The sequence below is a fragment of the Silene latifolia genome, chromosome 1 (assembly GCF_048544455.1).
Source record: "Silene latifolia isolate original U9 population chromosome 1, ASM4854445v1, whole genome shotgun sequence".
NCBI classification, from domain to species: Eukaryota; Viridiplantae; Streptophyta; class Magnoliopsida; order Caryophyllales; family Caryophyllaceae; genus Silene; species Silene latifolia.
This window is the reverse complement of record NC_133526.1, coordinates 37,419,367-37,491,455: the sequence shown is the minus strand read 5'-3', so window position 1 is coordinate 37,491,455 and position 72,089 is coordinate 37,419,367. Positions and strand designations below refer to the sequence as shown.

Sequence of the window (72,089 nt, the reverse complement as noted above, 5' to 3'; positions counted from 1 at the left end):
CTCCAATCTCCATCTTTAGTTTTCTTTGAAAATTACAATAAATAAATTTACATAATAAACCTATTTATTACACTCTAATTTCAAAACCCAAAACTAAAGAAAAATAAAGGAGATTCGAGATCTCATAATTACATAAAAATTATGTTCCCTTCATTACGAAAACATAATTTGACTAAGGCCACACTAAGTATTACAAATTACAACCGATTGCAAAAAAAATTACGTAATTAAATTCATTCAACGATTCATTCAACAAAAGAAAAGCATCAACTAAAAAAAATTAAACATGCAAGACATAATTCTTTAATTATGTAGATTAATTTTATCCAAACCACCTATTTAATTGATTAAATTAAGTGACAATTCCTCAATTAATCACATTAATTTTAATCTTAATTCATATTAAACTTGTAATATGAATTTAATCCATCAGTATTTTAAACTGCTTTAAAATAATTAGGTATCTTTTAATTATGAACCGCTTCATAATTAATTTGCCAAAAAAAAAAAACTCCTTTTTTTTATGGTCTCGGCAAAACTAAAACAGAAACACAATTTTTTTTTTTTAAATTTTAGCACGGCTGAAAAAAAAAACAGTAAACAAAAATTTTTTCTTTTCTTACGGTAATTCTACAAAACGAATCAGCCCAAAAACTTTTCTCGGTATTTTCTCAAAACCGAGAGGAAAAAAAACAGAATTTTTTTTTTATGAACTGTTCACGGTGAACAGTAACAGGAACGAAAAAAAATAAATTTTTTACGGTTTTTAAAAAAAACCCTAATGCCCTCTTTTTTTTTTTTTTTTTTTTTTCTTTGCCGTCTGTTTTCAGCGTTTTTTTTCTCCTTGTTTGATGATTCATTTACATTTTTATTTGAGAATATCATTGTGATATTGTTCATAGGCCATAAAAGCTAGGACCGAAGGTTATTTCTTAATCCTTTACGTTTTGTTTATGCAATTTAGTTTTATGACTCGTAATCATCACTTAATAATTCGTTATAATACTTAAATTTAAAGGGATGCATACAGATAAATCCCACAACGGGTAGGACTTCTTGCGTTGGTGGTAGAGTCCCTTCATTCCCAAAATCTCAAAGATGTGCACGATGTCCCCTTTAACCCCCAAGGTCTCCAAGATATCCGGGTCTACACAACGAGTTGGCCTCATGGGCCGACTCATCAAGGCCACAAAAGCAGCCCCCTGCTTAAAGTCAGAGAAAATTACCGATGGATAGTCCTCCACCGGAGGAACAATGGGTTCTTGGCTAGATTGACCCGTTTCTAAGTGAACATTGGCGCGAGTCCGCTTCTTAGCTGGGGCTTTTGCTTTCGGCATGCTGCAAAAAGATGAATTCAACAAAGATTTTTTCTAAAATTTTGCCATAGTAAGGACTGTTTTTCGAATTATACACTTTTAAGACGAAGTGTTAAGATGGATTTTTCTCACAAAATACAAGTCATGCTAACCAAGAAAAGCATTTTTATCATCAACTTACTCTCAAGAAACATGCTAAAATGACCTCGGCGACCAAAAATCAAAACTTGAAGCAAACCCTAGAAAAATTTTGTAACATAAGATGGGCGATTTCGAGCATTAAACCGTTTTAAAACATACATAGACGGTGTTTAAGAGCAATTAGGACCCAAAATATCAAAGTAGAAGCATATAAGCTCAGATTACTAGAATTAAAGGCTCAAAATTTTAGGAAAATTTTACCATAGATTGAAAGCAAAGTTGAGGAAATTGATTGAATACTTTACCTTGATTGAGGCTTTGAACAAGTAAGAAGGAATCCAAGAGCAATCACAACCAAGAATCACCCAAGTGTTTTGAGAGAGAGAAATTTGAAGGATTTTGAGTAGAATGAAAGGTAATGGGGCGGAAATAAGGTAAAAAGAGGAGTTATAGGGTTTTCGGAATTAACCGAGTTGGACCGCGCTTAATGGATACTCGGTCGAGTATGGCTTACTCGGTCGAGTTACTCGAGTATTTGGTCTGCTCGGTCGAGTATCTCTTTACTCGGCCGAGTACGGCCTACTCGGTCGAGTATCAACTCTACTCGGCCGAGTTCAACAGATCAGTAACGGAACTACAAGATGCAAAGAATATTTCCTGCAAAACAATAAACATCGTTCAGAATTCCACTTAATCGGGCTCATCACCGTTAGACCTTATTTCTAGCACAACAAGGCACGTCATAAGTTACATAGTTCAATACGATATTCTTAAGCGACACATGTTACTATGCACATAACCGGTAGTAAGAGGACTCATGCCACATCACATATCCACAATCAATCTTAACTATATAGTAGGTAGAAACTAGCTATAAACTTACGTCAACATACTTTATCATGCAACTCTCTCTCTCTCTCTCTCTCTCTCTCTATATATATATATATATATATATATATTCGATACTTCATTACCCTTTTGGGAGCCACATAATAAGCACACATCATGCTCGAGGTCTATCATGTTCAACTGCGCAATCCTCTTATCATATATCACCATGTTCGCATTACACAATTCTATTATCATTTCATCCAACAACTTTACGAGATTCACAATCTATAAGTACCACACCCATAGCTAAAACTATAACACCACCATACTCCAAGTGCCTTACCAGGACCACTTAAGGCATGGAACTTGGAAGTGCTACCATCTCGGTTACCCGAAGCAATGATAATCAATTAGACAATAACGAAACGTACTTTAATAACAATAAAGTTTAAAGTGATACAACCAACTCCGAAACTGATAAATGAAAATACAAAAGTTCTCAAAACTGTCAAACGACTAAACAAAATAAGAGAATGTTCGACACAGTGGAAGACTTCTAAAACAGCATCGTGACTCAACCCAGCTATCCCATGCACATCAACTCATACCTGCTCAATAACTGCTCACCATCCCCGAATGGATCACCACAGTTTTTAAAACATTTAAATGGGGTCAGTACTAATTACATAAAACAAACAACTGCAATAAGACAATACAACAAACAACTCAATCAGCACAACTCCATCTCATCTCCACACACCTGACTACACACTGAAGTGTTTAGTCCTGCCAGAGTACCCATCGCAATAAGTACTCCACACCGCAAGTGGGGGACCGCAGCCGTTCCCACCTAAGCCCCGCTCATCTCATCCGAGCGATAAACCCATGTTCATTAATGTGCACATCCCTTCTGGTGGCGGGTTTCAAAGAAGGCGAATCAAGGGCATGAAGCCACTTCCGCAAGTGACTTCACTCAGCCAGGGACGCACACCGAAGACCACAGATAGGTATACAACAATCACCTTACACAATCAACAATTACCAAAAACCAATTCTAATACAATAATTAATCAACAACAATAACAATCACCAACAACACTATGTAACCAATACTGAGTAGGGAAACCCTACCTGGAAAAGCAATCACCACAGACGATCTAGCAGCTAATCAGAATCTCTCCTCTACGAATCCTCCTCCTATAAAATGCATATATACAATTACCAACCACACATCACAAAACACCCAAAACCCCCAACATTACCCAATTAGGGTTTTATGAAACTCAACCAAACGCTATAAAAATTATACCAGGAACTTACTCTTGACACGACGATCATAACGATATAACGAACGAGATGATCTGACGAGCCTAGCCTTGGGATTTGCCAATAACGCGAGAGATGCGAACAACGTAACTTCTAATCTATCTTGAAAGGTTTTAGAATGTTGAAAAGTGTTTAAGAACATAATGACGAAAGCTTTTATATTAATCTCGCGTTATTAACAAAACCCGTCTAAACAAACCCGTAAAAAACACTTACTCAATCGAGTAAGTGACTTACTCGATCGAGTGCCCCTTACTCGATCAGAGTCCTCAACTTACTCGATCGAGTACCCTACAGGCAGACTACTGTTTTGAGTCTAAAGCTACTTACTTGATCGGTCCGTTTCGTGTTCACAATTAAAGATGTGGTCGTTGGGTCACGGTCGAATCAAAACACAATTTATAACTTCACAAATAACTCTACAATTAGTAAAGAGGCAAGTAAAGGTCGGATCCCAAGGGACGGGTATTGAAATGAGATTTCTATTGCAACTAGTGGTGTCTAAGGGGTGTCACAAATTGGGTTGATGTAGAAGGTCACTAAACTAAAATAGCAATGAAAATAAACAAGCAAGATGAATTAAAGGGGTGTAAACAATTGATTAAAAAGCACTAGGGTGTCATGGGATCATAGGGGAATAATGGGATATGATCATACAAACATGTTCTCAAATTATAAGCAAGCAATTATTGTTGTGATGGATTGAGTTGGGTTATATCTTACAATCCTAGGAAAGTTTGGGTCCCGGAGCCGAATCGATTAGATTGTACAACACCTACAAGTCGACTTAGTCTTCCCTACTCAACAACATGCATGGTCTAATGAGACTCGAGTTGGGTTATGTCTTACAAGTCTCATTGAAAAGATAGGTGATGGTGGTAAATGCAAGGATTCATAGGCTTAGCATTTCATCAAACATAACATGTGCATGAGTTGAGATCAAAACAAGCAAGCAAATAAAACATGAAAGCATATTAATTTAAGCATGAATCATTCCTCATGTTGGTTTCCCCTAATCACCCATTAACCCTCGCTAAGAGACTACTCACTCATCATAATATTGAACATGCTAGCAAGGTTGTCAATCATACTAACATAGTGAAACATGATGAACAAATAAAAGTAATTAGCAATAATTAAAAAGGGATTAAGAGATTATACCTACTAATGATTCCAATAATAAAGCAAAGATAAAAGAAGTACTTGAATGCTTGATTGAGAGGTTGTTAATCTCCCAACAATAACCCAAATAATCTTCAATTACCCAAAATAAAGGATGAACAAAAGAGAGATTAAGGAAATAAAACTTGTATTAGAACTTGATTAATTGTTGATTACAATACTAAAGAGAGATTTGATTGATATTAACTACTCTAATTATTGATAAGAAGAACATGCTCCTCTAATTAGACTAATGGGGTATTTATAGTGGAAATTAGGGAGGATGCATTAGGGTTAACTAAGGGCTAAACTAGTAATTACACTTTTTAGATTGAGCAAGGAGGAGCCGGTATTTTTCGAAGGAAGGGCTTCTTTCTTCATAGCTTGGAGAAGAGGAAATCACGCCGTGTCTTTGGAATCCGGGCGGAATAAGGTCGGGACGGGCGGATTCTCGCGATGGGGTCCGAGCGGATTCGAGGAATCGGGCGGATTGTGGAGGTGGAATCCGAGCGGATTAGAGCAAAGCCGCACGGATTGTGCAGCTGGGGGACGGCCGGATTGGGGACAATCCGCACGGATTGTCACTCAGCAAGGCATCTTCTTCTTTTCTTCCCTTTTCTTCATAAATTCCTTGGGGATTTCCTTGGGGACTCAAGGATCCTTTCTTCAACATTGCTCTCCTACTATAATATGTACAAAGGCCTTCTAATCTTGTCTCTCCTTGATGCTTGGTCATTGAATTCGATCAATTTAGTCTCGTTTTGCCTTGAAAATTCAAGATTCTTACTCCTTTCCTACCAAGGGATCAAAATCTCAAAGAATATGCAAAATAAAGAACTAAAGATAAGAAATGACCCAAATATGCACTAAAAAGCATGGGAACAAGACTAATTCGGCGGCTAAATATGCGCTAATTATGGTCACATCAAATATCCCCAAACCGAACCTTTGCTCGTCCCGAGTAAAGAGGTGACAAAGACTAGGACCAATACTAACCTATCCTAATAATATAGCCGATATGAGACAATTAGCGGGTCTCACTCCGCCCCTTCAACTCACAACAAGACAACCATGAGGTAGGATGCCTTCTTGAAAGGCAAGGTGGGTCTTGCCAAAATGGCGACACATCCAAACATTAAGCACACAAAATCACATAATGGATGCATCTACAAAAGGAATAGCCACTTCCTCATCAAGTGGCGGAGGCACTAAAGAGGAACAAATTTAAGAGCATGTAATCCTTCACAAATACTAGTTCAACAAATTACTAAGGCTAAGAGGATGGCACTAAATCACCTCCAAATGGTGTTAAACTAGACTACTTTCGTCCTCAATTTCCAAATGCTTTCGTCAAGAGCGATCGGATGGTGGTGTAATGATGATCCCTATGATGCTAGTAGCATATGACATGACAAGTCTCGAATTCTCTACAAAAGTAAAGGTCATGGATCGTCCCAAGCTCGACCAAGTGGCTTGACAAAAAGGCTTTTTGGGAATGAAATGCTCAAATCTTTATTCACAACGGGTGGATATGACTAGTATTCAAAATTGTCCTCATTTCACTTTCACATTTCAAATTTAAGATGGGGTTTGTCCCTTCCGGGCTAGTGTCCTTTGCTTTCGCCAATCGCTTATTAGGCAACCGGTTAACCTCTAGACAATAGCTTTTCGGGGTGATAGTCACTCTGTCTCTGGGCGGCCGAATTCACAACCGTATGGGGACCCAATTCAATGAATCCCGCACCAAAGCACATCGAAGTGGTACGCCTCCATCAAAACAACTTAGATTTCTCAACTTTCAACAATTCATAACATTTGAGGTTCCTTGGCATTAGATTACTTCCACATGACAAAATTTCTTTGAAATGAGCACTTCAAGCTTATTGATAGAAAATATTTTTGGGTTGCCTTACCACAAGGTCAATCAAGGTCACCTAGACAAGTTAACCAAGTCCACATCGCATCACGGGGTTGGATAGGTGACTCACATGCAAACCCTTGACTAGGCCTTGGGTCATGGGACAAAAGACACTAGTATGACACTATCTAGGGTGTTTTACAACCATTCTAGTAGGCAAAGTTTTAAGTTGAACAAGTATTTGTAATGGCTTAGTTGCTCTTGTCAAAGTTCCTAATTAGGCATTTTTCAAAACATTTCTAACATGCAACTACATGCCATGATGCAACTAATATAAACATCCTAATGCAAGTGATTCTATCAACTAATATGACATATAAACTAAATACAAGTCCTAAGTTCACATTGTTATACCGCATCAATCAAAATAAAGCCACATAGTCATTAACATAAAGAGGAAAAAGGAGATTGGAAAGATCATACCATGCGGTCTTCATGATCCTCATGTCTCGGATGTGGCGTAGTCAATCAATGTGAACAAGGATAGAACAAACACAATATATACAAGACAATATATACAAGACTACAAAAGGAAATAAACATGTTTTTGGGTTTTCAATTTTCAAATTTTTATGATTTTTGAAATTTTTCAATTTTTTGGATTTTTGAATAAGAGTTAAATGTTAGAATTCCCATCCTCACACTAATATGGGCATTGTCCTCAATGGCCAAAATTATGGAAATTATGCAAAGATGATGCATGATTTCTACACTAAATGCAATCTATACTAAGCTACACTACATGATGCATGGTTTTTGTTATGACGGAGAGGATAATTTAGATTACCTCCCGTTGTGTATGCATTAACTTCCCCAAACCGAGTGAGACACTATTGCTAATGTCCAAGGATGGGTGTAGTTCATGCACACACTATGCAATGCATGAAACTAATTTGTCATTTTGGATTTTGAAAATGGGAACAATAAAATGAGAACACCTCAATGGTACCGAGACGTGAGTCCTCTATGGTTCTAGGACTACTCCAACAATGATCAAAATTATAATTAAAACAAAGAGAGAAATAGACAAACCATGAGAGGGTAGGAGTCTTCAAGGCTTGCTAATCTTCCATCATGCTATCACCATAACTTTCCTCATTAGAAGTGGTCACATTACCACTTCCCTTGTCATTTGCTTCTTCACTTTCTTCCTCATCTTGCTCATCATCATCTTCACCATCCTTTTCTCCTTCTTCACTTGCTTCTTCATCAATGTTATCATCAACTTCTTCATCATTACCAACAACCTCATTGTCACCCGAAACGACCTTAGATGCACCCAGAAATATGACTTCTCTATCCGCCCAACTAGGCAAAGGACAAGATGGATCAAGTAGTCCTTGCCTAGCTAAGTGTAGGAGGGGTGGATATTGAGCCAAGTAAGCATTTTTCCGGTCCTCAAAGGCTTGCTTGTGCATTGCTTGCATGAGAAGAGTCACATAATCATTTCTAGCTTCAACTCCTTCCGGCTTGAACTCTTCATACTCAAAGGGGTAAGGTGGTATGACAATGGAAGAGGAGGGCATTTCAAGTTCACCCTTTTGTTGTTGGATAATATACTCGGCCTCTTTAGAAAGGGGAAGTAGATAATTGGTCCGGTGGACGCTTAGACGACAAATCTTTGAAGGCAAGGTGAACGATCTAGCTTCACTAGTGAGCCATCCATACTTAGTGTCAAGGGGGTTATGGGCAACCCACTTGTACTTGTGTATCATAGTATGCAAATCAACAAGATGACCACCCTCCTTTGCTTTGTACTTGTTATCCTTATTGAAGTTAGGATCAAAGTACTTAGCTAGGATAGTGACTAGGCCGCCATTGACAATAACGGTAGTGCCCTTCTTCCCACAATCAATGTTGAGCCATCTATCTACCAAGAGCCTCAAAGAATTGTAAGGCTTGGTGTGTACTCTTCCAATGTTCAAAGCCGATTCAAGGAGAATAAAATCAAGCTTGGTGAAATGGTTGGTATCTTTCCTTGCAATTATGGTGTTTCCCATGACCTTGTGCCATACTCTTATGCCCGGATGGTGGACCAAAAGAGCACGACTCGCATGAAAGTCCTCAAATTTCCTCCCGAAAATTGCCTCCCAAAGAGGTTCGGGGTCATACTTTCCATAATTCTTAAAATAACGTGGTTCATCACTAAGACCCAAAATTTCACTCAATTCCCTAAAGGAAATGCGTCTACTAACATTAGCTAGACGAAACTCGAGATTCTCCCTATTCTCAACTTTGGTGACTTTCAAAGAACTCAAAAATTCCAAGGTAAGGGAGGGGTATGTCAATTCCTTTGTTTCAAACAATTTCTTCAACCCCATGGCTTTGAAAAAGGCTCTAGTTTGCTCAAGAACACCCAATTTTTCTAAGGTATCTTCACATATAAATTTGGTGGATTGTAATGACTTCCTAGCAAACTTGACAAAGGTATTTCTATGGGTTTCGGAAATAAAAGTTACCTCCGGATAATGCAAAAGTTGATCAATTTCCGGAGTAGAAGGTGTTGTTGCTCCCATAGAAGGTTGTTGTTGTTGTTGCACTTCCAAGTTTGGTGTTGCTACCACCATAGCCAATGCTTTCTTTGTTTGAAGAGCCTTTTGCCTTTGTGAGAGTGCCTTAGCCTTTGGTGCCTTTGTTGCCTTTGTTGCTCCCTTAGTCCTTGCCATTGATGAACTAACCAAGAAAAGAATGGAAAATCTTCGATTTGTAGTGTACCCAAATCGATTTAAAGGTGAAAGGCTTTGCCTTTATGAAATCAAAAATTGACCCAAAAGTTGAAGATTTTGTGCTTGGTTTTGATTTGTATTGAAGAAGGAGTGATTGATTTGTTGTTAGAAGGATGATTTGATTTGTTTTTGGTGAATGTTGTTGAGGGATTTTGTTTTTGTGATGGAGAGGATGAGGGTTTTGATGTTGTGGGTAGTGTTTATGAATGAATGAATGAATGAAGGAAGGTGGGAGGGATTTTATAAAGACCGAAATTTTCGAACTGCAGGGGCAATCCGTGCGGATTCTGCCCAATCCGTGCGGATTCTGCTCTTTCTGGGTTGTATAAAACTCGCCTAAAGACGGGCGAATTCAGAAGAAGACGCTCGGATTTTCTTGATACGGGACGGGCGGATTCGCCGGAAGACGGACGGATTTCAGTCCAGGAAATTTTTCTTGTTTTCCTCAGCAGAGAAGACGGGCGTCTTCAGTCTAGGATGGACGGATTTGCAGAGACAGGCGGATTATATTCCAAGACGCCCGGATTCTCTTACAGTCAAAAATCTTCCAAAATCTCAGCTTATAAAGTCGTGCGTCTTCTACCCAGTACGCTCGGATTACTGAAGACGGGCGGATTCTCTTGAGTCCGTTCGGATTCGACCCCTTGTACCCGGATTCAGTTCCATCCGTGCACAATGCATTTCCCTTACCATTCTTCTATTCTTTCTTCAAATTTTGTGTTCTTCATTGTGGGGGCACTACTAAGGCATGGATAGCCTAGGCAATTGTCATCCCCACACTAAGGTAAAGCACTACACATCAATTGAAATTGTTAGTCCCTCCCTCACTTCTCTCAAACATGACAATTATCTTGATCAAAGTAAATAAAAATCCAAAGATGACAAAAAATGCGATACAAGAATTGAAATGTAAGTTAGGGAGTTAGAAATATTTACAAGTGGTGGTTTAGGGAGGACTCCACCAAACTCTCATTCTTGATGAGATGTCAAGGGGGCATGTCCAAGGTGTTGTTGATGTTGCTCAACACCTTGAAAAAGTAATCGAAAGCTTGTTCATTATCATGGTAGAGGTCTTCAATAGACCTTGGCCCTTGTTGTCGGTCTTGATTGATGGCATTACCAATGTAGGGATTAAAAATCCCTTCAAATTCGTTGTCCCAAAGACCACAAACTTCATTAAGTTGATCATTGAAAATCTCTTGCTTAGATGGAGACAACTCTCCCAATTTCTTCTCTTGGCCAATGAGGCCATTCTCTTCTTCCTTGATTGATTTTGATGAGCTTTGCAAGCTCTCCTTGTCACAATTCACTTGCTCTTTGAATGGAGCATCTTCAATTTTCTTCTTCCATTGGAGTTCCGATTTCTTCCTTTCATCCTTTCGGCTATAATGATCAATCATGAAACATGGTTCATGCAAACGAGGAGCTCTCATAGTCTTGTCAAGATTAAAAGTTATGCTTTCATCTCCCACTTCTAGAGTGAGCTCACCATGTTTCACATCAATCACCGCACCCGCGGTGTGTAGGAAAGGTCTTCCTAGAATGATTGAAATGTTGGAATCTTCCTCCATATCAACAATGACAAAGTCTACCGGGATGAAAAACTTCCCAATTCGCACGGGGACATCTTCCCATATCCCTAATGGTATCTTCGTCGATCTATCGGCCATTTGGAGTGTGATGTTGGTGCATTTAAGCTCTCCCATCCCCAACCTTTTACTCACCGAGTACGGCATGACACTCACACTAGCCCCTAGATCACATAAGGCTTTGTTGATCGTCGTGTCGCCAATGGTACACGGTATTGAGAAGCTTCCCGGATCCTTTAACTTTGGAGGTGAACTCCCTTGAAGTATTGCACTACTCACCTTAGTGAAGGCGATAGTCTCAAGCTTCCGGATCGACTTCTTCTTTGTGAGGATATCTTTCATGTATTTCGCATAGGCCGGCACGTGATTGATTAATTCCGTGAAAGGAATTGAGACTTCCAAATTCTTCACAATTTCCATGAACTTTCCAAGTTGATCATCAAATTTGGGCTTGGCTTGACGACTTGGAAAAGGAAGTCTAATCACAATGGGCTCCTTCTCCTTGACCTTGTCTTCATTTTTCTTTGAACTTTCTTCTTTTGATGATTCTCCATCTTTGGAGCTTTGCACAATTTCTTCCTTTTCACTAGCTTTCACAACTTCATCCTCAACTTGCTTCTTCGGTGCTTCATACCTTGTACCACTTCTCAAGTGAATGGCACTAACCGTTTCATGTCTAGGGGAATTACTTTGAGGTGGTAATTGCCCCTTTTGTCTTTGTGAGCTTGAAGATGCTAGTTGAGTTAATTGTGTTTCCAACATCTTGGTGTGAGCTAGAATGTTGTTGATGGTGGTTTCCTTTGCTTGGCTATCTTTTTGCATTTGAGTGAAAAATTCTTGTTGATTCTTTTGCATTTGGAGGACCGCTTTTTGGACATCAAAACCTTGGTCATTTTGGTGATTGCATGGATTTTGATTTTGGTAACCTTGGTTTTGATTGTAAAAGGGTCTTTCATTTTGGTTTCTCATGGGTGGTGGAGTGTATGTTGTTTGAGGGTTTTGAACATTTTGGCTTTTGTATGAGAGATTTGGATGGAATTTGGTGTTTTCATTGTAAAAATTGGAATAAGGGGTACCACTCTTGTATGCTTGGAAAGCATTCACTTGTTCATTTGTTCCCCTACATTCACCTTGGTCATGTCCCAAAGTTCCACAATTCTCACATATCCCACTTGGGATTGATGAGGATGCCGTCATGGCATTAACATGATGCTTTGATGATTTTGAGTTTTCTTCAAGTCTAGCCATAGCTTGTTCAAACTTCAAGTTGATTGTGTTAATGTGAGCACTAAGTTGAGCACCCAATTGAGTAACGGAGTCCACTTCATGCTTTCCTCCTCTAGTAGCCTTGCGAGGTCTACTATATTGTGAGTTATGGACCGCCATTTCCTCAATCTTGTTCCATGTTTGATTGTCATCAACTTCGGTGAACATTCCATTTGATCCCATATTGAGAATGCTCCTAGAATTTTCATATAAACCATTCCAAAATTGTTGTACCAAAAACCATTCGCTAAGTCCATGGTGAGGACATGAGCGACAAATTCCCTTGAACCGCTCCCAAGCTTCATACAAAGATTCTTCATCCCTTTGCTTAAAACCCGTAATTTGAGCTCTTAGCATGTTAGTCTTTTCCGGTGGGTAGAATTTTTTGTAGAAAGCTAGAGCCAACTTCTTCCAAGAATCTATTCCGAGGGTGGCCTTATCAAGGCCCTTAAACCATTGCTTCGCGGTGCCGATTAGAGAAAAAGGAAATAAGACCCATCTAATTTGGTCTTGAGTCACGCCCGTTTGAGAGATTGCATCACAATAGTCGCAAAAGGTTTCCAAATGAGAATGAGGGTCTTCACTAGGCATCCCCCCAAATTGGCTCCTCTCAACTAATTGGATGAAGGCGGACTTGGCAATAAAATTTCCGGTTAGATGTTGCGGTGTAGGAGTACCATTTGGTAGATTCTCCTCGGTGGGTACGGAGTGTGACAAGAATTTAGGCATTGTAGGTGGATTTTGTGGGGTATTGTGTAATGGGTTCTCCTCTCCTTCTATTGCGAAAGGATTGACGAACTCACTAGTGGGTTGAACAACTTCACTAATACCTCTTAAATTCCTCCTAACAAGTCTCCTATTGTTCGTCAAGGTTCTTTCGATTTCACGGTCAAAAGGTAACAAATCACCTTGTGACCTTCTAGACATGCAAAATATCAAACAACTCGAAAACAATTAGAACAAACCTTGAGGGGTTTTACTTCCCCAAGGCGAAGAAAAACACAACTAATAACAATAAAAAGGAAATCTAAATCAAACAAACACCGTCCCCGGCAACGGAGCCATTTTTGATCGGTCCGTTTCGTGTTCAAAATTAAAGATGTGGTCGTTGGGTCACGGTCGAATCAAAACACAATTTATAACTTCACAAACAACTCTACAATTAGTAAAGAGGCAAGTAAAGGTCGGATCCCAAGGGACGGGTATTGAAATGAGATTTCTATTGCAACTAGTGGTGTCTAAGGGGTGTCACAAATTGGGTTGATGTAGAAGGTCACTAAACTAAAACAGCAATGAAAATAAACAAGCAAGATGAATTAAAGGGGTGTAAACAATTGATTAAAAAGCACTAGGGTGTCATGGGATCATAGGGGAATCATGGGATATGATCATACAAACATGTTCTCAAATTATAAGCAAGCAATTATTGTTGTGATGGATTGAGTTGGGTTATATCTTACAATCCTAGGAAAGTTTGGGTCCCGGAGCCGAATCGATTAGATTGTACAACACCTACAAGTCGACTTAGTCTTCCCTACTCAACAACATGCATGGTCTAATGACACTCGAGTTGGGTTATGTCTTACAAGTCTCATTGAAAAGATAGGTGATGGTGGTAAATGCAAGGATTCATAGGCTTAGCATTTCATCAAACATAACATGTGCATGAGTTGAGATCAAAACAAGCAAGCAAATAAAACATGAAAGCATATTAATTTAAGCATGAATCATTCCCCATGTTGGTTTCCCCTAATCATCCATTAACCCTAGCTAAGAGACTACTCACTCATCATCATATTGAACATGCTAGCAAGGTTGTCAATCATACTAACATAGTGAAACATGATGAACAAATAAAAGTAATTAGCAATAATTAAAAAGGGATTAAGAGATTATACCTACTAATGATTCCAATAATAAAGCAAAGATAAAAGAAGTACTTGAATGCTTGATTGAGAGGTTGTCAATCTCCCAACAATAACCCAAATAATCTTCAATTACCCAAAATAAAGGATGAACAAAAGAGAGATTAAGGAAATAAAACTTGTATTAGAACTTGATTAATTGTTGATTACAATACTAAAGAGAGATTTGATTGATATTAACTACTCTAATTATTGATAAGAAGAACATGCTCCTCTAATTAGACTAATGGGGTATTTATAGTGGAAATTAGGGAGGATGCATTAGGGTTAACTAAGGGCTAAACTAGTAATTACACTTTTTAGATTGAGCAAGGAGGAGCCGATATTTTTCGAAAGAAGGGCTTCTTTCTTCGTAGCTTGGAGAAGAGGAAATCACGCTGTGCTGGAATCCGGGCGGATTCTGGCGATGGGGTCCGAGCGGATTCGAGGGAATCCGGGCGGATTGTGGAGGTGGAATCCGAGCGGAATAGAGCAAAGCCGCACGGATTGTGCAGCTGGGGGACGGCCGGATTGGGGACAATCCGCACGGATTGTCACTCAGCAAGGCATCTTCTTCTTTTCTTCCCTTTTCTTCATAAATTCCTTGGGGATTTCCTTGGGGACTCAAGGATCCTTTCTTCAACATTGCTCTCCTACTATAATATGTACAAAGGCCTTCTAATCTTGTCTCTCCTTGATGCTTGGTCATTGAATTCGATCAATTTAGTCTCGTTTTGCCATGAAAATGCAAGATTCTTACTCCTTTCCTACCAAGGGATCAAAATCTCAAAGAATATGCAAAACAAAGAACTAAAGATAAGAAATGACCCAAATATGCACTAAAAAGCATGGGAACAAGGCTAATTCGGGGGCTAAATATGCGCTAATTATGGTCACATCATTACTCGACAGAGTAAGCCCTACTCGATAGAGTACTACAGACATAGAAAACCGTAGTATTATAATCTTCCCTCCTTAAAAAGAATTTCGTCCCCGAAGTTCAACCCATAGACCAACAACAAAACACACTATCTCCACTGCGACACAACAACATAACCAAAACTCAAAAGAATCTCAAAACACAACTCCCAAAACAACACTCAAACCAACTCAAGACAACTACTAATTGCACTAAAACCAACATAAAACATACAAAAACTCTATGCGACCATCTCCTACCCCCCTAAAAAAAACATGGTTACGTCCCCGTAACCACACATACCTGATCAAAAAGAGACGGATACCGCTCCCTCATAGTCTCCTCCGCCTCCCAAGTAGCCTCCTCAACCTCATGGTTAGACCAAAGAACCTTAAGCAATACTGTTTCCCTATGTCTCGTTTTCCTAACCTTCCGATCAAAAATCTGTTTTGGCACCTCAAGATAAGAGAAGGACTCATCCAGCTCGATGTTCTCTACCTCTAACACATGTGAAGGATCACACACATACTTCCGTAGCTGAGACACATGAAACACATTATGCACTCTATCCAAAGCAGCTGGTAAGGCTAACCGGTAAGCAACCTCACCCACACGATCTAAAATCGCATATGGTCTGATGAACTTCTGGCTCAGTTTCCCTTTCTTACCAAATCTCATGACCCCACGCATAGGAGACACTTTCAAAAGGAACTTGTCCCCAACCTGAAACTCTATGTCACGACGATGTAAATCTGTATAACTCCTTTGTCGATCCTAGGCCGCTTTTATCTTTTGTCTAATCAGCTTAACCTGTTCAACCATCTCCTGTACCATCTGTGGCCCTAGAACCACTACCTCACCTCTATCATCCTAGTAAATCGAACTCCTACATCTCCTCCTATACAAAGCCTCAAACGGTGCCATACCAATACTCGTGTGATAGTTGTTGTTATAAGAAAACTCAATCAGATCCAACCTCTCCTCCCAGCTACCACCAAAATCCATAACACAAGTTCGTAACATATCCTCTAAAGTCTTGATGGTCCTCTCTGTCTGGCCATCTGTCGCAGGATGGAATGCAGTACTCATCTTCAAGGTAGTTCACATCATCTCCCGCAACTCTTTCCAAAAACGTGATATGAACCTCGCATCTCTATCGGACACTATATCCTTAGGCACCCCATGCAAACGAACCACATGCTTCCTATAAGCCAAATCTAACTGTATCTTGGTCAAATTATCTTTCATAGGCACAAAGTGAGCTGACTTGGTCAAACGGTCCACTATAACCCATATCATGTTATTACCCTGTTGACTCCTTGGCAAACCCACGATAAAATCCATAGAGATGGACTCCCATTTCCACTCAGGTACCTCAAGAGGTTGAATCTTACCTTGTGGTCATCGCTGCTCTCCTTTAACTCTCTGACATGTCAAACAACGAGCCACAAACTCAGCTGTTTCTTTCTTCATCCCAGGCCACCAGAAAGTCTTCTTCAAATCTTTATATAACTTGTCACCGCCTGGATGTACCGAATATGGTGTGCAATGAGCCTCTTCATGATCATCTTTTTCAACTCCTCATCACCGGAACACACCACCTCCCATCGAATCTCAAACTGTCATCTGTAAGAATAGAGAATCTAGACACTGTCCCTTTCTCTACTCCAGCTCTCCATTCCTCAATCTTAGGATCCAAAGCCTGTTTCCTGCGAATATCATCATAAAGTTCTGGTTCCACTGTCAAATCCCATATAGCATCCCTTTTCTGTATCATATGTATCCCCATCTTCCCTACCTCATCTCTCAACCTCATCAAAGATATAATTGTGCAAAGAAAATGCACACTCTTCCTGGTCAAGGCATCTGCAACCACAATAGCCTTCCCTTCATGGTATATAATATCCATGTCATAATCCCCAATCAGCTTCATCCACCTCCTCTGTCTCATGTTCAACTCCTTTTGAGTGAAGATGTACTTAAGACTCTTGTGATCTGAAAACACCTTAAAGGTCGGCCCATAAAGATAGTGCCTCCAAATCTTGAGAGCAAACACAACTGCACCCAACTCCAAATCATGTGTCGGATAATTCTCCTCATAAGGCTTCAGTTGCAGAAGCATAGGCGATCACTTTCCCATTCTGCATCAACACACATCCCAAACCATTCTTTGAAGTATATGTATATACCTCAAAGTTCTCACTCCCTTCAGGTAATGCTAAGATTAGAGCTGTGGTCAAACGCTCCTTTATTGTTTGGAACGCCGTCTCACAACTTTCATCCCAACGAAACCTGTTCTCTTTCCTCATCAAAGCTGTCATCGGTCTGGCTATCTTGGAAAAATCTTTCACGAACCGTCAATAGTACGCTGCCAAACCCAAGAAACTCCTTATCTCTGCCACATTCTTCGGTGCTTCCCACTGAGTAACTGCCTCTATCTTTGCAGGATCCACAACAACACCCTTCTTTAAAATCACATGCCCCAGAAAAGAAACCTTCTCTAACCAGAACTCACACTTAGACAACTTTGCATATAGCTGATTGTCTCGCAAAGTCTGCAACACTAACCTCAAATGCTCCTCATGCTCCTCCTTAGTCTTAGAGTGGACTAAGATATCGTCGATAAAGACCACCACAAACCGATCCAAGAACTGACTGAAGACCCGGTTCATCAAATCCATAAACACTGCAGGTGCGTTAGACAACCCAAACGGCATCACAACATACTCATAGTGAACATGCCTCGATGTAAAAGCTGTCTTCGGTATGTCCTCATCCCAAATCTTCACCTGATAATAACCCGACCTCAAATCGATCTTAGAAAAGACCGCTGCACCGTTCAACTAATCAAACAAATCATCTATCCTCGGCAAAGGATACTTGTTCTTCACGGTAACTCTATTCAACTCTCTATAATCGATGCATAACCTCAAACTTCCATCTTTCTTTTTTCACAAACAAAACTGGTGCTCCCCACGGTGATACACTAGGTCTAATGTATCCCCTCTCGATCAAATCATCCATCTGTTTCTTCAGCTCCTCCAACTCCTTAGGACCCATACGGTACGGTGCCTTAGAGATTGGCCCCGTCCCCGGTTTCAACTCAACACTGAAATCTATCTCCCTCTTTGGTGGCAAACCCGGTATCTTATCTGGAAAAACATCTGGGAACTCTCCCACCACTGGTATCTGCTCAATTGTCGGACTCTCCATACTATAGTCTCTCACATGGCATAAGATCAACGGACACCTCTTCCTCAGATAAGACTTCAAGGTCACTGCTGCAATCAACTTAACTTTGGGTTTGACAACAAACCCACGATAAGACACAATAATCCCCTTAGGATCTCTCAAAGAAACCCTCTTTTGATGACAGTCTATCTTAGCCTTGTACTTACCCAACCAGTCCATACCAACTATCATCTCAAAACCATTTAAGGGAAACTCTAACAACTCCACTGGTAAGTCAACCTGCCCAACTATCATAGATACACCTCTATACAACCGCCCACAAGATACAGATTCACCCGACGGTATAAAAACTTCCTCTTTTACAGACTCATACTCACTCAAACCCAAAAACTTAGCATGACTCGATGATACAAACGACTGTGAGACCCCGAATTAAACAAAACAAAGGTAAAGACTCCATTAACAAGAAAAGTACCCGTGATAACGTGAGCATCATCCTCAGCTGCTTTCTTCTCCATCATGAACAACTTACCACTGGTCTTCTGTCCACCTCCCTGGACAGTACTAGCTGAAGTAGACGGCGAGGCCAGGCCCCTGGTTGTTGTTGTTGTTCGTCGCCGGTCTCTGATATGAATTACCGCCATTGCGGTTAGCCCCACCATTGTTGTTACTTTGACCACCCTGATTATTCCACGACCCAACCGGCTTGTTATTAGCATAACTCTGAGATGGACCCTGAGAGAAATTCTCCTGTGATGGTCTCTGGAAACCCCCGCTCACAGCACTGGTGCACTCATGCCTCTTGTGGCCCATACCGCCACAGTTAAAGCAAGTTAATCCCCAACTGCTACTACTACCACCACGCCCATAAGAAGCTCCACCGCTAAAACCCGACCCTGAAGAGTAAGCTCTCACCTGGTTATGGCCGCCCTCTTGTAACTAGACTGACCACCATCCTCACTCTTAGCCTTCCTCTTCTCAGAATCTCTCTCTTGGTTCTCCTTAGTCATCTCAACTAACCTCTCAACTCTCCCAGCTCGCTCATATACTTTCTTAACATCACCAAGGACTCCTACCGTCAACTTCTCCATAATCTTGGGTGTCAACCCCTTCTCAAATCTTAATGCCAAGTTCTCTTGGCTCAGCCTCATATCCTCTGCATACCTAGACTTCTCGTTGAACTTGTGGTAATACTTAGCAACTGTCATATCAGAAGACATCTTAAAGTCATCAAACTCCTCTCTCAGCTTGCTACGCACATGTTTCGGCACAAACTCTCGCCTCATAGCCCTCTTAAACTCATCCCAAGGTATAGCAGGTAACCCCTGTTTCACATACAAGTCCATAGCACTCACCTTAACCTTATCCCACCACTCTCTGGCTGCTTCCCTCAAGTAGAACGCAGCTTGTTCCACTCGAAGTTCATCTGGGCAATGATCCAAATTGAGTATATTCTCCATCTCTCTATGCCAATTGTCCAGCAGAATTGGCGCACCCGTACCCATGTACTCTTTCAGATTAAACCTTGCTATATGTATACTCATCTTGGCGTAATCTGCCCCCGCCTCTTTATCTTTCCCAAATTTCTTTAAAGCCTCAGTAAGAGCATCCTGGTGCTCCAACATCTTAACGATCTCATCCACACTCATGTTCTCAGCCCTTGCATACAACGCGGTTCTCTTTGGCGGCATCTTGAAACTATATAAGAAAAGGTAAATATAAACACACATCCCATACTCAAAACGCGAAAACGACCTGGGTAAAACCCACTCGATCGAGTACCACAACCCACTCGATTTCCCACTTACTCGATCGAGTGCCTCGATTCCAGAATCTGACCGGAATGCATCCAAAAACGTACTCGATCGAGCCACCTCCTTACTCAATCGAGTTGACCCCACTCGATCGAGTGCCTATACCTGCTCAATCGAGTGCCCAAAAACAGACTACTGCCCAAAACATGAAATAACCCACTCGATCGAGTCACCCCCACTTGATCGAGCCACTCACCTACTCGATCGAGTGCCCCCCACTCGATCGAGTCATGCTGACTCGTATACTACCCGCATGCGTATCTCAACACTTTCAACCCACTATGTTTAGATATAAAGCTACAAACGACAAACACAATACTTTATATATATATATATATATATATACATATATATATATATATACATATATATATATATATACATATATATATATATATACATATATATATATATATATATCCTACTCCATATGTTTCTAAAATGCCACGTTATAAAACATTCATCATATAGTTTTCTTCATCCATCCAACATACATACATACACTATTATCATCATTCACCTCAACACCTCTTATCCTCCATATGCATTCATCCACCAATTCACACAATACATTATTATATAGATATACAACACACAAGATAAACACATAACGATCCCGACACACACCCCATAGTGACCGGTTCAAAGTTGTAGGGCGAGATCGCGACTTTAGGTCATCTCCCAAGCCTTTGCATTAGCTCCTAACAACTCCTACCCGGGTTCATTTTATTTTAACTCCCTAAGTTCATTGGGTTCATTAGTAACGGGTTTCAAAATCGTCGCTCTGATACCACTTTGTAACACCCCTATACTCCAAGTGCCTTACCAGGACCACTTAAGGAATGGAAGTGCTACCATCTCGGTTACCCGAGACAATATAATCAAATAGATAATAACGAAACGTAGTTTAATTATAATAAAGTTTAAAGCGATACAACTAACTCCGAAACTGATAAATGAAAATACAAAGGTTCTCAAAACTGTCAAATGACTAAACAAAATAAGAGAATGTTCGACACGGGGGAAGACTTCTAAAACAGCATCGTGATGACTCAACCTAGCTATCCCATGCGCATCAACTCATACCTGCTCAATAACTGCTCACCATCCTCGAATGGATCACCATAGTTTTTAAAACATTTAAACAGGGTCAGTACTGGTTACATAAAACAAACAGCTGCAATAAGACAATACAACAAACAACTCAATCTGCACAACTCCATCTCATCTCCACACACCTGACTATACACTGTAGTGTGTAGTCCTGCCAGAGTACCCATCGCAACAAGTACTCCACACCGCCAGTGGGGGACCGCAGCCGTTCCCACCTAAGCCCCGCCCATCTCATCCGAGCGATAAACCCATGTTCATTAATGTGCACATCCCTTCTGTGGCGGGTTCTACAGAAGGCGAATCAAGGGCGTGAAAGCCACCCCCGCAAGTTGTAACACCCCCATACTCCAAGTGCCTTACCAGGACCACTCAGGTATGAAGACATTACCATCTCGGTTACCCGAGGCAATGATAATCAAACAACAATGAAGAAACAACGTTTATTATAAATGATTAACGAATAGATACAATCCTTAAAACCAAACATAAAGTACGATATATGTTCTCAAACTGACTGTTCTAACTGAAATGTAAATAAACTAAAAGCTACAGCGGAAGACTCCTATCATCATGACGTGGCATCCCAGCTATCCCAAGACTCATCTCAATACGCTCAATATCGCTCACCATCCCCGAATGGATCACCGCAGGTTTACAAAACAACAATGGGGTCGATACTAATCACACAATCAATATAAACAACAATGATAAGATAAAAGATGACTTAATCACACACACACACAACCAACCAATTCCCATCATCTCAATATCGATCGTCCACTTTGGACCCACCACCGCCGATGGGGGACCGCACCGCACCCACCAAATCCCCGCTCCACATAGTGAGCGATAACCCTGTCCATTAATGCACATCCCTTCGTGGCGGGTTCCACGAGAAGGCGAAACTAGGGCGTGAAGTCACTCCCGCAAGTGACCCCACTCGGCCCCGAGGCCACGCCTCGCGAACCATCAACAACGATCACAACCACAATTACAAAGACAATTATTATATCAAATAACCAAATACAATACATCAACCAATATCCCATTATAGGACTAATACTGAGTAGGAAATCCTACCTGGTATGCACACAATCGACGGTCTCTCTCTACGAGTCAAAAAGGCCTCTTCTATGAACCCTCCTCCTATCATACAACACATAGAGGCTACCACATCACATACTACACATAAAACCCCTAATCTCTAAATTAGGGTTTAACCAAATCAAAGGAAATACAATACAAAGGGTACATAGATCTTACCCTCGACGCAAGGAACCCAACTGCGAACAACGACAAGAATCGACCGTCCGAACTCGGAATTGCTAAGAATGCGATTAAGAAGATAAACTTGTTTGCTTTCTCTCTTAAACAGAAATTTAGGTTTTGTAAAAGTGATTTAGAATAATGACGATGAAGCTTAAATACCTTAATCGCATAATTAACAAAACCCGAGAAAACTCCCCGTAAAACCAGACACTCGATCGAGTACCCAAGGTACTCGATCGAGTACCCCCTTACTCGATCGAGTGCCCCAGCTACTCGATCGAGTACCCAACAGGTCAGAAACTATTTTATTTCGCAACTTACCCTTACTCGACGAGTAAGGCCTACTCGATAGAGTACCCCAAGACTTATAAATACGGAGTATTACAGTCTTCCCTCCTTAAAAGGAACTTCGTCCCCGAAGTTCAAACCACTACTAAACAAAGGTACTCCCACAACATTCCCGACTCAACAACCAAAACAAAATTCAACATAAAACATGATACTAACCCAACTCATCCCGACAAACATACCGACACAACATATAAAAGGGGTATAAAACTCTTAAAAACTGCTCGCGATCATCTCCTACCCCCTAAAAGAAACAAGGTTACGTCCCCGTAACCATACATACCTGATCAAAAAGGAAAGGGTAACGCTCTTTCATAGCTTCCTCTGGCTCCCATGTAGCTTCCTCGGTCTCGTGGTTAGACCAAAGGATCTTAAGCAAAACTGTCTCACCACCCCTAGTCTTTCTAACCTTTCGGTCTAGAATCTGCTTAGGCACCTCAAGATATGATAAGGACTCATCTAGCTCTAAGCTCTCTGCCTCTAACATATGTGACGGGTCACTTACATACTTCCGCAAATGCGATACATGAAACACATTATGCACTCTCTCTAATGCATTTGGTAAAGCCGACGATAAGCAACTTCCCCAACTCGCTCTAAGATCTCATAAGGCCCTATAAACTTCTGACTTAGCTTGCCTTTCTTCCCAAATCTCATAACCCCGCGCATAGGAGACACTTTCAAAAGAACCTTGTCCCCAACTTGAAACTCTATGTCCCGGCGATGTAGATCTGCGTAACTCTTTTGTCGATCCTGAGCTGCTCTCATCCTTTCCCTGATCATTTTAATCTGTTCCACCATCTCATGCACCATCTCTGGTCCCAAAACCACTGCTTCAGCACTATCATCCCAACAGATTGGACTCCTACATCTTCTCCCATACAAAGCCTCAAACGGTGCCATACCAATACTCGTGTGATAGCTGTTATTGTAAGAAAATTCTATCAAGTCCAACCTCTGCTCCCAGCTACCACCAAAATCCATCACACAAGCTCGCAACATATCCTCAAGAGTCTTGATTGTTCTCTCAGTCTGCCCGTCTGTCGCAGGATGAAATGTTGTACTCATCTTCAAAGTTGTTCCCAACGATTCCTGCAACTCCTTCCAAAACCTCGATATAAACCTCGCATCTCTGTCAGACACTATGTCCTTAGGGACTCCATGTAACTTAAGCACGTTCTTTCGATAGGCCATAGCCAATTGTGCCTTAGTCCATGTATCTTTCATTGGAACAAAGTGAGCTGACTTGGTCAGTCGATCCACTATCACCCAAATCATGTTGTTACCTTGTTGACTCTTTGGCAAACCCACAATGAAATCCATGGAAATGGATTCCCACTTCCACTCAGGTACCTCTAAAGACTGAATCTTACCTTGTGGTCGTCTCTGTTCCCCTTTAACTCTCTGGCATGTCAAACAACGGGACACAAACTCAGCTGTCTCTTTCTTCATCCCAGGCCACCAAAACGTTTTCTTCAAATCCTTGTATAGCTTGTCTCCTCCTGGATGAACTGAATATGGTGTGCAATGTGCCTCTGTCATGATAGTCTTTTTCAGCTCCTCATCATTAGGAACACACCACCTACCATCAAACCTCAAACTACCATCTGTATGAATAGAAAACCGGGACACTGTCCCTTTCTCTACTCCGACTCTCCACTCCACTATCTTAGGATCCAAAGCCTGCTTACCTCGAATATCATCATAAAACTCAAGATGTACTGTCATATCACCCATGGCATCTCCTTTCTGCATCATATGTATCCCAAAACTCGCTACCTCATCCCTCAGCCTCATCAAGGATAGAGGCGCACACGAGAGAATGTACACTCTTCCTACTCAAAGCATCAGCAACAACATTGGCCTTCCCTTCATGGTAGATGATCTCCATGTCATAATCGCCAATCAGCTCCATCCACCTCCTCTGTCTCATGTTCAACTCCTTCTGCGTGAAGATGTACTTGAGACTCTTGTGATCAGAAAATACCTTAAAGATTGCTCCATAGAGGTAATGTCTCCAAATCTTGAGAGCAAACACCACTGCACCCAACTCCAGATCATGAGTAGGGTAGTTCTCCTCATAAGGCTTCAATTGCCTAGAAGCATAGGCAATCACTTTACCATTCTGCATCAACACACATCCCAGCCCATTCTTCGAGGCATCTGTATAAACCTCAAAGTTCTCGCTCCCTTCAGGCAATGCTAAGACAGAGGCGTGGTCAAACGCTCCTTTAATGTTTGGAACGCCGTCTCACAACTCTCATCCCAACGAAACCTGTTCTCTTTCCTCATCAACGCTGTCATCGGTCTAGCTATCTTGGAGAAATCTTTCACGAACCGTCTGTAGTATCCAGCTAAACCCAAGAAACTCCTAACCTCAGCAACATTCTTTGGTGCTTCCCACTTTGTCACTGCCTCAATCTTCGCCGGATCCACAGCTACCCCATCTTTTCAAATTACATGCCCCAGAAAAGCAACTTTCTCTAACTAGAACTCACACTTGGACAGCTTAGCATACAACTCATGATCCCTCAAAATCTGCAACACGATCCTCAGATGCTCCTCATGCTCCTCCTTAGTCTTAGAGTAGACTAAGATATCATCGATAAACACCACTACAAACTGGTCCAAGAACTGCTCAAGATTTTGTTCATCAAATCCATAAACACCGCCGCGCATTAGACAACCCAAACGGCATCACCACATACTCATAATGGCCATACCTCGACGTGAAAGTTGTCTTTGGTATGTCCACCTCTCTAATCTTCACCGATGGTACCCCGACCTCAAATCAATCTTAGAAAAGAGACTGTTGCACCACTCAACTGGTCAAACAGGTCATCTATCCTTGGCAAAGGATACTTGTTCTTTATCGTCACTCGGTTGACTCTCCCGTAATCTATGCATAACCTCAAACTCCCATCTTTCTTCTTCACGAAAAGAATTGGTGCTCCCCACGGCGATACACTTGGTCTAATGTATCCCTTCTCTATCGATCATCCAATCGCTTCCTAAGCTCCTCCATCTCCTTAGGACCCATACGGCACGGTGCCTTAGAGATTGGCCCCGTCCCTGGCTTCAACTCAACGGTGAAATCTATCTCCCTCTTCGGTGGCAACCCCAGGAATCTCCTCTCGGAAAAACATCTCGCAAACTCTCCCACCTTTGGTATCTCATCAATCGTCGGACTCTCTATCCGGTCATCTCTCACATGGCACAAGATCAAAGGACATCCCTTCCTCGGATAAGACTTCAAGGTAACATTTGCAATCAACTTAACTTTGGGTTTGACTAGAAACCCACAATAAGACACACTAACACCCTTAGGACCTCTTAAAGACACTTTCTTTTGATGACAGTCTATCTTAGCTTTATACTTTCCTAACCAATCCATCCCGACTATCATCTCAAAACCGTTAAAAGGAAACTCTAGCAAGTCTACAGGAAAATCAACTTGCCCAACTATCAAAGATACATCTCTGAACAATCTCCCACACGATACAGACTCACCCGAAGGTATGAAAACTTGCTCACTAATAGACTCATATACTCTCAAACCCAACTGTTTGACGTGACTCGAAGACACAAACGACCGAGAAGCCCCCGAATCAAACAAAACAAAGGTAGGAATACCATTAACAAGGAATGTACCGGTGATAACGTGCGCATCTTCCTCACCGCTTTCTCTCATCATGAATAACTTGCCTTTGGTCTTCCGCCCACCTCCCGGACAAGATCGGGCCGAGGTGGTCGGCTTAGCACCGACCCTTGATTGTTGTTGTTGTTCGCTGGTGGTTTCGATAAGAATTACCGCCGTTGCGGTTGCCTCCACTTTGGTAACTCGACTTCCCGGTTTGGCCATGGTCCGGCCGGTCTGTTGCTCGCGAAGCTCGCGCAGTCTCCGGAAAGATCCTGGTGCACTTGTGCACTCATGTCTCTTGTGGCCTACACCACCACGCCTATAGCAGTCACTCCCCAACTATTACTCACACTTCCACGGCCACGCCCAAAGGAAGCCCAAAGATCGAACCGGACCAGGAAGAAAATCCCTTGACCGATTGTGGTTGCCTTTCTTGTGATTCGATTGGCCACCACCCTCGCTCTCGGACTTCCTCTTCTCACCACCTAACCTCTCCTGAGCCATCTCCACCAACCTCTCAGCTCTCCCGGCCCTCTCATAAGCTTCCTTAACATCGGTAAGGACTCCCACGGGTAACTTATCCATAATCTTAGGGGTCAACCCCTCTCAAACCTCAATGCCAGATTCTCCTCACTCAAACCCATATCCTCAAAGATACCTAGACTTCTCATTGAACAACTGTAGTACTCGGCCACATACATCTCGGCGGTCATCTTAAAACTGTCAAACTCTTCTCTCAACTTACTCCTCACATGTTCCTAAGTACAAACTCCTTCCTCACGGCCCCTACGAAACTCCTCCCAAGGTATAGCGGGTAAGCCTTGGTTTGTATATATCTCCTTAGCACTCACTTTCACTGAATCCCACCACTTGCCCGCCGCCTCCCTCGATAGAACGCACTGTTCCACTCTCATCTCATCGGGCGGTGAACCAAGTCTAATATGTTCTCCATCTCTCTCAGCCAACTATCAAGAAGATTAGGCTCCCCAACTCCCTTGTACTCTTTCGGGTTAAACCTCGCAATGTAGAGGCTGATTTTAGAATGGTCAACCTCCTTCTCCTTATCCTTATTCTTATCCTCATTCACTTTCTTTAGGGTCTCAGTAAGAGCATCCTGGTGCTCTAACATCTTAACGATGTCATCCACGGTCATAAGCTCGGCTCTCGATACAAAGCGAGTCTTCTTGGGCGGCATCTTGAAACTATACATATATAAGAAAGGGTAGATATGAACACACGTACTAAACTTCAAAACACGAAAACACGCCACCCAGGACCTACTCGATCGAGTTCCCAAACCCACTCGATCGAGTAACGGGCTACTCGATCGAGTGCCCAACATACTCGATCGAGTACCCAAACATCGGACCCTAACGGACTTCGATCTCTTACCTACTCGACCGAGTAGCTAGGCTACTCGATCGAGTGACCCCCTACTCGATCGAGTACCCCTAGTTACTCGATCGAGTACCCAAAAACACGATTCTGGACTCAAAATCGTCAAAAACCCACCCGATCGAGTCCGTCTCACTCGATCGAGTCATGCTAATACATAAAAGCTACCCGCATGTTACGTCATATGCTAACATGCTAAACTTATAAACCACATTATATCATAATAAACATGCTACGCATCCTTCCTACTATCTACGAGATCATTTCATCATGTTATTAAATGCCACATTGTAAATCATCCAACATGTTATCATCTCATCAACAAGTTCCCACATATCACCATTTTCTTTCACATGTTCAACTTTCTACTTCAACACCCAACAATTAACACATTTCATCACATTCTTACACAAGTTAACCAAACACACATACGACTCGACAAACACTTCCCCCATGTGACCGGTTCAAAGTTGTAGGGCGACCCCTGCGACTTTAGGACGTCTCCCAAGCCTTTTCACTAGCTCCTACAACTTTTACCACGGGTTCATTTTAATTGACTCCCTATGTTCATTAGGTTCATTGGTTACAGTTTCAGGATCGTCGCTCTGATACCATTTGTAACACCCCCATACTCCAAGTGCCTTACCAGGACCACTCAGGTATGAAGACATTACCATCTCGGTTACCCGAGGCAATGATAATCAAACAACAATGAAGAAACAACGTTTATTATAAATGATTAACGAATAGATACAATCCTTAAAACCAAACCAAAAGTACGATACATGTTCTCAAACTAACTGTTCTAACTGAAATGTAAATAAACTAAAAGCTACAGCGGAAGACTCCTATCATCATGACGTGGCATCCCAGCTATCCCAGTACTCATCTCAATACCTGCTCAATATCCGCTCACCATCCCCGAATGGATCACCGCAGTTTACAAAACAACACCGGGTCGAGTACTAATCACACAATCAATATAAACAACAATGATAAGATAAACAGACATGACTTAAGCGTCACACACACACACAACCAACCAATTCCCATCATCTCAATCTTCGATCGTCCACTGGACACCTTGCCCGATGGGGGACCGCAGCTGCGTACCCACCAAATCCCCGCTCCACATAGTGAGCGATAACCCTGTCCATTAATGTGCACATCCCTTCTGTGGCGGGTTCCACAGAAGGCGAAACTAGGGCGTGAAGTCACTCCCGCAAGTGACCCCACTCAGCCCAGGCCACGCCTCACGAACCATCAACAACAATCACAACCACAATCACAAGACAATTATTATATCAAACAACCAAATACAATACATCAACCAATATCCCATTATGGGACTAATACTGAGTAGGAAATCCTACCTGGTATGCACACAATCAGACGGTCTCTACTGCTGAGTCAAAAGGCCTCTTCTATGAACCCTCCTCCTATCATACAACACATAGAGGCTACCACATCACATACTACACATAAAACCCCCAATCTCTAAATTAGGGTTTAACCGAATCAAAGGAAATACAATAAAAAGGGTACATAGATCTTACCCTCGACGCAAGGAACCCAACGGTACGAACAACGACAAGAACTGACCGTCTAAACTCCGGGAATTGCTAAGAATGCGATTAAGAAGATGAACTTGTTTGCTTTCTCTCTTAAACAGGAATTTAGGTTTTGTAAAAGTGATTTAGAATAATGACGATGAAGCTTAAATACCTTAATCGCATAATTAACAAAACCCGAGAAGACTCCCCGTAAAACCGGACACTCGATCGAGTACCCAAGGTACTCGATCGAGTACCCCCTTACTCGATCGAGTGCCCCAGCTACTCGATCGAGTACCCAACAGGTCAGAAACTATTTTATTTCGCAACTTACCCTTACTCGACAGAGTAAGGCCTACTCGATAGAGTACCCCAAGACTTATAAATACGGAGTATTACACAAGTGACTCCACTCAGCCAGGGACGCACTCCGAAATCACAGACAGGTATACAACAATCACCTTACACAATCAACAATTACCAAAAACAAATTCCAATACGATAATTAATCAACAACAATAACAATCACCAGCAACACTATGTAACCAATAATGAGTAGGGAAACCCTACCTGGAAAAGCAATCACCACAGACCATCTAGCAGCTAATTAGAATCTCTCCTCTACGAATCCTCCTCCTATAACATGCATACATACAATTACCAACCACACATCACAGAACACCCAAAACCCCCAACATTACCCAATTAGGGTTTTAATGAAACTCAACCAAATGCTATAAAAATTATACAGGAACTTACTTTTGACACGACGATCACAACGGTATAACGAACGAGATGATCCGACGAACCTAGCCTTGGGATTTGCCAATAACGCGAGATATGCGAACAACGTAACTTCTAATCTATCTTGAAAGGTTTTAGAATGTTGAAAAGTGTTTAAGAAAATAATGACGAAAGCTTTTATATTAATCTCGCGGTTTTAACAAAACCGTCTAAACAAACCCGTAAAAGACACTTACTCGATCGAGTAAGTGACTTACTCGATCGAGTGCCCCTTACTCGATCGAGTCCCCAACTTACTCGATCGAGTACCCTATAGGCAGACTACTGGTTTGAGTCAAAAGCTACTTACTCGACAGAGTAAACTCTACTCGATAGAGTACCCACAGACATAGAAAACCGTAGTATTATAAAAACACACCACAGTTCTCATATTACTACATAGGCTACTACAAGTCTACAAGAATACACATATGACACACACACTGGCACAGAGACACTCCTTTACATCTACCCTTCCACGGTGGCTGGCTTAAGCATGATGGGGGCCGGGATTCTGAGATGAGGGCGCCTTCTCACCCAAAACCGACATAAGGGGCTCCCAACACACATACACCAGGTTCATTTTAATTTTACACCCTACATTCATTTGGTTCATTGGTTCAGGTTCCAAAATCGTCGCTCTGATACCACTTTATAACACCCCCACACACCAAGGTGCCTTACCAAGGACCACCCCAATGTATGGAGGTGCTACCATCTCGGTTTCCCGAGGTAAGTATATCAAATAAACAATAGTAGAACGTATATTAAATAGTCTTATACTTTACATCGTTAAACAATGTGATAAAGATACAACACAGACAACCACAAGAACTACTAAATGTGAGGGACGGCGACATCTACTTCGGTAACGTGATGACTCGATTCCCTTCCAAGCCCCGCAAGCATCAATACTAGCGGTACCTGCTAAACCAACTGCTCACCATCCCCGAATGGATCACCACAGTTTTGAAAACATAACACGGGGTCAGTTCACTGCATAACAAAATAAGACAAGTACAATAAAGATAAGCAGTTGTTCACCATGCACCTCCAACTCCCAATCTCATCACGTAACTGACTACACACTAAAGCGTGTAGTCCTGCCAGTGGGGGACCGCATTCGTACCCACTAAGCCTTTATCTTCAACGAGTAATAACCCTGTTCATTAATGTGCGCATCCCCTCCTGTGGCGAGTTCCACAGAGGGCGAAACTAGGGCGTGAAGCCACTCCCGCAAGTGACCTCACTCAGCCGAGGACGCACCTCGCGAACATCATCAACCATCTTAACACCAACACCAAACTCCAATCCAACAACAACAATTAATCACAATATCAATCGTACAAGCAATTACAACACATATCTTAAATCAATTAAACAGTAAACCGAGTAAGGAAACACTACCTTATTGCTAATCCATGAAAGTGCATCCAACAACTAGCCAGGCAAGACTCCGAGGCGAATCCTACAAGTAGTAACCATATCTTATTACTAGACTACCTCAAAAACCTACGAAAGACAACAACGAAACAACGACTTACCTTGAGACGCGGACCGAAGTCAGCAACGATGTCATCCCGACTCGAAGACTCCAAGCATGAACCATTCCCCCTTCTTGAGTTAATGTCTAGGCTAGACGAGAGTGTATAGAGAGGTGGGTGATAGGTAGGAGAGAGAGATTAGGGTTAGAAAGATAAGGGAACCGTCGAAAATGAATTAAGATTTACGATCTCGCGTTTTATAATAACGCGTTAACAACCGTAGTACTCGGTCGAGTATCCCCATACTCGGCCGAGTAACCCATACTCGGTTGAGTATTACCACTACTCGGCCGAGTACCCCCTACTAGGTCGAGTAAACAGATACGTAGGTCTCCTTTCCTCTCTTATATCCATTGCTACGGGTCTCCTCTGGTCAAACGGTTGGTCAAGGGGTCCTTAAACAGGGCGGGTATTACATATAGTAATTATTAAATATGCCTTTGAAATTTTCTACATACATTTGCCATATTCTTTTTCCTTCAGTATTCCGTTTTTTTAGTTTAGTTAATAACATATACTCTAAGGGTATATGTTATTAAATCAAATGTCCAGATGAACAAAAAAAATGTGAAATTGCTAAAAAAAAATATTTAACAGATGTGGCATAATCATAAGGAAATATTATACTCAATATTTTCGAAGGTACAAAAAAATATGTTTGGCTCTTTGCAATATAAAAGGTAAAAGTATCACTATTAATACAACTACTCCGTATATCAATTGACATTAGTTAAGTAAAATTTGCCAATTTCGAATTTCATTTCTTAATGATACTTATTATTTTTGAAATCTAAATGTTGTGTGTGTTTTTTTTTTTTTTTTTTTTTTTACTTTGATTAAGAAAAATAATAAACATAAGTTAGGCAAGTTTTATAATGCTATAAATCAAATAATATTAGCAAATTTGGCGGATCTGTACATTTTAAGAATGTTCATGTACAATTTTCCGGAAGAATTAAAAAAAGAATTAGATTTACAATTTGTGAAGTTAGGCGGGAAAACTAAATTAAACTGTAAACGTGGGATTGACACGTGGCATAGTGGTTCATCTATTATACTTTTATATAGAATATAGATATAGATGATAGATACTCGGTAGTTTCTTGGGGAACTTATATTGCCTCCTCTTTTTATTTTATTCGTGTTGGGATTAACAAGTTCCTATTCCTACCGATATGACCTAGAGGCTAGGTCAGACTAACTCAGGCTAACTTACTGCAGATTCTCTGTCTCATTTTGTATCATATCTTGTGTCTCGTCATTTTTCTTGACATATAAGCACTTTGATATATATTATTACCATTTCTATTATTTGATGTGTGATGTGTGATGTGTGATGTGTGATGTGTGATGTGTCAAGATGTTAAAGTGGTGGTATACAAAATGAAACATAAAATTAAAACATGTGATCTTATGTGAGGCTCCCAAATCCCCAATTAACCACCTCTAATATCTAAAGCCAACCTCATTACATGGCTAGAAATATCTGCTCCACAATGATGCGTTTGGCATAATGAGCAAATAGTGATTTAACAAGGAAGACATTATCTGGACAGGTTACGCAACTAACTTTAGAGAATTAGGCCAGAACCATCCAGAAATCGTAACGCATCTCTCTTCCTACTTGTCACACAATTCCCAGCCCACTGTTTTATAAATTCAATCATACATCCTCCATTTTACATTCATTTCATCATTTCTTACCAATTCGATCTTAAACCTCCATACCCATAAATTAAAAATGGGAGAAAAGGCAGTGATGTTAGTAGGCATAGATGAGAGTGAACAAAGTTCCTATGCATTAGAATGGGCTCTTGATCATTTCTTCACCCCTTTTATTCCAAATCAACCTTTTAATCTCTTCCTTGTTCATGCTAAACCCACTCCTTCTTCTGCCATTGGTCTTGGTGGTCCTGGTATTCTTTTCTACTCCCTCCGTCCCCCTCATTTGTTTACCTTTTCTATTATTTTGGGTGTCTCATTCATTTGTTTATGGTCTTTTTATTTTAGGAGTGTTTTTTATGTATGATTTGATCATCTATACCCATCATGTCATCATGATCCACTTGTTATTCAATAACACTTACCACAAGTGTTCCCCTCCCATATCCGTGCCAAAATTAAAGATTTACAAATGACTGGAATGGAGGGAGTATAAGACTTTATCAACTCTAGTTATTTTAGGAGTGTTTAGGCTCTTGTAAAACACTCTTACCCAAAAATCGCAATTTCACAATTCAGACGGCTGAAATTAGGAAAGATAAAATGTGAACATTTCCTGATCAATTTTACTGCTAGAAAGTGTCAAGTCTAGTTATAACTTAGTTTTCATAGTCACTTTTTATTATAATAAAATGGTGAGAGCTTTATCGTCAACTTAAGACCGTGTTAAGGGAGACTAGGTGCAGAAAAATAAGTCTAGTTGGGATAGAGTGACATTCAGAAATGAATTCTGATATGAGTAATCGCAGGAGCTGCGGAGATTCTGCCTATAGTGGATTCTGATCTGAAGAAAATTGCAGCAAGGGTGATCGAGAAAGCCAAAGAGTTGTGCCATGCTAAAGGGGTATCACTATCATTTTTCAACCTGTTTTACAAAGATGATTATTGTGTGTTTATACTTTATACTATGGGTTGGCTTTACTAGTTTCGGCTCTATTTACATTTGATTTTGTCATATCGCATCCATTTTCGTGTCTTTCAGTGTCCTTAGCATGAATCTCATATATATAAGACGGTCTCATATTTGAGGCCAACTAAACTCCTTATGTGGCCTCATTTGTTCATGATTTGTGGGTTACTTTTAACTGTTAAAACAAACGTCTGTGTCTAAACTCAGCTTAATTGATATATCATCAAATGAGTATCACATATCAGAATTGAATTCATGACGCGTATGCTCGGTGTCAAACTAAATGTCAAATTACTGGGTGACCGTCTTCTAAGAAATTCAACATTCTAGGTGCTGAAAATCAAATTTGCTGCCCTTTTTTTTTGAAATTCTTTGTAATGTGAACGCTGTGCATCTCACTAAACGTGTGTATCAACCCAATCATAGGTGCATGATGTTCCGGTGGAAGTGGTAGAAGGTGATGCAAGGAATGTTCTTTGTGATGCTGTTGAGAAGCATCATGCGACCATGTTGGTTGTCGGCAGTCACGGTTATGGAGTAATTAAGAGGTAACTAATAATACTAGTAATCGTCAAGCACAGTAACAATTTTGCTGCTGCAATCACTTAGTATGATTGCTAGTTCCTGAAAACATAATTTGTTGATGAAAAATGCAGGGCCGTCCTTGGGAGCGTGAGCGATTACTGTGCTCATCATGCTCATTGCTCTGTGATGATTGTCAAAAAACCCAAGATTAAACACTAAGATCTGTCCCAGCAAGCAGTCACCGGATGTGTAGGTTGTGTAATAATATAGTTAGTTGCATATTCGGGATAACAATTCTATGTAATTTTTCATAATCGTCTTAAGTCGGGTCCATTTGATTTTATGCTGATGGCTTAACAATTCTATGTAATTCAACATTTGTGTCTTTGATTTGTGCATTTGATTTTGCTCTTCCCTAAAGGAATGTAAACAGTTATATTCTCATGTAAGGCTGTGTTACATATGTGAAACGAATCTATTAAACAAAAATCATTCCCTGTAAATGAGAAGTTTGTTATTAGAAATATCCGTTTTACAAACTGCATGTGTAAGGTGGCCTTACACAAGATTTGCCTTATACAAGATTTGGCACGGAGTAAAATAGATGCAAGTATTACAGAGTAGGCGGTCCATTTCCGATATTCTTAGTTCCTATTCTTCCATTCTAAAATCCTCAAGGCAGTGAAAACTGACGTTGGTGAGCATCCTTAAGTATACTGAAACTGGGCATGTTCGTTGTAATTTGGATACTCTGGGACCTGTCCTTCCTTCACAAGAAAGGCGGAAGGCCCAAAGGGTTCCTTTTGGAATTCACTTGGTCTAAAAAGAATATCGAGTAGTATTCTACAATTTCCCCTCACTATGTCCAATCCTAATTCCTAAGGATATGCTCGTCTAAGCCGATCGATAAGGATTCTAGGTTGATGTATTCGACTTTGATTAGTTATCTCAAGTTACGTATTCCATTCTGAGAAGGTTTCTCGTGAGTCCTTTATATCATATAAGTCCCTAAATCCTTATAAGGGCTCTTGGATGAAGAGAATGGAGAGATGAGATTACATCTCAATGAAGGGCCATAAATCTCCCTCTCTAATCTCCCTCCTAATCATGTATAACTTTTTCCTAATATGTATAACTTCTTCAACATTCTAATCTCCCTACTTATTATAACCCGTGCATACATTTACTTAACTTCTCTCTAACCTAGAGAGAGCTTTTTCTCTCGTTTTATGAGAGCTCATGCTTATCTTTTTCTTCCAAAAAATAAAAACAACAAAAATCTCTGCAACTTCCTTCTTCTTCTATTGGGCTTTTTAAGAACCCTAGATTTCTTCTGACATATCTTCAAAAAATTATCTCAAAAATTTCAACAATCATTACTTGCCTCTGTATTCATTGGCTAATCGATTATTATATTTAAACCCTATCTTATTAAATGCTTCTAATTGGATAACAGCTTCTGTTTAGTCTTAATCAATTACTTTTTAATTCCAAAAATCTTTCTTTAATATTATAATCATTACTGAGCAGATCGTTTGATTGGCGTTTGAGGTGCCTTGAGCTGCCTTTGCAAGCTACCCCAATCAAAATTTGAAGCTTTTGACGGGATTGGGGGAGATGAACGGATAACCTTTCTGTTTGCATGCATTAGGGTTTCCATTTTTTCTATATAAGGCGTTAAGATGGGGAAGTTTTCACCATCAAAATTCAAATCATCAACTTCCTTTTTCAAGTTTAGTAATCATTCGACTACTAAAAATCAATCATCAACAAAAAAATCAAACTTTTTTCCAATGGATTTTGAAGCTCAGTTTGGGCGTTTTGGCAATAATGAGAGAAATGATGCTGATGTTCATCAGAACATCTATCACCATCAAAATTATCATCAACCATATCAGAATGCAGATTTTAACCCTAACAATCCATTGCATGCAAACCTTTGGCGGTTTCCGAGGTCGGGAGGGGTTATTAATGTGGATCCTGCTGAGTTGGGGCGATCCAGGAATTTTGGGGAAATTGTTATGGGGTTTTTAGTGGACTACAGATTGTTTGAGGATGATTTAGTCAATGATATGATTAGGAAGAAATGGAGTACTGATGGAAAAATTACGGTTTTTAGGATGGGGGAGATATATGTATTTCATTGTGAGAGTACTACTGATCTTGAGGGACTCCTGGCTAGGAGTACTGTTACCTTTGATGGAGCTTTAATGGTGCTAGCTAAATGGTACCCGGATACCATACCTAGAACAGTTCGGTTTCCGTATGCTGAACTTTGGATGAGGGTTTGTGGTCTGCCTTTTGAATGCTTGAATATGCACGTGGCTCATGTGGCAGGAAAACTCTTGAGTCATCACTACAATGTCGAACCCTTTGAAATTCTTCCTAGGAATGATTATCTTAGGTTAAGGGTCTGTTTAAAGCTTAATGAGCCCTTGATGCCGGGGTTCTTTCTGGCCATGGATGCTGGTCATCTTTTGTGGGTTCAATTTAAATATGAAGAGGTCTTTAAATACTGCATTAGGTGTGGTAAGGTGGGGGCATAAGGGTTCACAGTGCCGTGAGAACATGATGTCAGTGGTGTCATCTGTGAATCACATGTTGGATAGATCAGTTGAAAGAGGGTTTGTGGTTTTCCAGGCGAATAGCAATCATACAATGTTTAATATGGATTTGAGGGTAACACCATCTACTACCCGGTATATCTCCTCTAGACTGCATTTGGGAGATAGACGTCGGGCTTCTGAAAATCCAGGGAGACATTCAAGAGAAAGGGCGATGGACTTTGGTTTGAGGACTACTCCTGGTGGTAGAGTTTTGTCGGGCATGAGTTTTGCGGTCACAGCTCAACCATTTGCTGGACCAGTGGTGTTTAATGTAGGTTTTGGAGCTGTTCACTTGGGAGGGGAGGGAGGTGTCCATCAGGGAGGAAATGGTCAACAGCAAGGTCATGAAAATCTGCAAGGACGGGGGCAGGATGTGGTTATGGGAGAAGGAGGTGCTAATGTTGATGGTGGTCAGGGGAATATGAATACTGGGGTGGATGGAACTGCTGCAACTGGGTTAAATGGGACTTTTGGAGAGGGGGGTGAGGGTAGTGGTGGGGTACAGGGTCAGACGCAGGGAAGGAGGCTAGGGGCGGGTGGCTGGTTAGTAGGGGAGGGGAGTAATGCAAATCAGGAAATGTATTTCAGTGCAGGGGAGGATTTTGAGGGTTCAGGGGAACAGCTTGCTGGTGTTCCAGGTTTGTTGCAGCAGGTGCAAGTTAATGATCCTTATGTTGTTTATGCTGGTCATGGTCATCAAAGGAGGACTTTGGATCGTGACCTAAGATTACAAGAGGCAATTTTAAACCGTGTTGAGAGTGACGTTGAATGGGCAAGGGTTCTTGATGATGATCGTGGATATAATCAGACTTTTGATCCACCACCGGGGGGAATTCCAATTACTTACCATTTTCCAGAGGTTGTGTTGGGTGAGAATAATGTTCCGGTGGGAGGTATCTTGGACCCCATGGTGCCTGATGTGGCTGGTAATAGCCCAAATAATGCTATTGTTATAAGTTCTGATAGTGAGGAGGAGTTTTTTGAGGAGGAAGGAGAAACTGACTCGTACCCTAGTAGCTGGATGATTGAACCCGGGGATGGGAGGACTCCTTCTAATGAGTCTTCTCTTTTTCATCACAGTTCTGCCATTGATCTTTTGACAAGTTCTGAACATATGGAAGAAGTGACTGGGACTGAAGTTAATACTGATCTGTGTCTCAATGGCCTCACTCAACCTGTGGAGGGAGGTGTAGTGGCTGCTGTTCAAGGTGAGGAGACTGAGGTGGCCCTTTCAGTTATTCCTGCTGCCATTATTAGGAAGGATAAAGAATTGGAAGCACAATTGGCTGCTGTTAAGCCATTAAAAGAAATCTGGAATGATGTGAAAGGTGGCCATATTTCTGGGTTAGATGCTGGTGAAGGTTCAGCGTTGAAGAAAGTAAAGCTTTTTGATGTCCCGTCTTATGGGACTCCTTCTGCCAAGTTAATTGCTTTGATGGATGATGGTAAGAAAGCTGCTAGTATTTCTGATGGCTTGATGGGGTTAGCAGACTGTTATCACAAGCCTAGTGTGGGAGTGGATTATAGGGATGCTGTTGTTGCTGCGAGGAAGAGAAAATGCTGCTCGGAGACTAATGATGGTTTGGTTCCTGGAGAGGTTGTTGAATCCATTGACAGTGCTAAGAAGTATCTCTCTCAGCTGGCCAAAAAGAGATGCTTGGGTGGTGAATTCCAGGTGCCTGTTACAGTGGGAGCTGGAGGATTCAGGGTGGCGGTCACTGACATGGAGATTGAGATTTCAACTGATTCGTCGCAGGCTAGTAACACTGGTGGTTTTGCGGAGGTTGGACCAAATCAACCTCCTGGTTCGTCATGAATGGGCTGATGTGGAATTGTCGGGGGCTTAATAATGCGCTCGCCCCGACAATTCCAAAGATAAGGGCGCTTATAAGTTCTAAGTATTATGATTTTCTTTTTTTGGTTGAAACTAAATGTAATGTTAGTTGTATCTCTCCTTTGTTTAGGCAGTTTGGTTTCCATAATTTTGTAGGCATTGATGCCAATGGAAACTCGGGGGGGGCTATGGGTAGGATGGAGGCATGAGGCCAAGTTACGTCCCATTTTGACTTGTAATAATTTTATCGTATTATTAGTAGAAAAATGTAATGGTCGGTTGTGGTATTTGGTGCTTTTTTATGGTGCTCCGTCTTTTCATTTGCGAAGTTCGGTGCTTGATGATTTGGAGGATTGTTTAGCTACGCTTGTACATCCGTTCCTTGTCTTTGGAGATTTTAATCAAGTCGAGTATGGAAGTGATAAACTAAGTTTAAATACAAGACCTATTAGTGGGGCAGTGGAGTTCAATCAATGGAAGATCAATAACCAATTGGTGGACATCCCTTTTAAAGGGCCACGATACACTTGGTGTAATAATCGCAAAGGGCAAAAACGAGTTTATGAAAGGCTCGATAAGGCGTTTGGCTCTAAGGATTGGTTTATGCTATTTCCGGAGACGGGAATAAAACATTTTCCTTTACAAATATCGGATCATGCACCAATAGAGTTGGATTTACATCTCACAAGAAATAAAAGTAACAAGCCTTATAAAGTGGATGCATGGGTTTTGGAGTATGATGAGTGTATATCTATTATCAAAGAAGTCTGGAAACGACGAGTACGTGGAACACCGGCTTACCAAGTTGCAAGAAAGCTCTCTATGGTAAGACAAGAAGTACGACACTGGGCTTTAGATAAGAGGCAAGAGTGGCAGCAGAAATGGGATAATTTTGATTCGGAACTAGAAAGAGGTATGGATGCTGCTATTAATGATGGTGATGATGATATGTATACGAGAGCTAATGATAAGGTTCGGGAATTCGCTAAAGTTGCTGCGGTTTTTTGGCGACAAAGGGCAAAATTAAAGTGGATGATTGAAGGTGATACTTGTACTAAGTATTTTTTCAATTGGGTAAAAGGGTGTGCGGGTAGGAATTTTATTCTAGGGGTTAAGAATGGTAATGGTAATTGGATTTATGAGCCGGATCTTGTTGGAGAAATCTTTTATGAGTCATTCTATAATTTATATAACCCACAATGCACTGATGATGGAATTGTCCGGGAAAACTTAATGGAGGAAGTCTTAATGGGGATAAATAAGACTGTTCATGGTGATGATTGTGATGTGTTAAGTCGGCCCTTTACGGCTCAAGAGGTGCGAACAGCTGTTTTCCAAATGGGTGCACTTAAATCACCGGGACCTGATGGAGTACCAGCAATCTTTTTTCAGAAATGTTGGTATTTATTAAAAAGGATGTAACAACGGCGGTTCTGTCGGTTCTCAATTCGGGGATGGTTCTCAAAGAGCATAATAGGACTTTCATTACCTTAATTCCGAAATGTGATAACCCGGAGAAGGTGGGGGATTATCGACCGATAAGTTTGTGTAACGTCTTCATGCATATTGTCTCTAAATGTGTCACAAATAGAATGGCAAAAGTGATGGGTTATCTGGTTGGGGACTTCCAAAATGCCTCATTCCGGGAAGGCAAATATCAGATAATATTATTTTGGCTAATGAAGCTCTACATAAGATTAATTCGCACAAAAAAAGGGAAATCTGGGCGGTATGCATTTAAAGCTGATATGAGTAAAGCTTATGATCGCGTACGGTGGGATTTCTTGCGGGCCGTGCTTTATAAATTTGGAGTGCCGGAAAGGTTGATTTTTCTAATCATGAATTGCGTCACGACAGTCTCATATCAGGTTCTTTTTAATGGAGCACCATTAAGGTTATTTCAACCACAATGTGGCTTAAGGCAGGGTGATCCTCTTTTCCCCTATCTCTTCGTCCTTTGCATGGAGGTGTTATCATGTAATGTCCTGAAAGCACAACAACGTGGCTCTTTGAAAGGGATTACGTTGTGCCGTGGGGTGGAGGCATTGTCTCATTTGTTCTTTGCGGATGATGCGATTTTCTTCTTACATGATAGAAAAAATTCGACGAGGAAACTACGAGCTATTTTGAAAAAGTATTGCAAGGTGTCTGGTCAAGTAATGAATGAAGATAAATCGGGAATTCTTTTTAGTCCTAGTACAACACTTGCACAGGCACGTTGTGGAATGCGGAATTTGCGTGTAAAAGGAACCAAAGGTTTGGGAAAGTATCTGGGTTTACCTACTGATTTGCAAGGATCGAAGAGGGAACTTTTCAAAGGACTTATTGATATTGTTATGAAGCGAATCTCTTCATGGAATGGGATTTTTTTGACTCCAGCGGGAAGGTTAACTTTAATCACATCTGTCCTATCAAATATCTCTAATTACTTTCTATCGGTATTTAAAATACCGGTAAGTGTGACTAATAAGATTAATTCTTTATTATCACATTTTTGGTGGGCGTGTGGTAGATTGGGGAGAACGATCCATTGGTGTAGTCAGAAGTTTCTTAGTTTACCGAAAAGGGAGGGCGGCCTTGGAATTCGGAATATTGAGTGTCTTAATCAAGCAATGCTAGGGAAGCATGCGTGGAGAATTGTATCTGGTGATCAATCTTTTTTCGCACGCATTTTCCGGAAAAAAACTGTTGGGAGAAGGAGTTTTGAAGGATAACTGGGTGATTCAAAGTGGTAACAACTTATCATGGGGCGCTAGAAGTATTCTTCATGGTCTGGAATTTGTGCAAAACCAAATCGGATGGAAACCAGGTTTGGATTCTGAGTTGAATGTATGGACTAACAAATGGGTTAATGGAGATTATCTGGAACCAAAGGATGATTGCTTGGGGATTGACCATGTCGGCCTTCAATATATGATGGTTAAGGACTTGCAGATAAATGGTCAGGATGGCGTGGAGACAAAATGGAATGAAGATTTTCTTCATACTTTTTTGGTGGATGACAGTGTACAAGCTATTCTAGCAAAACCCATTTGTCGAACACAAACAACAGATGAAGTTTATTGGTTACATAATAGTGATGGTCAATATAGTGTCAAGAGTGGTTATGGGATCCTCTTTCAAGATTTTATGGTAAGGAGAGGATCAGTGAAGGATAAGGAGCGGCTAAGTCGTGCTGGGTTGATTTTTTGTAGACAAAAATTATGGAAGTTTCCGGGTCCACCGACTTGGAAAATACTCCTTTGGAGGATTCTTACTAATACTCTCTCTGTGGGCATTAATTTCGTGAAGCGGAATATTGAGATTGATCCGAGTTGTAAGTTTTGTCAAGGGAGAGAGACGGCCTTAGAAACTATGGAGCACTTATTTAGGGACTGTCCTGTGTCCCGAAGATTGTGGGCATGTTCTGAGCTTGGCATTCGCACGAATCAGGCTTTGTTTTTGCAAATTGACACTTGGATTATTGATTGGATGGTATATTTGGAAAAATCAGAGGGTCGCGAGGAACATCAAATCCGTTTTCTTGCCACACTTTGGTGCATATGGAGTACTCGCAATCAAATTCTTTTTCAAGGTGTGGATTTTCATCCTATGATGTTTTTTAAACGTTGGTCACAAATTGTAAGTACGGGGATTCAAGCTATTGAGGAGTTGAAAAAGGGTGCTTGTGCCTTAGAAGGGAACTCAACACCATTAGCGAGGGATAATGCTAATTGGGTTCGTAATAGTAACCCAATTTGTGTTGTGGGTAGGATTGGTGATTGTGGTTATGTGAGAGTGATGGTTGATGCGGGTTGGAATTAAGGGATTTGACAAGGCAGGTGTTGGGTGGATTGCTATGTCTGAAAACGGCCACATTTTTCATAGCATGGAAAAGAAAATTAAGGCGGAATCTGCTTTGCAAGCTGAAGGTCTTGGTGTGCTCTTAGTGCTTCTATGGGCTCGTGAAAGGGGATTGCGTCACTTGGAGATTTCATCAGATTGCTTATCTTTGATTTTGCAGCTTGCAGGAATGGAGAGACGTCACCTTCTTCTAAAGGCTATTTTAGAGGAGATTTGTGATTGTTTTACTTCTTTTCATTGTTTAGCTTTTAGTTATGTTCATAGGCACTTTAATCATGATGCCCATAGTCTTGCATGTAAGGCTATGGATAGTTAGGTAAAACTTTTTTTACAGCTGCCAAAAAAAAAAAAAAAAAAAAAAATAATCTCCCTACTTACTTCCTCATTATTCTTTCTCTCTCATTTCTCCCATTCACTCATTCTCTCTCATTTCTTCTCTCATCCTCTCAAAACAAAACAAAAAAAAACTAAAAAAAAAAAAAACTACAAAAAAAACAAACAAGAACCAAAACCTCTCCCTCTCACTCTCCTTCTCGGTGACCACCAGTCCATCACCTGCACGAACCACCCCTTTACGCCGCCATCTCCTCCCTCCTTCATGCCTCACTGCCGCCACCTCCTTCTTCTCCTCCATTCAATTTTTTTTCTTTTTTGTTCACAGATCTGGGCCGTGGTCCGTTTTTGTGGTTTTTTTCTTTGTTATTTTAGGGTGTTAATGGTGGTGAGGGTGGCGGCGTTTTATGGTGAATGGGTGTTGGTCTTGTCGTGTCTCCCTCCCCTTCTTCTATCTTTTTCAGATTTTTTGGGTTGTTTGTTTTGTGTAGTTGCTGCGTTTTTTTTTTGTTTTTGTTTGTTTTTTTTTTTTTTCAGATTTGTTTTTTTTTTATTGGGTGTTATTGTTATTTAATTATTTTTTGTGACGTTTTTTTTTATAATTTTAAAATTGTGTTTATATTTTTGATTTTTCAGTTTTATATAATTGAAATTTTTGAGATTTATATATGAAAAAAGAAAAGTTACACTATTTAGGACTAAAGTTATACCCGTGACATATTAAAGTTATACTATTTACGACTAAAGTTATACGCATAAAATACAAAAGCTATAGATCTATTTTATATAACTCAATTTGTATATTTTTTTTTTTAGTATTTGTGTGTTGGTGGTGTTGTGAAACGGTTTTTAAAATTTTTAGTAATAAATTAAATTTTTATTTTTCATTGTTATTATTATTTTTTTTTTTATGAATCATAATTTTGTTATTTGGTTTTTTGTTAGATTTACGTGTTGTTTTGTTAGATGAACGGGTTTTTGTTATTATGGATTAAAGTTACTTTCAAATCTAGAATTGATTTTTAGTATTTTGGTTTTTTATTTCTCTTTTTTTAAAGTTCCATATTTTGTGCTAAAGTTATACAATAATCAAAATAAAGTTACTATTAACCTCTAAAGTTATACTATTTACGACTAAAGTTACACCCTTTGTACTAAAATTACAAAAATTCAACATAAAAAATAAAATAGAGTCTACTTTTTTTACTTATTGGTTAATTTTTGTTCACAATTTATAATGTGTAATTTTAGTGTTCATTATGTGCAACTTTAATGTTCATTATGCGCAACTTCATTGGCATTATGTGCAACTTAACTTGCAATATGTGTAAAGTTATACAAAAAATAAATGAAGTTATACTATTATGGACTAAAGTTACAAATTTTGGATTAAAGTTACACAAATTTAGACTAAAGTTATGCAAAAAATGACTGAAGTTATACTATTATGGACTAAAGTTACACAAATTTAGACTAAAGTTATACAAAAAATGACTGAAGTTATACTATTATGGACTAAAGTTACACAATTTTTGATTAAAGTTATACAAATTTGGACTAAAGTTATACCCTTTAAATATTAAAGTTACAATATTTAGGACAAAAGTTATCTCTTTTTCTTCTCATTTCTCTTTTTTTTGGACTAAAGTTGCACAATTTTTGACTAAAGTTACATAATTTTGTACTAAAGTTATACAAAAAAAACTAAAATTACAGTATGACAATTTATATAAACTTGTCCTGTAAATTTACCTATAGTATAACTTTAATCTTTTTTTGTATAACTTTAGTCCAAAATTGTGTAACTTTAGTCAATAATAGTATAACTTTAGTTTTTTTTGTATAACTTTAGTCCAAAATTGTGTAACTTTAGTACATAAAAGTATAACTTTAGTCCTTTTTTGTGTAATTTTAGTTCAAAATCGTGTAACTTTAGTCCAGAATTGTATAACTTTTGTCCAAATGTAAATTCAGATTTGAAACTAACACATGAGATTGAAGTTGCACAAATGTCATTAATGTCCACTGAAGTTGCACACAATGTCATTGAAGTTGCACATAATGTGAATTGAAGTTATACATAATGTCAGTGAAGTTATACATAATGTTGATTGAAGTTATACATGATATCGGTGAAGTTATACACATTGAAGTTTTAATACTAAATCCGAAAATTTTATATAACAACAGAAAATTTAACAAGACGAGATTTTAAATAATTTATAAAATAAGAGGTTGAAGTTATAAACATTGAAATTTGAGAAAATAACTAAATATACATTGAAATTTAAATACTAAACTGATAAATTTATATAACACAACGAATTTTAATGAGACGAGATTTGAAAAAATAAAAAACAAGACGATTTTTGAAATGTCAAAATATGAATTATAGTAACTTTAATATATTTAAGATTAATATTAACAAATAGAAATAAAACAACTCCAAACAACAAATTTAATACAAAATCTGAAAAAAAAAGACGATAAAAAAAAAGACACACAATCTGAAAAAAAAAACGTTAACTTACTCACGGTGGTGGTGGTGGGTGGTGGTGTCCTAGGTTGCACGGACACTCCTCATAATCGGTGTTCCCGTGTCGGACACGACACTTGTCGGACACACGTCAAAATGTGTCGGACACCTGTAAAACCGTGTCTAACTTTCATCTTTTATTTGGGCATGTGTTAGACGCGTGTCTATGGTATTTTGAGCCGTGTCCATGGTATTTGGACACACCTTCAAACAGAAAGTTGAATTTAAGGTAAATAGCGTGAATTGTTATATAGTTGAATTTGGTGGGCAAATGATGTTCTTTAGACAAGTAATGAGATGTCGAAATAGATTGATTATAAGTTGGTTTTTGGTTTTAGAAATGAGAATAAGTTATATTTAACGGCAAATTTTACCTTCATTTATTTAAATTTAATATCAAATACTTTTTCAAAAATAAAATCACACATATATAACTACAAAATATATATTTTATTAAATTTAAATAATGTTTCTTGTATCCTAAATTTCATGAGATGCCGTGTCACGTGTCTGTGTTGTGTCCGTGTGCGTTTTGGTGCTACCTAGGTGGTGTCGGGTGGGGTGGTGGTGTATGAGGAAGAAGAGTTTTGATTTGTTTGGATTTTTGATTTATTGGGTTTTTTATTTATTTGGATTTTTTGGGTTTTTTTTATTTATTTGGATTTTTAATTTATTTGGATTTTTTGAGTTTTTTTTATTGAGGTTTTGAGAGAAGAGAAGAGTGAAATGTGTGAGATGAGAGAGAAATGAGTGGGTGGAAAACAAATATATAGTAAATTAGTGATTAATTAGGGTGGATTAGTAAGGTGTGTTAGTTAGCCTCTCTAATGACTTTGAGTGGCTTCATCTCATCCCTCCATCTCCCTCTATCCAATGACTCATAATAGAAGTTATGGACTCAATATATATACATGGACTTACATAATCTCTTGTCTTCCATTCTTTTATTCACTAATATATTTCCAATAGTACTAACTTACACATGATGTACAGATGCGAAAAGGCGACAATTACATCCACTGTATGAGAATTTAATCTTTAATTACAACGTGACATGTGACATTATTGATTGTAACTATGTTTAGAAAAATCCAAGTAAAGAGGTTAGTATAAAGATTTCGCATGCAACTTTTTGATGGTAACTGTTGGTTATGTTAATAATTTTCACAAAATCTCATTGAAGACGGCGATATCCGTTATAAACTTGTGACGAATATCATTTCCTCTCACAAAATACCCATAAGAGGTGAGTGGGGAAGCACATGGGGGGTGCCCCACCTTGTCCCCTCTCCCTTTTTGTGAGAGGTCTTCAACTTGTGACGGGATTAGCCCGTCACAAGCAAGACGCTTTGAATAATTTTAGGCTTAGATGTGTACTATTTACGTTTAGGTCCAGACGTAAACAGTACACGTCCCACCCTAGGCCTATTAACGCCTGGACGTAAATTTTAAATTTTTTTTTTTACAGTTCGTAAATATCTCTTTGCCATCGTTCCTAACTTGATCATTGTTTACGTCATCGTTCCTAGCTTGATGGTTGTTCATGTCATCGTTCTACATATTTACATTAATTGGTGGTTACGAAAGCTCGAAAAATTAATTTGTTTATTTACGTTAATTGATGGTTACAATTTGTTTGATTATGTTATCGTCATGATGAAAACCGTCTTATTTTCTAAAATTTATAATTAAGTGAATAATTATGAAAGAGACAAAGTTGGAAGTTCATTAAATAATGTCGATGATTCGAAATTGTGTGTCAACGATTTTTAGCAGCACCTTTTAGTATATAGGCCTATAGGGGATGGCCGAATGACATTCTAGATTGCCTTATTATTATACGGAGTACTTTATTACGATATCTAACGACCAACTGCTCCTTGAGCTTCAACGACATCATTTGCCCCATCCAAGGCAACAACTTCTCCTTGCCTATTTTAGATGACTTGTGAATATTTAGGAGCCTATGCTTTATTTACTTCCTTTTATACTTGTAATTAATCGACTATATAAAGTTGGATGATTCATTGTACAGCACCAAGATCAATAATATCGACATTACTCTTTGCTATTGCATATCTATATTCTTCTCAATTTATATTATGGTATCAAGCTAGGTATTCTAACCCAGCCGCTTCTTCTTCTTCTTCTTCTTCTTCTTCTTCTTCTTCTTCTAGATCCATCTTTTTCTCAATGATTGTAACACCCCCATAAGTCGGGATCCTTCCTCAAGGCAATCCCAACGCATGAGAGCATTACAAGACTTGGTTTTCCAAACTTGTAGTGCGAACAAACCAGCAAAGAAGAATTTAAGACGATAAACTTAAATCGATAAGTTGTAGTTAGATAGTTACATGTTAAGGGATGCAAATGCCATCCCATTCAGTACAACCTAATCGAATAAAAGTGAAGTTTAAATTGTCTAAAACTAAATAAGCACAAGTGATGAAAACTAGTGAAGACCGCTCCCAAGCCCTAACCTCAAATCAAAGCTAACATGTCAATCAATGCTACCCATATGGGCGGAAATCACCATATGGTTCACCACAGATATTTAAAAACCCAAGTGTTAGATTAATAATACAAATGCTCAGTAAATGCAAATGATAAAGATTACATGCTCATGTGATAAATGTTAAGACAACCAACCATAAATCCAACAAGTGTATGAAATGCATGACAACCATTCTCCAAGTACTCACCTCCATGTAACCGGTGGTCGAGACACGCCCATGACACCACATACAAACACTAGGTACTCGGAACACGTCCGTGGTACCGGGCCCGAGAACGACTCGAGTCCCCTGCCAGACATCGTGTCTCAACCACACGAGTCCTTCCAAAACTCAAGTACTAAATGTGCACATCCCCCTTGGAGTGGAAATCTCCAAGGGGTGACTCAAGCGGAAGACGGTTTTTCAACCGCCTTCCGTCTCCATAACAACAACCAAGTATCCTCCACCATCCCCCAACACCAATCAAATAACAACCAACACAATCAATTTCCAACAAGGACAATCATGTAATTACACCAAACATGATAAGTACCACAACACTCAATCCTTCATTAATTCATCTCTTTTCATGTAATTGGTTCCTAACATGTTGTAATGCATCCTAACCATTTATATGACAATTAACCATACTTGCTCTTTCACCATATGCATAATTATCATGAAACCATATCATGTCATAAAACCTAATTTCCACAACATGCACTACGCCAAATAATAGGTGCAACAACGGTTAGATAAGGTGATATACCGTTGTAATACAAAACACGGAACCGTTATTACATCGACCGCTGTTATTTTGTGACCACGGTTGTTAAAAAGGCGGAGCCGTTATGAAATGTAAATAACGGGTTCAAATAACTGTAATACTCCGTATTTATAAGTCTTGGGGTACTCTATCGAGTAAGGGTAAGTTGCGAAATAAAATAGTTTCTGACCTGTTGGGTACTCGATCGAGTAGCTGGGGTACTCGATCGAGTAAGGGGGTACTCGATCGAGTGTCCGGTTTTACGGGGAATTTTCTCGGGTTTTGTTAATTATGCGATTAAGGTATTTAAGTATCGTCGTCATGGTTTTAAATCACTTTTACAAAACCTAAAACCCTGTTTAAGAGAGAAAGCAACAAGTTCATCTTCCTAATCGCATTCTTAGCAATTCCCGGAGTTCAGACGGTCAGTTCTTGTCGTTGTTCATATCGTTGGATTCCTTGCGTCGAGGGTAAGATCTACGTACCCTTTTTATTGTTTTTCCCTTGTTTTGGTCAAACCCTAATTTAGAGATTGGGGGTTTTTATGTGTAGTATGTGATGTGTAGCCTTTATGTGTTATATGATAGGAGGAGGGTTCGTAGAAGAGGCTTTTTGATACAGCTGTTGATACCGTCCGATCATTTGTTGTGCTTTCGGGTAGGATTTCTACTCAAGTATTAGTCCCATAATGGGATATTGGTGATGTCTTTGTGTTTGGTTGTTTGATATAATTATTGTCTTGTGTTTGTGGTTGTGATTCTTTTTGTTGATGGTTCTCGAGATGCGTTCTCGGCTGAGTGGGGTCACTTGCGGGAGTGACTTCACGCCCTAGTTTCGCCCTTCGTGGAACCCGCCACGGAAGGGGATGTGCACCTTAATGGACAGGGTTATCGCTCACTATGTGGAGCGGGGATTTGGTGGGTACGGCTGCGGTCCCCCCATCTGGCGGGTGGTCCGGTGGACGATCGGGATTGAGATGAGGGGAATTAGTGGTGTGTGTGTGTGTGTGATTCATTGTTTGTCTGTTTATCTTATTATTGTTATCTATATTGATTGTGTGATTAGTGCGACCCGGTGTTGTTTTGTAAACTGCGGTTATCCATTCGGGGATGGTGAGCGAGATATTGAGCGGTATTGAGATGAGTACCGGGATATTTGGGATGCCACGACATGATGATAAGAGTCTTCCATTTGTAGCCTTTAGTTTATTTATGTTTGATTAGACAGTTAGTTTGAAATCATGTATCGTACTTTTGGTTTGATTTTGAGGATTGTATCTATTCACTAAATTATTTATAATAAACATTGTTTCTTTATTGTTGTTTGATTATCATTGCCTCGGGTAACCGAGATGGTAATGTCTTCATACCTGAGTGGTCCTGGTAAGGCACTTGGAGTATGGGGGTGTTACAAATGGTATCGAGCGACGATCCCGAAACCTGTAACCAATGAACTTAATGAACATAGGAGTCAATTAAAATGAACCCGGGGTAAAAGTTGTGGGAGCTAGTGCAAAGGCTTGGGAGACGTCCTAAAGTCGCGGGGGTCGCCCTACAACTTTGAACCGGTCACATGGGGGAAGTGTTTGTCGAGTCGTATGTGTGTTTGGTTAACTTGTTTACGAATGTGATGGAATGTGTTAGTTGTTGGATGTTGAAGTAGAAAGTTGGGCATGTAAAAGAAAATGGTGATATGAGGAAATTTGTTGATGAAATGATAACATGTTGGATGATTTACAATGTGGCATTTAATAATATGATGAAATGGTTTCGTAGATAGTAGAAAAGATGCGTAGTATGCTTATTATGATATAATGTGGTTTATAAAGTTTAGCATGTTAGCATATGACGTAACATGCGGGTAGCTCTTACGAATTAGTGTTACTCGATCGAGTGAGACTGACTCGATCGGGTGGGTTTTTGGCGATTTTGAGTCCAGAATCGAGTTTTGGGGCACTCGATCGAGTAACTAGGGGCACTCGATCGAGTAGGGGGTCACTCGATCGAGTAGCCTAGATACTCGATCGAGTAGGTAAGAGATCAGAAGGTCTGTTTGGGTCTGAAGTTTGGGTACTCGATCGAGTACGCGGGGCACTCGATCGAGTAGCCCGTTACTCGATCGAGTGTGTTTGGAAACTCGATCGAGTGGGTTCTGGGCATCGTGTTTTCGTGTTTTGAGGTTTAGTACGTGTGTTTATGTTTACCCTTTCTTATATAGCTTCAAGATGCCGCCCAAGAGAACTGCTTTGTATGCGAGAGCTGAGCTTATGACCGTGGATGACATCGTTAAGATGTTAGAGCACCAGGATGCTCTTACTGAGACCCTGAAGAGAGTGAATGAGGACAAGGATAAGAATAAGGAGAAGGAGGTTGATCATTCTAAAATCAGCCTCTATATTGCGAGGTTTAACCCGAAGGAGTACAAGGGAGTTGGGGAGCCTAATCTGCTTGATAGTTGGCTGAGAGAGATGGAGAACATCTTAGATTTGGTTCACTGTCCTGATGAGATGAGGGTGGAACAGGCTGCGTTCTATTTGAGGGAGGCAGCAGGCAAGTGGTGGGATTCAGTGAAGGTGAGTGCTAAGGAGATATACACCAACCAAGGCTTACCCGCTATACCTTGGGAGGAGTTTCGTAGGGCTGTGAGGAAGGAGTTCGTACCGGAGCATGTGGGGAGTAAGTTGAGGGAAGAGTTTGATAAGTTTAAGATGACCGCTGAGATGTCTGTAGCCGAGTACTACAGACAGTTCAATGAGAAGTCCAGGTATGCTGAGGATATGGGTTTGAGTGAGGAGAACCTGACATTGAGGTTTGAAAGAGGGTTGACTACCAAGATTATGGATAAGTTACCCGTGGGAATCCTTACCGATGTTAAGGAAGCTTATGAGAGGGCTGGGAGAGCAGAGAGGTTGGTGGAAATGGCTCAGGAGAGGTCTGGTGGTGAGAAGAGGAAGTCTGAGAGCGAGGGTGGTGGCCAATCTAATTACAAGAAAGGCAACCACAATCAGTCAAAGGGGTTTTCTTCTGGGTCAGGGTTCAGTGCTGGGGCTTCCTTTGGGCGTGGTCGTGGGAGTGTGAGTAATAGTTGGGGAGTGACCTGCTATGGTTGTGGTGGTGTAGGCCACAAGAGACATGAGTGCACGAGTGCACCGGGATCTTTCGAGAGACTCCGCACAGAGCTTCGCGAGCAACAGACCGGGCTGGATCATGGCCAAACCGGGAAGTCGAGTTACCAGAGTGGAGGCAACCGCAACGGCGGTAATTCTTATCAGAAAACACCGACGAACAACAACAACAATCAAGGGTCGGGTGCTAAGCCGACCGCATCACCAAGATCTTGTCGGGGAGGTGGACGGAAGACCGATGGCAAGTTATTCATGATGGAGAAGAAAGCGGTGAGGAAGATGCGCATGTTATCACCGGTACATTCCTTGTTAATGGTATTCCTACCTTTGTTTTGTTCGATTCGGGGGCTTCTCGTCGTTTGTTCCTTCGAGGTCATGTTAAACAGTTGGGTTTGAGAGTATATGAATCTGTTAGTGAGCAAGTTTTCATACCTTCGGGTGAGTCTGTATCGTGTGGGAGGTTGTTTAGAGATGTATCTTTGATAGTTGGGCAAGTTGATTTCCCTGTAGACTTGCTAGAGTTTCCATTTAACGGTTTTGAGATGATAGTTGGGATGGATTGGTTAGGAAAGTATAAAGCTAAGATAGACTGTCATCAAAAGAAAGTGTCCTTAAGAGGTCCAAAGGGTGTTAGTGTGTCTTATCGTGGGTTTCTAGTCAAACCCAAAGTTAAGTTGATTGCAATTTGTTACCTTGAAGTCTTATCCGAGGAAGGGATGTCCTTTGATCCTGTGCCATGTGAGAGATGACCGGATAGAGAGCCCGGCAGTGGATGAGATACCAGTGGTGGGAGAGTTTGCGAGATGTCTTTCAGAGGAGATTAGGGGTTGCCACCGAAGAGGGAGATAGATTTCACCGTCGAGTTGAAGCCAGGGACGGGGCCAATCTCTAAGGCACCGTACCGTATGGGTCCTAAGGAGATGGAGGAGCTTAGGAAGCAGTTGGATGATTTGATAGAGAAGGGATACATTAGACCAAGTGTATCGCCTTTGGGAGCACCGATTCTTTTCGTGAAGAAGAAAGATGGGAGCTTGAGGTGTGTATAGATTACAGGAGCCGAATCGTGTGACGATAAAGAACAAGTATCCTTTGCCAAGGATAGATGACCTGTTTGATCGGTTGAGCGGTGCAATGAGTCTTTTCTAAGATTGATTTGAGGTCGGGGTACCATTAGGTGAAGATTAGAGAGGTGGACATACCAAAGACAGCTTTCACGTCGAGGTATGGCCATTACGAGTATGTGGTGATGCCGTTTGGGTTGTCTAATGCGCCGGCAGTGTTTATGGATTTGATGAATAGAATCTTCAGACAGTTCTTGGACCAGTTTGTAGTGGTGTTTATCGATGATATCTTAGTCTACTCTAAGACTAAGGAGGAGCATGAGGAGAATCTAAGGATCGTGTTGCAGACTTTGAGGGATCATGAGTTGTATGCTAAGCTGTCCAAGTGTGAGTTCTGGTTAGAGAAAGTTGCTTTTCTGGGGCATGTGATCTCTAAAGATGGGGTAGTTTGTGGATCCGCGAAGATTGAGGCGTGTGACAAAGTGGGAAGCACCGAAGAATGTTGCTGAGGTTAGGAGTTTCTTGGGTTTAGCTGGATACTACAGACGGTTCGTGAAAGATTTCTCCAAGATAGCTAGACCAATGACAGCATTGATGAGGAAGGAGAACAGGTTTCGTTGGGATGAGAGTTGTGAGACGGCGTTCCAAACATTAAAGGAGCAGTTGACCACAGCTCCTGTCTTAGCATTGACTGAAGGGAGCGAGAACTTTGAGGTTTATACAGATGCCTCGAAGAATGGGTTGGGATGTGTGTTGATGCAGAATGGTAAAGTGATTGCCTATGCTTCTAGGCAATTGAAGCCTTATGAGGAGAACTACCCTACCCACGATCTGGAGTTGGGTGCAGTGGTGTTTGCTCTCAAGATTTGGAGACATTACCTTTATGGAGCAATCTTTAAGGTATTTTCTGATCACAAGAGTCTTAAGTACATCTTCACGCAGAAGGAGTTGAACATGAGACAGAGGAGGTGGATGGAGTTGATTGGCGACTACGACATGGAAATCATCTACCATGAAGGGAAGGCCAATGTTGTTGCTGATGCTTTGAGTAGGAAGAGTGTACATTCCTTGTGTACAGCTTTATCTTTGATGAGGCTGAGGGATGAGGTAGCGAGCTTTGGGATACATATGATGCAGAAAGGAGATGCCATAGGTGATATGACAGTACATCTGGAGTTTTATGATGATATTCGGGATAAGCAGGCTTTGGATCCTAAGATAGTGGAGTGAAGAGCTGGAGTAGAGAAAGGGACAGTGTCCCGCTTTTCTATTCATACAGATGGTAGTTTGAGGTTTGATGGTAGGTGGTGTGTTCCTAATGATGAGGAGTTGAAAAAAACGATCATGACAGAGGCGCATTGCACACCATATTCGGTTCATCCAGGTGGAGACAAGTTATACAAGGATTTGAAGAAAACGTTTTGGTGGCCTGGGATGAAGAAAGAGACAGCTGAGTTTGTGTCCCATTGTTTAACATGCCAGAGAGTTAAAGGGGAACAGCGACGACCACAAGGTAAGATTCAGTCTTTAGAGGTGCCTGAGTGGAAGTGGGAATCCATTTCCATGGATTTCATTGTGGGTTTGCCGAAGAGTCAACAAGGTAACAACATGATTTGGGTGATAGTGGATCGTCTGACCAAGTCAGCTCACTTTGTTCCAATGAAAGATACATGGACTAAGGCACAATTGGCTATGGCCTATCGAAAGAACGTGCTTAAGTTACATGGAGTCCCTAAGGATATAGTGTCTGACAGAGATGCGAGGTTTATATCGAGGTTTTGGAAAGAGTTGCAGGAATCGTTGGGAACAACTTTGAAGATGAGTACAGCATTTCATCCTGCGACAGACGGACAGACTGAGAGAACAATCAAGACTCTTGAGGATATGTTGCAAGCTTGTGTGATGGATTTTGGTGGTAGCTGGGAACAGAGGTTGGACTTGATAGAGTTTTCTTACAACAACAGCTATCACACCAGTATTGGCATGGCACCGTTTGAGGCTTTGTATGGGAGGAGATGTAGGAGTCCAATCTGTTGGGACGATAGTCCGAGGGTGGTTTTAGGACCAGAGATGGTGCATGAGATGGTGGAACAGATTAAGATGATCGGGGAACGGATGAGAGCGCCCGGGATCGACAAAAGAGTTATGCGGATCTACATCGTCGGGACATAGAGTTTCAAGTTGGGGACAAGGTTCTTTCGAAAGTGTCTCCTATGCGTGGAGTTATGAGATTTGGGAAGAAAGGCAAGTTAAGTCAGAAGTTTATAGGGCCTTATGAGATCTTAGAGCGAGTTGGGGAAGTTGCTTATCGTCTGGCTTTACCAGCTGCGTTAGAAAGAGTGCATAATGTGTTTCATGTATCGCAGCTGCGGAAGTATGTGAGTGACCCGTCACATGTGTTAGAGGCAGAGAGCTTAGAGCTAGATGAGTCCTTATCATATCTTGAGGTACCTAAGCAGATTCTTGACCGAAAGGTTAGGAAGACTAGGAGTGGTGAGTCAGTTTTGCTTAAGATCCTTTGGTCTAACCACGAGACTGAGGAAGCTACATGGGAGGCAGAGGATATCATGAAAGAGCGTTACCCTTTCCTTTTTGATCAGGTATGTATGGTTACGGGGACGTAACCTTGTTTCTTTTAGGGGGGTAGGAGATGATCGCTAGCAGTTTTAAGAGTTTTATACACCTTTTATACGTAGTGTCGGTATGTTTGTCGGAATGAGTTGGGTTAGTATCATGTCTTATGTTGTTTTTGTTTGGCTTTTGAGTCGGGAATGTTGCGGGAGTACCTTTGTTTAGTAGTGGTTTGAACTTCGGGGACGAAGTTCCTTTTAAGGAGGGAAGACTGTAATACTCCGTATTTATAAGTCTTGGGGTACTCTATCGAGTAGCCCTTACTCTGTCGAGTAAGGGTAAGTTGCGAAATAAAATAGTTTCTGACCTGTTGGGTACTCGATCGAGTAGCTGGGGTACTCGATCGAGTAAGGGGGTACTCGATCGAGTACCTTGGGTACTCGATCGAGTGTCCGATTTTACGGGGAATTTTCTCGGGTTTTGTTAATTATGCGATTAAGGTATTTAAGTATCGTCGTCATGGTTTTAAATCACTTTTACAAAACCTAAAACCCTGTTTAAGAGAGAAAGCAACAAGTTCATCTTCCTAATCGCATTCTTAGCAATTCCCGGAGTTCAGACGGTCAGTTCTTGTCGTTGTTCATATCGTTGGATTCCTTGCGTCGAGGGTAAGATCTACGTACCCTTTTATTGTTTTTCCCTTGTTTTGGTCAAACCCTAATTTAGAGATTGGGGGTTTTTATGTGTAGTATGTGATGTGTAGCCTTTATGTGTTATATGATAGGAGGAGGGTTCGTAGAAGAGGCTTTTTTTGATGTTGTTGATACCGTCTGATGTTGTGCTTTCGGGTAGAATTTCCTACTCGTATTAGTCCCATAATGGGATATTGGTGATGTCTTTGTATTTGGTTGTTTGATATAATGATTGTCTTGTGTTTGTGGTTGTGATTCTTTGTTGATGGTTCTCGAGATGCGTTCTCGGTGAGTGGGGTCACTTGCGGGAGTGACTTCACGCCCTAGTTTCGCCCTTCGTGGAACCCGCCACCGAAGGGGATGTGCACATTAATGGACAGGGTTATCGCTCACTATGTGGAGCGGGGATTTGGTGGGTACGGCTGCGGTCCCCCACTGGCAGGGCTGGTCCAGTGGACAGTCAGGATTGAGATGAGGGGAATTGGTGGTGTGTGTGTGTGTGTGACAGTTCAGCTGTCTGTTTATTTTATTATTGTTATCTATATTGATTGTGTGATTAGTACTGACCCCGGTGTTGTTTTGTAAACCTGCGGTGATCCATTCGGGGATGGTGAGCGGATATTGAGCGGTATTGAGATGAGTCTTGGGATATTTGGGATGCCACGACATGATGATAGGAGTCTTCCGCTGTAGCCTTTAGTTTATTTATGTTTCAGTTAGACAGTTAGTTTGAAATCATGTATCGTACTTTTGGTTTGGTTTTGAGGATTGTATCTATTCACTAAGTTATTTATAATAAACATTGTTTCTTTATTGTTGTTTGATTATCATTGCCTCGGGTAACCGAGATGGTAATGTCTTCATACCTGAGTGGTCCTGGTAAGGCACTTGGAGTATGGGGGTGTTACAATAACCGTAATACAATATTAAGAACGATTTAGAAACCGTTGTCTATAATATTGAAACCGTGGTAGTATTAGTTGGAATGCTCTACGGAAACCTATGACAACGGTTTTACTGAAACACAACTGTTGTAAAATAGCAAATATGACAACGGTTTATACTTATTAAACCGTTTTAAATGTCATGAATTTGACAACGGTTTATGCTTATTAAAACGTTATATTATGGATGAATATGTCAACGGGTTTCTATTTTAATGCGACCGTTTTCAATATATTTATTAACCACGGTTTTATTGTTAACCGTAATCGAATTTAGAAATATTTTTTTACAAAAATTGTTTTAGCAGGTTCTAGTAGCTGCTGAAATGCTAATTTTTGCAGTAGCAGATTCCGATGAAATGCTACCGCAAAATAGCATTTCAGCAACTGCGCATTGCAAAATTTCAATCCTGCAACATCAGAATATTACACAGATTGATCTATTCAACCCAGCATCAAAATATTATAAACAGGGTGTCCAAAACTAATTACACATGGCTCTATATACACACATACATAATGAGCAGACTATTGACCATCCGCTAATGAAAGAAAATAAGTGGCCCACTTATTTCTCATGTCGGCGATGTCTTGCTTCGAATAGGTTGGGTCTTTGTTGTTGATTGAAGGTGGGAACTACAAATCAAAATATACTTCATCAAAATAGATAGAATAAGTGTAATATTACACATAATTAAACCCAAGTTACGTTTGAAATAGTTATTAAAACACACTAACCGGTGAATCTATGTTGATATATTTTCGGGTGATAATCTCCCACATGGACCGACAACAGAAAAAGGCGCATTGTTTGCTGTCTGGTTGTAGAGGAGACTATTATATAAATCACATACAAATAAGTTAAATTAGATCAACCTCTCGCATAAACATAAATTAAATGATAGGAGTAATTATTAAAAATAGACTTAGTATTATCCGGACAAAAGTTGGACTTGATGCTCCAATTGCTCGAAACACACTAATTCATAAATATATACAGGAAATTATAATTAGCATTTGGCTCAGTAATATTGATGGGACATTAAAAGGAGCTTAGTTTTCAAAGGTCATACAATAACAAATGACATTATAATGTAAGGTTGTAAACTTAATCAATTATCATCTTTACAAATTTCTCAGTGGGACTATGTCCGCAAGAGTCAATCTAGTACGCTATGCTATTTGTCACATTGATTGCCGTTAGCAACCAATGCTTGCTATGAAATATTGAAAATTGAACTGTTAGTTCATATACATGCATGTAAGCGTGTTCATAAATGAATAGAATCGTGATTCATTATAATAAAGTACTACATAGCGATTCTCATTGTATGAGACAAACCATAGGCTTTTGGGCGTCCTCAACCGTTCAACAATTTTATCGATGTGGTGTCTGTATGTGTATCCAAGCACCTTGTGAGAGAACAATTCAGGTGACATGAATCCGTAGTCATGAGAAACATAGTTCCCCTCAACGATATGTCTACACATGTACCTATTACATCAAATGGAACGAAGAATGCTATTGTCATTGATGATTTAAATAAACATCACTATTCGTAAAACCAATTGCCGAGTTTTATTTACTTCATCCAAATTACAATGTGCACAACATCTAACTCGTCAAGGTCGAGAAACTGACACAGTGATTCCCCATCCATAAGAATAGTTGTACCTTCACCCAGAACATCCTCTCCGATGTCAATAATGAGTACTTCCCGGATAGCTACCTTCCTTTCAGCCAGCTGGTGCAAAGCTACGAACGTTGGAGTATTCAATTTTTGCTTATAATCATTGGTGTGATATCTAGGTTTAAGAGGAACACCAGTGTTGTGTGCAACAAAAGTAGATGGCTTATATCGTAAGTCGTCTGATTTAACCCCGGTCTACAATTTAGAAAAAAAAAAATATACATTACACGAGACGTCATATATAATTTAAATAACAAAAAAAAAAAAGGAAAAACTCATAATCTATTTGTCAAATTATTACTACCTCTTGAATTTTGGGTGGAGAGGCAGTCGAATTAGTGACTTTGAGTGCTGACGTAGTAGTCCTAATTTCAGCCATAATGGCTTCGTGTAACTCCTGTAAATGTAAAGAAATTAAATACTTACTATATGTTAGATAAGGTTACCTTAACAAATTTAAAGGCGTTCATTATATAAAATGCGTTCGCTTTAGCATAACTACCCAGGAGATGTCAACACTAATGAATGCTTCAGGCCATTACACAATAGAACCCATGACATCTTGCAAACGTCAATTATCACTAAGTGGTACTATTAGAGTACCATACTCCTCCAGATATAAGTCGGTCACTTCCACTTCCCTCCACTCCTCACGGAGGGCAATGCCTTCAACCTCAACTTCTTGAATCTGGTCGTAATAGAACACTACTCCCCTAGCAACAACAATTTTGCCGGATGCTACAGTAGGGGCTTTGTAGTAAAGAACACAAGGCTTCTTGCAAACGACCTTCACATTTTTAATTAATTAGTATATATACAATCACTACTTTAATTAATAAATTTAATTAATTAGTATATATACAACAATTATAAACTAGTCGTAGTAGCTAATACTTCATCAAAAGCCAGAGTTGGAGATGATAAGAACGTGTCTTCGGCTCCCACCTCCACCTCCTTCTCCCCTGCCTTCATGGCTTCCTCTTCATCTACCTCATCTTGATCCTTTGCCATGTCTTCCTCACTTTGCATGCCCACTTTTTCCTTCTTCTCCTCTGCTTCCTTTATGACTTGCCGAACCATAACCAACCCTTCTTGAGATGGCTTATCCCCCGTTTCCACCATTCTGAGTATCAACCTGGCCATTGTTTGTAGCTGTGTAGTAGAAATGAATATGATTAAAATAAGTAGTATAATTTCAGCATATATATATATATGTATATGTATATATAAATTATGTTGAATAAAATACAGTATTTATATACCCTATCATCTCCACTCATTGTCCTTTGAGTAGTTTTCCCAAAATACTTAGTGATACCAACATGCGTTGATACCCCTCTCACACGACTTGGATACTCTTCTTTGCCGATTGCCCTAGCAAGAATGTCATCACGTCCTTCAGGCTTTCATTTTCCTTCCTATACCTCCTTATCTTAGATCCTCTACATACACAAAAAACCATTATGCAACTAAATTTTACTTAAACTCACAATTATATAACCGATCACCAGTGGTAGGAGTGACATATTTATTCAAACTTACAATTTTCTCTTTGATGGCCTTATCATATGGAGACTCTAACTTTCCATTCTTAGGAGTGTGACCGGTCACCCAAATGTCGTGACGATTGACAGTTCCAAGCTTCTTCTTAATCAATCTATAACCACCTATGGAGCCATGAAAGACGCTCTCTTTATTTGAAATGTTCTCTAGGTTCTGCTTACTCATAGCCTTCTTAAAATGAATTGTATCGAGTAACGTAAGCATATTTCATTACTTATTAAGTGATTACTAATAAAGTGATCCCAATGACTCGCAAATAAATTACCTTAAACTTGTCAGACTGCCTATAAGCAATAAAGTTATACCAATCTTGCTGGCTGACATACCGATACTTCTTCGATGGTGGTTTCTTGTTTATCTTCCCGGTCTTCTTGTTGAACAAGTGGTTCCGAGCAACCTTTAACTTCCATGCTCTGAAAGATTCCCCTATTTTTTTTTTAGGTAACCATTATGTTCTTGGGGGACAGTGTAAGCTGCCTGCATATATGGTGATCATATTTGGTTAGTTTCGGCTAATAGCACATATCGAATACAAAGATAATTTCATCTCACTACATTTATTATTGTATATACATACCTTTATTCTCCCTCATAGCTTTTCCTCCTGGTCTTTACTCAAATGATTGATACGCGGTAAACTGAGAGGCACATACTCTCTTACACAACAACCAATCCAACTCGCGAATTTTTTAACCAAAGATACCATCTGGCAGCCCCGTTAATTTATCCCATTCAAGTTTATTAGGTATCTCTCTCTCTATTGCTTCTAGGTAAATCCTATGGCTCCTTCGCCCAGTATCCGATTCCATTCTCATCACCTGAATCTTCTTCGTTTGACCTTTTCCCATCATTTCTTTTCCGCTTTCCACCCATATCTAAACCAGAAATTAATAAACTACTAACTTTAAGCATTTAGTCGACATAGCAGAAGCACCGTCTCAAATAAATGATGAAACAATATACCTAAAAATATAGGTGTTGTTTAACACACAATATACTTAAAATAAATTGTTTAACACACAATAAACCTAAGATAATTAGGGGATAATATCACAACTAAAAAAGAAAATAAAGACATTAAGTTAATGAGACGAAGGAGTAGGGTTTATTATTACTTCTTCAAAAAGGAGAAGCCGACCCCGGTATGGCGATGACAGAGGGGACGACAGAGGCAATGAGGATGGCGACGGCGAGGACGACAGCGACGGAGAATATTAGTGGTTCTAGGGAAACTCAGTATTCGAGGGTTTTAAGTGAGCAAGGAGAAGGTTTGCATGTGTGTTGGTTGAAGAATTATTTAATTGAAACTAATAAACACGGGTTAAGCGAAACTGTATTCTGTATTTTGCAATATGACCACGGCTGATTATAAGCCCGTAATTGTTTTCATTATAATACATCGGTTGGTGCATAACTGTTGTCATTTATCTTTCATTGTGTCAAGTTTTTTCCGGAAAAAAAAAGCATCTTCCATATTTGGTAATCCGTATTAAGTTAGTACAAACTTCTTTCCTCAATTAGGCAAATGAGGGAAAATGGAAATTCAAGACTAAATTATACATAACCAATGTAATTAATGCATATATTAAAAACTTCTTTCCTCAATTAGTTTCCTAAATACAACCCAATGAGCAATTAATAAACATACATTAATTAAATGACCCAAAATACACTACGTCATGGACAATATCTCTTCCCATTAATGATGGTATATGAGTCTATTTTAAGTCTGGTATTTTCCTCCAAATCCGACATCACTTTCGATGACCTAAACCACCATTGACGCCAAGCTTTTGCTGCTTCACTCACGGTAGATACATACCAATCGCATCTGGGTAATATATACCCCCACCATCAAATCCTCAGAAGAACCAACTTCGAAAGCCGATGAATTATCATCTGTACCTTCAAGAATTATATGTTTAGGGGGGAACTTAATGAAATGAAAAGGACATTGTTCCATTAACCTTTCTCGTAACACATTCATTTTCTTCTCGCTTTCACTATAGCTCGGTTGACGACGCAATTCCCTTAATCTTTTATTTTCTGCTTCTTCTGACAACTTACGATCCCTCTGCACCCATGGACTCACAATATTTGTACCTTGGTTAGCGACCATAATTTTGGAACAAAATTAAAATTATAGAATCACCCACCAATAATGCAGTGTTGATTCAAACCCACCAATAATGCAACGTTGATTCAATAAAAAATAACTGAACAGTCCGTGCATTGGTCAAATCAAGAATAATGAGAAATATTAGCCACGACTTACAAAATACCGTATGGTCAAACAATTAATTATTTTTTAGTATATTGAGTCGTATGGTCTTATCTTATATGTATTTATTTTTTTAATATATTGAGTCGTATGGTCAAATAATTAATAAACGGTGTACGTTGAAGTTAGAACGTCACGATTGACAACGGTTGTAGGTGAACCATTGTTAATGAACAAATTTACAACAGTTGTAGTTGTAGGTGAACCGTGGTTAATGAACCCATTGACAACGATTGAAGGTGAACCGTTGTTGATGAACCAATTGACTACGGTTGTAGGTGAACCGTTGTGATGAGTATTATGTAGCAGCAATCTTGATCTTGATTACTGACTGATCAATGGAGTTCAAAAAATGGAAGCAAATCAAACAAGCATAACTCAACACTTTCAAAATGATCATTTAATTTAATTTTAAACCAAATACATTACAACATTTATCAGAAATCAAAAGATATATAATAAGCCAGAACAACCCCGGTTAAGAGTAAAAAGCGCTTCTCAACCTGGCACCAATTACGCCACTCTGGTATACCGCTAACTTCCGGGTCATTAGCTTCATATTTTGCAATAACAGATTGAATATATGCAAGGACACGACTTGCATGTGGAGATAAGGTTGGAAGAGTACAACTCAACATATCTCTGGATGTAGGCAAGTTGCGAGTAATAGGTCGACGAGGGTATGAAGAAGATGATGAAGAGGCTTGGTTGACAAGCCGGACTGCTTCACGCCTCTTAATCCAATAATTCGTTAATGTTCAAGGGATGCTTTGATTAATGGGTGTTGATCGGCGGGAAACCCGGCGAGAACCTTCCCATCATCTGCAATCGTTTATGTAAGCCATTCTTCGTTGTTGATAAAATTAGGGTTCATTGCCACGTTGTTTCAAATTTGTGTAATGGGGATGAAATATAAAGATTTGATTACTGAATGTTAGTAAAGGACGCTTTAACATTTATAATCACATTTATAATTCTTTTCAAAACCGTTGATAATTAATTTAATGTAAAAGTTGACTTATTAACAAATATTTTAAACCTACGTAACTTGTAATAAATAATTAGAAAATAAAATACACTACCACGCATATATTCAATAAAAACACATACATAACAAGAAATTAAAAGACGCGCGGTTTTAACAACATTAATTAGAATAATAATAATTAATCAACATAATCATCTTGTAATTCCCCTGCGATTGAGATAAATATTGGGAATTCAATATGTGGATTATTAGGAGGCACTTGTTCCGCCTCCCATACGAGGCACAGTGTCAATGTAGTGCCGATATGTTCTTAATAGATTAATGTCACAATCGGTTGCAATCCATAAGTATTGCGCTTGTAACACATCATCCGTATAATAATTTTTCTTCCCAGGATCATGATCCTTGTATCTTGCCTGGAGTTTTCTCGCTTGACGTAAAGATTCCAGCTTCTTCCCAAAACCTTCAACCTCGATCATTGCGTAACCAAGAAAACCATGAACTTTAGTCCAAGCTGGGTGGACCTTTTTAACGTTCGTATAACCAGCTTGACGAAGCATATCTCTCATCCAAGTAAAACTTCTCGAAAAAGTCTTATCATTGTCATCATATTTGATTGGAAAGTTGTGTATAATACAGGTACTAGGATGGACATAGCGGGTATTTGATTGTGATTCGTCGGGTGTAGAAGACGACAACGACATGGTGATCGAAGTGTAATATTTTTAATTAAATTATAGGCTATTATTAATTGAACTTTGAATTGGTGAATATGGTTAACTGATCACATTATAAGTGATATTTATAGGAAAATATGTATGCATGTGTGAATATAATAATGGACGGATAGTAATAATGGTCAAACAAAACAATGCATGCAACGGTTCATTATTTATCATACATGCATTGGTTGAATATTAAACATTGGAAAAAGTACATAACGGTTATTTTTCACCCGTAAATGATAAATGACAACGGATACAGAGGAACCGTTCTTTCATAATAGAAAATGATAACGGTTACAAGAAACCCGTAGCTATAACATAAAACGGGTACCAAAAACCGTTGCTGGTGTTAATTTAGCGACGGTTTTCAAAACGCCGTTTTCTTAAACTGGTAACGGTTGTCTAACAAGCGTTGATAAGGGTGAGTCTATAACGAGTTTTTGGAAACCGTTAAACATTTTTGATAACGGTTTGTTAAACAACCGTTGTGAAATTATAATAAGAACGTTTTTGGACGGAAACCGTTATTCTTATTAGCGCGGTCTAGGTTTCGGCCAATATTTTGAAAACGGTAATATAAGTGTCGTTATTAAATACATTAAACCGTTGTAATACGCTCCTTATTGATGGTCAGATTTGGCGTAATGATGTTATAATGCAACTAGCATGAGACAAGTTCAATTAATGACAATAAATGCATAATTAAACACTCATATTATTAGAGCTAAGTAGGGAAAACCCTACCTTAAGCTTAATTTCAGAAAGCTTCAAGCAAACCACTAGAAATGCTCCTCAATGAAGCTTCCCGCATAAATTAATTACTACATTCATTACCATAATCCACTACAATAAACATACTGATTCATACCTTAATTACCCATCTTAATTACCCATAACCTAATTAATTATGAGATAATCTATTAGGGAAATTAAGGTTTATTAAGCTAAGATTAAAGTGATAAGGTATAAACCGACTTACAATAATGTGGATGAACAAAGGAGAAAAGATGGCAAGGATCTTCACTAGGTTTTTAGGGATAAGTTTGGTGAGTGTTTTAGAGAGAATTTAGGGAGTTTAGAGAGTAGTGGGAATAGGTTGGGGAGTGAATTTAGGTGGGGGAAATCTGAAAAGCTAAGGTTCGAAAGTGACACACCACCAACCAAATCCCGTGTAAAAATGGATTTGACCAGGAACTCGGTCGAGTGGCCGGTCCACTCGATCGAGTGGGGCTCCACTCGGTGGAGTGGATGGTCACTCGGTTGAGTGACAAACTTTCAGAAACTTCCAGCCTCCAACCAAAATTTACTTGGTCCTTCACTCAGTTGAGTGGGCTCCATTCGGCTGAGTGGACGGTCTATTCAGTCAAGTAAGGTCTTTATAAATGCGAGGTATTACAATCCCCCCCCCCCTTAAAAATAACTTCATCCTCGAAGTTCACACCTGACACTAAAATTACCAAAAATTATATGTCCCTTAATGCCCCAAGGGTGCGTGGCGGTAGGTCAAAACAACATGAGACTAGTACATTATGACCAACTAAAATGATATAAGGTGAGGTGATGACAAACTAAGTAGAAGAAATAAGGAAAACTTGTACTTCTTGTACTTGCGTAATACGCCTTACTCCTCTAGAAACACGGTTTCGACCTCGTAACCAAACTTGTACCTGTGCGAAAAGGTGAAGGTATCGTTCTTTCATGGTTTCCTCACCCTCCCACGTGGCCTCCTCACTAGATGGTTGGACCACAATACATTTACCAACATCGTTTCACCACATCTTCTCTTCCTTACCTTTCGGTCTAGAATCTCCTTAGGCATTCCACATATGTTAAAGCATCATCTAACTCGATCATCTCCGCCTCAAGCACATGTGAAGGGTCGCTTATGTATTTACATAATTGAGACATATGAAAGACATTGTGAACTCGGTCTAAGGCAGGGGAAAGTGCTAAACGGTAGGCCACTTCCCCGACCCTACTTAATATCTCATAACGCCCAATGAACTTTTGGCTCAACTTGCCTCTTTTACCAAATCTCATTACTCCCCTCATGGGTGAAACCTTGAGTGATACCTTATCTCCTACCAAAAATTCAATGTCACTTATCCTCAAGTCGGCGTAACTCTTTTGCCTGTCTTGTGCTGCCCTCATCTTCTCTCGGATTACATGGACTTGGTCAATCATATCTTGAATTATTTGAGGACCCAACAAAAAGGCTTCGGTGCTATCATCCCAGTATATTGGACTTGACATTTCCTCCCATACAAGGCTTCAAACGGTGTCATGTCAATGCTAGCATGGTAGCTATTGTTGTAAGTAAATTCGATCAACTGTAGCCTATCTTCCCAAGATCCCCCAAACTCCAAGATACAAGCTCTCAACATGTCTTCCAAGGTTTGGATGGTTCTCTCCGTTTGCCAATCCGTTGTCGGGTGGAAGGCCGTACTCATCTTCAATTGAGTACCCAAAGAGTTTTGAAGCTCTTGCCAAACCGTGAAATGAATCGCGAATCACAGTCCGACACAATATCTTTCGGAAATTCATGAAGCTTGACCACATATTTGCAATATGCATTTGCTAACTCTACTTTGCTCCAAGTATCTTTCATTGTAATGAAATGAGCCGATTTGGTTATCCTATCTACAATGACCCAAATCATGTTATTCCCTTTTTGAGTTCTTGGTAACCTCACTACAAAATCCATAGATATTGACTCCCACTTCCATTCCGGCACCTTTAGTGGTTGAACATTCCCTTGCGGCCTCTTGTGTTATCCTTTCACCCTTTGGCAAGTCAAGCACCTTGCCACAAATTCCGCCATTTCCCTCTTTATGTTTGACCACCAAAAGGTCTTCTTAAGATCCTTGTACAACTAATCACCACCTGGGTGTACCGAGTAAGGTGTGTTACGAGCTTCATTCATGATCTTCTTCTTAAGTTCCTCATCATTTTGTATACACCACCTCACTTTGAATCGAAGACTTCCGTCCTCATACAACTCAGGCCTTGAAAGCTCACTCTTCTCTAGCACTCCTTTCCACTCTTGGATCTTCACATCACTTGCTTGCTTCTCTCGAATTTTATCGTAAAATTCGGGTTCTAAGGTCAAGTCCCCGATTGCATCCCCTTTTCTTATCACATAAATTCCAATCTTCTTCCCATCTTCCTTCAATCTTAGCATGGACAAAGCGGTACACAAGGAGTGCACCGACTTCCTACTTAAGGCATCGGCCACCACATTGGCTTTCCCTTCATGGTATACTATCTCAATGTCATAGTCCCCAATGATTTCAATCCATCTTCTTTGCCTCATATTAAACTCATTTTGGGTGTAGATGTCTCATATTAAACTCATTTTGGGTGTAGATGTATTTCAAACTCTTGTGATCGCAAAATACCTTAAAGGTTTCTTTAACAAAGTAGTGCCTCCAAATCTTCAAGGCAAAGACAACGGCTCCCAACTCTAGATCATGTGTTGGATAGTTCTCCTCATAGGTCTTCAATTGTCGTGATTCATAAGCAATGACTCTGCCATTTTGCATAAGCATACATTCCAAACCATTCTTTAAAGCGTCGGTATACACCTCAAAATTTGCACTCCCTTCCGGCAAGGCTAATATCGGGGCCGTGGCTAGGTTCTCCTTTATGGTCAAGAAGGCCGTCTTACAATTCTCATCCCACTTGAAACGATTTTCTTTTCTCATCAATGACGTCAAAGGCCTAGCAATCTTGGAGAAGTCTTTCACGAACCGTCGATAATACCCGGATAGACCTAGGAAACTTCTAATTTCCGCTACATTCTTAGGTGCTACCCACTTAAACACGGCCTCAATCTTTGTAAGATCCACGACAACCCCTTCCCTTAATATCACAAGGCCTAGGAAAGCCACCTTCTTCGACCAAAACTCACACTTACTAAGCTTTGCATAAAGTTGATGCTCCCTCAAGGTTTGTAACACGATTCTTAAGTGCTCCTCATGCTCTTCGTTGATCTTAGAGAAGACCAAAATATCTTCTATGAACACCATTACGAACTTGTCCAAGTACGGACTAAACACCCTATTCATGAGATCCATGAACGCGGCCGAGGCATTTGTCAATCCAAATGGCATCACTACAAACTCATAATGCCCATATCTTGATCTAAACGCGGTCTTTGAAATGTCCTCGTCTTTAATCTTCAATTGATGATAGCCCAACCTTAAGTTAATCTTTGAAAATACTCCGTCTCCACTAAGTTGGTCAAATAGATCGTCAATTCTTGGTAAAGGATACTTGTTCTTGACGGTGATGCTATTCAACTCCTAATAGTCGATACATAACTTCAAAGTCCCGTCCTTCTTCTTCACAAATAGAACCGGTGCTCCCCATGGCGAAATACTAGGTCTAATGTACCCCTTATCCGCCAATTCTCAAAGTTGCTTCTTCAATTCCTCTAACGCTTTCGGACCAATCTGGTATGGGGCCTTAGAGATAGGTCCCGCTCCCGGTTTCAAGTCCACCCCAAATTCTACTTCCCTTGGTGGAGGTAATCCGGGAAACTCCTCCGGAAATACATCCTCAAATTCTCCCACCACCGGTATCTCTTAAGCTTACGGTATTTCCATGCTAGTGTCCCACACATGACACGAAAGCATAGGACAACCCTTCTTCAAACATGTCTTAAAGGTCATCACCGAAATGAGTTTCACCTTGGGCTTGACCAAGTAACCCTTGTAGGAAAAGTAGATCTATATACTAACATATTCATATATGTTTTTGTTAATTTACTTATAAAATTAAATAGTGATCTTATGCATGCAAACAATAAACAAAATAAAGAATAATTAATCATCCTTACATATGATTTTCGGATCAAAGGGCACAAGAGAGTTCTCCTACTCTCTTGTTCTTGAGCTTTCCTTAATGGATGAACAAGGATTCAAGATGAGAATCCCTCCCAAGGAATTATACCCAAGATATACTCTTAATAAAACTAATATTATTATTATTACTAGAATAATACTAATTTTGTATAAAAATTGACCCAAAAATTATTTGATTTCTTTATCAAAACCGGTTGAGAGAGAGGAAGAATAGAGGAAATTTTTATCTTTCTAAAACTCTTGTTTTTAGATGGGTGAATGAATAATAATCACAAGTGAGTATATTAGTGAATATTAGGCAAAAATAAGAAGAAAAAACCACAATGGTTTTCTTCCCAAAACCGGGTGGGAGAGGAGGAACAAGGGAGCCAATGCATGCTCATGGTTGCCTTCACAAGAACAAGTAGGCATGCAAGTCTAGTATTAGGTAAACATGATTATGTTTACCACTAATACAATTAACCTAATATTTTCCTAATCCTCTCCAATATTTCGGTCAAGAGGATAAAATGGACTCCATTTTATCTTTGTCAAAATGTCAATTTGTCATATGTCACATGTCACATGTCACATAAATTTATTATGTATTTTTAACATATTAATAATCAACGTATTAATAAAAATACGTCATATACAAAAATCGACCTAGTAATTCATAATTACTTGTACCAAAATATTTTACCAATTATAAATCACAATAACTTATATTTATAATAATTCATTCAATTTCAATTGTTTCCTTAAACAATAATTTCATCTGAGTAATGAAACAATTCGATTACTTAGACCGTATCTTATTTAATTAGATTACAATGAGATACGTAAATTTTACTTCCAAAATCGTCCGGCAATTTTCAAGTAATTTAATTAATTCGTAACGTTATATGATCAATTAAATGATCAATTAAAAGTAATATCCTTTAGGTATGACCTAAGGGATCAACTGATCACCACCGTCACACGACAGTAATGTCAAACTCTAGTCAGCCAATCATTACCGATATGTGTGGACCAGTGGACAGTAAAAATACTTCCCAATTGTATTCTTTTAAAATGAGACTTAAACATGTGATCATCATGATCAACAGTTGTGATCGCATTATTGTCGGAGGACACATATTCCAACAATCTCCCACTTGTCCTCGACAAGTGTGCGTCACCAATTCTCTTGTCCTATTACTATCTCCCACTCAATGCAAGGTGTCTTTCAGGTCGTACTTGCAAGTGATCATATCGAGAGTGGTTTCCTTGATCTGGAGAATAACTGATTGACCGGATTAATCCACCATGGATACAATCCGAGCGTGGCCACGCATTTCCAGTTCATTACTCCTTAAGTGGCCCTGAGATATTTTTATAACCCTGACTAGGGGTGGACAATTCCTATCGCACTCATTCCCTTCGACTAGCCACAACCATCATAACCCAAAATATGCCCATTTGACCCCATTTACGAAGGTCGTAGTAACACAAATCAAAGTTAATCTGAAACTGTGCCATCTTAGGCGAATAGTCTTTAGTCAAAAGAATCGACTCATTTGAATACTATAGTAGCTCTCGCCATGACCAGGCTATATAAATTTGCCAGAACTCTATAAGCGGTCATTAGGCCCGACAAAACGTTCCTAACAGTCTGCCTATGTGATCCATGACTCTATGGCACTTGAACTTGCCATCAATCGCATCACACTCTAGTCACTTCGAGACGTCACCTCATACAAGTGACTATGGGCAAATACTATGTTAATCCGTGTTCACTTTAACGGGGTTCAATTGTCTCCACAACCCGTTTGGATATAACAATGTATAATAAAAAGATAAAAGACAAATTCGATTATGAATATGAACAAAAACAACACTTTTATTTCATTTCAAAATCTAACATAAACTTGGTACACGTTTAAGTCCCATGGACGCCACATGTCCATCATGTTTTGCTTGCAATAAAGGCTTGGTGAGCGGATCGGCTATGTTGTCATCCGTCCCAACCTTACAAATCGCAATTTCCTTTCTTTCAATGAAATCTCTAATTACATGATATTTTCTAAGTACATGTCTAGATCTATTACTAGACTTTGGCTCCTTAGCTTGGAAGATCGTCCCACTATTATCACAATAGAGAGTGATGGGATCATTGGCGGTAGGTACTACTCTTAGACCTTCCGTGAATTGCACGATCCACACGACTTCCTTGGCGCCTTCGATCCGCAATGTACTCAGCCTCCGTTGTTGAATCCGCGGTCACAGCTTCCTTGAAGCTTCTCCA

General features: G+C 39.9%; 2 protein-coding genes and 1 non-coding gene across 3 annotated transcripts; all 3 read left to right on the top strand.

The window, feature by feature from the left end:
• The first annotated feature begins 12,524 nt into the window (after window positions 1-12,524).
• Window positions 12,525-12,631, top strand: LOC141625201 (small nucleolar RNA R71). Its single transcript, XR_012534998.1, has one exon. It is a non-coding gene; the product is annotated as a small nucleolar RNA R71 (small nucleolar RNA).
• A 20,530-nt stretch (window positions 12,632-33,161) lies between these two features.
• Window positions 33,162-35,423, top strand: LOC141603752 (universal stress protein PHOS34). Its single transcript, XM_074422922.1, has 4 exons — window positions 33,162-33,664; window positions 34,220-34,314; window positions 34,807-34,928; window positions 35,037-35,423. The coding sequence occupies exons 1-4, from the start codon at window positions 33,490-33,492 to the stop codon at window positions 35,122-35,124; spliced, it is 480 nt and encodes a 159-aa protein (XP_074279023.1). The 5' UTR covers window positions 33,162-33,489; the 3' UTR covers window positions 35,125-35,423.
• Window positions 35,424-40,937: 5,514 nt separating this feature from the next.
• LOC141644167 (uncharacterized) lies at window positions 40,938-43,504 on the top strand. Its single transcript, XM_074453640.1, has 3 exons — window positions 40,938-41,798; window positions 41,965-43,062; window positions 43,151-43,504. The coding sequence occupies exons 1-3, from the start codon at window positions 40,938-40,940 to the stop codon at window positions 43,502-43,504; spliced, it is 2,313 nt and encodes a 770-aa protein (XP_074309741.1).
• Window positions 43,505-72,089: the final 28,585 nt, after the last annotated feature.

Coding starts and splice junctions, on each gene's coding strand:
- LOC141603752 (XM_074422922.1), top strand. CDS start 33,490: ATGGGAGAAAAGGCAGTGATGTTAGTAGGCATAGATGAGAGTGAACAA. Junction 33,665..34,219: donor CATTGGTCTTGGTGGTCCTG/GTATTCTTTTCT, acceptor GAGTAATCGCAG/GAGCTGCGGAGATTCTGCCT. Junction 34,315..34,806: donor AGTTGTGCCATGCTAAAGGG/GTATCACTATCA, acceptor ACCCAATCATAG/GTGCATGATGTTCCGGTGGA.
- LOC141644167 (XM_074453640.1), top strand. CDS start 40,938: ATGGCAAAAGTGATGGGTTATCTGGTTGGGGACTTCCAAAATGCCTCA. Junction 41,799..41,964: donor TATCGGTATTTAAAATACCG/GTAAGTGTGACT, acceptor AAGCAATGCTAG/GGAAGCATGCGTGGAGAATT. Junction 43,063..43,150: donor CGAGGGATAATGCTAATTGG/GTTCGTAATAGT, acceptor GTTGGAATTAAG/GGATTTGACAAGGCAGGTGT.